This window comes from Sardina pilchardus, chromosome 6, assembly GCF_963854185.1.
Source record: "Sardina pilchardus chromosome 6, fSarPil1.1, whole genome shotgun sequence".
NCBI classification, from domain to species: domain Eukaryota; kingdom Metazoa; phylum Chordata; class Actinopteri; order Clupeiformes; family Clupeidae; genus Sardina; species Sardina pilchardus.
In genome coordinates this window covers 21,261,733-21,322,680 of record NC_084999.1, presented here as the reverse complement: position 1 = coordinate 21,322,680, position 60,948 = coordinate 21,261,733, and the positions used below count along the sequence as shown (strand labels likewise).

General features: G+C 42.1%; 7 protein-coding genes and 1 long non-coding RNA gene across 10 annotated transcripts; 3 read left to right on the top strand and 5 right to left on the bottom strand.

Moving 5' to 3' along the window:
• Positions 1 to 552: 552 nt before the first annotated feature.
• cnfn (cornifelin) lies at positions 553 to 6,419 on the bottom strand. The gene is made up of 3 exons (XM_062537756.1): positions 6,296 to 6,419; positions 2,619 to 2,755; positions 553 to 1,312 (listed from the first exon to the last, which is right to left on the bottom strand). The coding sequence occupies exons 1-3, from the start codon at positions 6,417 to 6,419 to the stop codon at positions 1,223 to 1,225; spliced, it is 351 nt and encodes a 116-aa protein (XP_062393740.1). The 3' UTR covers positions 553 to 1,222.
• A 3,025-nt stretch (positions 6,420 to 9,444) lies between these two features.
• On the top strand, positions 9,445 to 13,305 carry cxcr3.2 (chemokine (C-X-C motif) receptor 3, tandem duplicate 2). 2 transcript variants are annotated; one of them, XM_062539023.1, is made up of 3 exons: positions 9,445 to 9,761; positions 10,524 to 10,584; positions 11,072 to 13,305. In XM_062539023.1, the coding sequence occupies exons 2-3, from the start codon at positions 10,564 to 10,566 to the stop codon at positions 12,155 to 12,157; spliced, it is 1,107 nt and encodes a 368-aa protein (XP_062395007.1). In that variant the 5' UTR covers positions 9,445 to 9,761; positions 10,524 to 10,563; the 3' UTR covers positions 12,158 to 13,305. The 2 variants fall into 2 exon arrangements, with proteins under 2 accessions (XP_062395007.1, XP_062395008.1); XM_062539024.1 differs by lacking the exon at positions 9,445 to 9,761 and adding an exon at positions 10,330 to 10,349.
• A 2,083-nt stretch (positions 13,306 to 15,388) lies between these two features.
• LOC134082957 (C-X-C chemokine receptor type 3-like) lies at positions 15,389 to 19,796 on the top strand. 2 transcript variants are annotated; one of them, XM_062539022.1, is made up of 3 exons: positions 15,389 to 16,023; positions 16,738 to 17,075; positions 17,275 to 19,796. In XM_062539022.1, the coding sequence occupies exons 2-3, from the start codon at positions 16,746 to 16,748 to the stop codon at positions 17,995 to 17,997; spliced, it is 1,053 nt and encodes a 350-aa protein (XP_062395006.1). In that variant the 5' UTR covers positions 15,389 to 16,023; positions 16,738 to 16,745; the 3' UTR covers positions 17,998 to 19,796. The 2 variants fall into 2 exon arrangements, with proteins under 2 accessions (XP_062395006.1, XP_062395005.1); XM_062539021.1 differs by lacking the exon at positions 15,389 to 16,023 and having other exon boundaries at positions 16,190 to 17,075.
• A 739-nt stretch (positions 19,797 to 20,535) lies between these two features.
• LOC134082955 (uncharacterized) lies at positions 20,536 to 22,701 on the top strand. The gene is made up of 6 exons (XM_062539020.1): positions 20,536 to 20,742; positions 21,087 to 21,266; positions 21,367 to 21,847; positions 21,971 to 22,145; positions 22,277 to 22,427; positions 22,527 to 22,701. The coding sequence occupies exons 1-6, from the start codon at positions 20,541 to 20,543 to the stop codon at positions 22,691 to 22,693; spliced, it is 1,356 nt and encodes a 451-aa protein (XP_062395004.1). The 5' UTR covers positions 20,536 to 20,540; the 3' UTR covers positions 22,694 to 22,701.
• On the bottom strand, positions 22,429 to 25,230 carry LOC134082956 (uncharacterized). Its single transcript, XR_009939676.1, has 4 exons — positions 25,065 to 25,230; positions 23,881 to 23,959; positions 22,756 to 22,941; positions 22,429 to 22,598 (listed from the first exon to the last, which is right to left on the bottom strand). It is a non-coding gene; the product is annotated as an uncharacterized LOC134082956 (long non-coding RNA).
• Positions 25,231 to 28,398: 3,168 nt separating this feature from the next.
• On the bottom strand, positions 28,399 to 32,128 carry LOC134082953 (C-X-C chemokine receptor type 3-like). The gene is made up of 3 exons (XM_062539017.1): positions 32,050 to 32,128; positions 30,430 to 30,786; positions 28,399 to 29,799 (listed from the first exon to the last, which is right to left on the bottom strand). Exons 1-3 carry the CDS (start codon positions 32,068 to 32,070, stop codon positions 29,104 to 29,106), a joined length of 1,074 nt encoding a protein of 357 aa, XP_062395001.1. The 5' UTR covers positions 32,071 to 32,128; the 3' UTR covers positions 28,399 to 29,103.
• An 867-nt stretch (positions 32,129 to 32,995) lies between these two features.
• LOC134082954 (C-X-C chemokine receptor type 3-like) lies at positions 32,996 to 37,550 on the bottom strand. The gene is made up of 3 exons (XM_062539018.1): positions 37,517 to 37,550; positions 34,659 to 35,030; positions 32,996 to 34,117 (listed from the first exon to the last, which is right to left on the bottom strand). The coding sequence occupies exons 1-3, from the start codon at positions 37,529 to 37,531 to the stop codon at positions 33,473 to 33,475; spliced, it is 1,032 nt and encodes a 343-aa protein (XP_062395002.1). The 5' UTR covers positions 37,532 to 37,550; the 3' UTR covers positions 32,996 to 33,472.
• A 1,496-nt stretch (positions 37,551 to 39,046) lies between these two features.
• LOC134082952 (C-X-C chemokine receptor type 3-like) lies at positions 39,047 to 43,072 on the bottom strand. The gene is made up of 3 exons (XM_062539016.1): positions 42,990 to 43,072; positions 40,987 to 41,358; positions 39,047 to 40,564 (listed from the first exon to the last, which is right to left on the bottom strand). The coding sequence occupies exons 1-3, from the start codon at positions 43,002 to 43,004 to the stop codon at positions 39,839 to 39,841; spliced, it is 1,113 nt and encodes a 370-aa protein (XP_062395000.1). The 5' UTR covers positions 43,005 to 43,072; the 3' UTR covers positions 39,047 to 39,838.
• Between the last annotated feature and the right edge of the window lie 17,876 nt (positions 43,073 to 60,948).

Genomic DNA, 60,948 nt, shown 5'->3' with positions numbered 1-60,948 from the left:
TGTCCGTCATCAAATTTTCTAGTAGTGCCCCTGGTGACACATGATCTGTTTGCGTTGGTATGTTCCTGTTTCGATAGGTGGCATATCCTTAATTTGATTTCACTTCTTAGCAATTTTACCCTTCCACTTTCTTCTCGGTTTGGACAGATGCCTCTGCCAAATATATATTGGCAACAATAACCATAACCAGCACTTCTCACTGAAACAAAGAGCGCACAACTTTAATGCTTAAATCCTGCTATGGATAAAATACAGTTTGTGTAAGACCATAGCTCAAAACTGGCAGTCTTGCTTTAGTTCAGTTTTAAGCAACATGTCAAGAGTGTTGGGAGTATGTACTGCTGTGATTGATTCGTTCATTGGCCAAATAATATTCTCTTTTTCCCCTTCTCAGAGTAAATGTCCCTTTGGTATTGGATTTTTTCTCGCTGTATTCATTGTGAGACAAAGAATGCCTGATCTTTTTTGTAAGTGCTTGTGTGTCATTAAAAATGTATGAATATTAGCCTACTGTATATCTCTCAAGAAGAAATCAAGAAGAAGTGATTTGTTTGCAATATTTTATTGATACAATCATAACTGTGAAATGTATTTCACACATATAGGCTACAGTTTACATCTCCTGTAAACACTATAAAGTTAAAAAAGTAACCATTGGCTGCTAATTTACTGATTAATCTATAAATACTCAGGAATAAGTTTAATACTAAATGCCATACATATTTGAAATACAAACGTTTAAATTAAAATTATATGGACAGCTGTCTCATCAAGTGCTTCAACTTAAATGTTCGGTAAACAAAAGACAGTATGTGTTGGTGGACATAAAACAAATAACAGAGGGTAGAATAGATCATTTTAGAATAATTTTCTCTATAAAAAGTAACAACATGCTGCTCTATGACAGGAATATCCTATTTATTAACTATGCATATAAATGCCTGAGTATAACCATAACAAGGCAGCTGGCCTTAATAATAATTACAAATAAACACAGAAAATAGTGTTTCATGAGATCATTTTTCGCTCATCTCTTTTTACCCTTGTTTTTTTGTTTCAAATATGCTGCCAACTTTAGTTTCAAAGAAACAAAATTGTACAAATTATAATTTCATTAAGCATGTATTCATTTAGATTAATCCACCATTTCAATTGTATCATGTATGTATGACTTTGTGTTTTTTGTCTTGTGAGATTTGGGAATCTTCTACCACAATCTTGCTCAGCCTCTTGTCTTCTGCTCCCTGCCCAGTTGGCAAAGTCCACAATGAAGACAGCAGACCATGACTATCCAGTCATCACAGATAGAGCCCTGTAGGGGAAGACAGAGAGCAGAGTTCAACAGCCGACAGAACTCAGAGGTGTGTAGGCCAACAGAGCTGCTACATCACTGTTTATGGATTCTTACTAGGTCTAAAGAAAGTCAGAGAAATCCTCTGGAAACCAGAAAAAAACTATTCTTATGTTTAAACGTTGCTCTGTATTTTATTTTTTTTATTTTTTTAAAAGACTAGAAATTACTTGGAAATAGCATTCGAAAGTGAGAAAGAAATAACCATTTGACTTAACGTTACAAATGAAGCAGCTTCGAACCTCACTCAGGAGTCAATACAAGTGCATTCAAATACATAAAGGTGTGTTCAAGACAATTCAGATCCTACACATGGCCATTTCAGTTCAAGGTAGAGAAACACTAACAAATAGCTTTTACAGGAAAACAATACATGTAGAGTCTGAGCATCAAATACTACTGAAAGCCATGAGCTTTCCAGCATGCAGTATGTGTACAGGTGGAAGACTAATCATGTTTGTTTTGGAACAAACCAGCAGGCCTGCATTTCCCAATAGCTGTCCCTTTACCATGCAGCCCTCATCATACAGACTGAAAATAAATATTGATTCTACATGTAAATACTATACTACTACTAAGTATTGTTTACAAAATCCTTTTTAAGATGTTAATGTTGATGTTTATCTTGGCCCTGATTGCTCTAATATGACTGTTGGGCAATCAGGGAAGTACTCTTTTGCTTACTACAAGTATAATTTTACATGGTAGCCTACTGTCACAGCTACGGACTGTATACGACTGCAAGCTCTGTCCATATGAGGGAGCTCCTCCTCTACCACTCTTCCTCCCTCCATGGCCCCTGAGCTCAGCACTGGGAAATCATTTCACAGTAATCATCATATAGTGATTATATATTGAAGTCAAGTGACAAATACCAAGTAAACGCCAAGTGACTTATATGGCCTTTGTTTTAAACCAACAATAGGAGCTTGTTAGATTGCTTGCAGAGTGGGTGTTGAAGCAGTCAAAATCTTTTCAATCATTATCTAATCAGAACTAATGTAGCGGACACACCCGACTCTGCCTCGCCAGTTGCCATGTTACAAAACATTTCTTTCATTCTGCTGATGTGCTGAGAAGCCCCTGCCATTGCGGATGACTTCCACCAAGCTTCCTCTAACTGCTTCTATTTGTGGTTACCCACCTCACTGTACATATACAGTTGCCATTGCAGTAAAGGCTTGTCACAGCCAGGACCCAAAAAAACAAAGCCCTGTCGGTTTCCTGTGCTTTGCATGTGTGGTGCTGCCAGGCACTAGACTCTTACGCTGATGCCGTATTGGTTGCGGATGCTGGTCCTCAGAGCGACCAGGCCACCGGGCAGGAAGGGGACGCAGCAGCTCTCGCCGTGGTCCTGGGCCACCTTACAGCCCAGGCAGCAGGGGAGGAACGTCCCACACAGACCTGCAGAGTGGAGGAAGAGGAGAAGACAATGCGGAGGATGGTGTGATTGGCCAAGGGATACTATTAAGAGGCAAATGTCATCTACAACTGGAGGAAAAGGTCTCAGACCAGTTTGGGGTTATCACTTTATGTTATTTAGAGACATGATTGTCTATAAAGATATAGGATCATGTAAGATAATGTAGAAAGTGGCAGAAAATGTGAACCGTGGTAAAGTAAAAAAAATTGCATAAGATAGTTAGCTAGAAAATAGTCTAAATATAATTGCTTAATTCCAGCTTGCTCTAAACCAAATAAAAATGTGCAAATGCGGCAATGATAGATAACTTGTGTGAATTCCTATTATCGACTGGAGCACAGGCTCAGAATTTGATCAAATTCCCCAAGTCCCCAGGTGTGAAGTCACCTTCTTTAGTGATTTCCTAGACAATCACGTAATTAGTGGAGATTGTAGCATCAGCTCAGAAGATATCACACAACGAGCACAAGACAGCCTGTTAGATAGTCTGTTAGACGGTATAATAGAGGAAGTAACTTCAAACCATGAAGCAATGGTGATCGAGCCAATAACAGTGAGAGTGAGAAAGGAGACATTGGAGGTGGCAGACAAGCCAGAGCCTCGTCAAACAATGACCAGAGAAACCTTTCTAGTCCCCCGCCCAGTCAACAGGTTCGTAATAAAAGAACCTGGTACCACGGTATTAACACACCTGAAAAGGAACTACCTACTGTATGGACAGACGGCATGCATAGATTACATAGATTCCCCGTCAAGGCCCTAAGAGACCCAGACAATTGGGCGCTGATAGCCCACATGATGCCCAGACTCACTTTAATTCCTTGCCTAATTCGATGCCCGTTTGAGCAAGGAAAATAAATGGTAGATGAGGCGAAACTTACTCATTTTTAGTAGAGAAGAAGAACACAAAACCCCTTTCTCCGAGACCCTTACATACTCCCAGTCTCTGTGAGAGTCTACAGATTCAATACTGGAGCATGCTGGTGCACAATCAGCAAACCCCTGAAACCCCAAGTAGATTCCGTGGTTGCACAAATTCATACGGACCTACCGGAAAGACTGCATTTTTAATATCGGTCAGCACTAATCGACGGTGACTAGTTTCCCACGGTTCAAGAGGAGGGTGTAGAAAGTGGCAGAAAATGTGAACCGTGGTAAAGTAAAAAAAAATGCATTAGATAGTTAGCTAGAAAATAGTCTAAATATAATTGCTTAATTCCAGCTTGCTCTAAACCAAATAAAAATGTGCAAATGCGGCAATGATAGATAACTTCTGTGAGTATATGTGAGTTATCTATCATCAGAGATCTATCAGAGAGAGATTCTATGAAGGTACTGCTTGAATAAACAGTCTTTTTTTAATAAACTTCCTGTGCACTTCCAAAGTTCTAAGTATCTCGTTTTAAATGTCAGGACCCTCAGAAGTCAACCAATGCAGTGTGGAGTTACTTGGAACCTTTTTAATGGTTTAAAAATAGCGATTTAGCTGCATACGTAATGCCCAATCTAATAGATTCAAGCCTACTGTAAGCTAGGCTGAAAACGGAGGAGTTCGGAATGCTGGGGGTGAGTGAAAGTGCGTCTAAAACACGTGTGAGTACACCTTAACATGTTTCGGTACAGTTAAGCTCAATTTCACACCGGAATTCTCCTTTAATGGGCAAAAACTGCACAATACACTGACATACACTGGAGTAGCGAACTCAGCCGTGTATTTAGGAAGGGAAGTCCTATGCACTGTAGCAGTCACAAAACCAACCGGACTTTATTTAGCGGGCATGGTTCTGTAAAGAATAAAGGTCGGGGGCCTTTAAAGGGTCCAAATGCACATCACACAAGCAAAGATACGGAATCTGTTTTTAGTAACTAATGTATGTAAAAACGGAGTACAAATTATCAATTAGATTTGTTATATGCCATGAGTGCTATACAGAGTTGTCCTAGAAAAGGCCCATATTGAATCACTTGGCTCTGTCAATAGAATTAGATTAAGTTTGTTGCATGTTTCCGGTGGGATAAGAGAAACTGTTTCCCCCAGCCGTGTTACACAACTTACAAGTAGGACATTCTTCTCACCCTCGTCACGAGGAGGAGAATATTATCTGAATTCCCAATCCCAAATTAGATTTACTAGTTGTCTTCTATGTCATAGAAATCTGTCACTAGAACAGTTATATATGAATCTTTCTGTGACCACGAGGAATAGGTCCCCTTTGTCACTCCATTGACGGGCGACAGCCTTTGTAACAGGAGGAAGACTTTTAGAAATCATTGTCACAGATTAGTTTATGCAGTAAATGGCCAAGTCCTCCTATTAGAGGAGAATCACATAATTACAAGCACGATTGCAGGTAATAGGGTTAACATGAAATAGATATATGGAGAGCCTCCTATAAAATATCTACTTGTTGACCCTGAATACCTGATTAAGAATTTTGATTCGTAAAGGGAGAGAGCCTCTCCCTTGTATCAGTCCTTTCGTGCCTCCTAAACCCGTTGAAAAGGGGCCTTTGCAACAGACACGACACTGATAATTACTTCCCCTTTTTCGCAGAGCAGTCGCCTCACAAAGTCGAAGAGGGGAAAAAAGCTATAGATAGTATACACACACACACCTTTTTAGAAACTGAGGGATTCACTGAAAATCTAAAAGGTTTATACGCACACACCCGGAGTGTGACTATAGGAGCGGGTCTATAGTCACCAGAGTGGACACAAAACGCAACAATAAAATCAAGTGTGTTAGAATATTGGCTATCATATATTGATACAATTTGTATTCAAATGTCCTGCTCATATGATTTTAGTAAGATTATATTATATATGTGCTACAAAGAAAGAGAACACTTTAATGCTTAAACCCTGCTATGAATAAAATACAGTTTGTATAAGAACATAGCAAACTAGCAGATGCATGGCAATTAGCAACATGGCAAGAGTGAGAGTGGTGTTGGAAGCATACAGTATATTGCCGTGGCTGTAATACAGCCAATGGCCAAATTATATTCTCTCAAAATATGTTTATGAGGATTTTGTTTCTTCTCTAAATAAATGTCTCTTTGCCATTGGATTTTCCTCACCATATTTATTGTGAAACGAAGTGGCAAAATATGTTTTTCTTATTTTTTTTTGGTTTGTTTTTGTATAAGCTAGTGCCAGAAATAAACAATGAATGTTACTGTATCTCTCAAGGAGAAAATATTATAGCAATTATTATCAATAATAAATCATCATAACCGTGACATTTCTTTTATACATTCAGTTTACATCTGCTGTCAACACTATCAAGTTAGATAAATATTAGTTATGTCATATATACTGATAGTTATATATATATATATATATATATACTGTAGATAGATAGATAGATAGATATAGATATACACAGAGAGATATGAAAACTTGAACTCATACACCCACACACACACAAACATGAGACATGAAAACAGGACAGGGACACACACACACACACACACACACACACACACACTCTCTCTCTCTCTCTCTCCCTCACTACTTACAGATGCCACAGTCATCAAAACAGTCGCACACATCGGTGTTCCACGTTGAGGAGCCGGTGGTGATTTTATAGCTGGTGACGGTCATCTGTGGCTGGGAGCTGATCACCTCAGTTTGGTACGACATGACTAGAGAGGACAGGGGAAGATTGTGTGTTAATACAAAAACTGTGCTAAGGCCTCAGGCCAGAAAGAGTTATTTGATGAAATGAAGTGTAACAATTTACAACTTTCCTAGATGTAGATCTAAATTCTTAGTAGTGAAATAACTCACTGTCATTAGAAAGACACAGGAAGGTAGCATGAAATGTGCTGCCAACTTTAGTATAATTTCAAGAAGTGTATTGAATATAGAATTAAACATAGAATTGGAAAATATGTTTGACAACTATATAGAAGTACGTATACTTTATCATAATGACCCTATCCCTATCCCTAACTCTAAGTCTAACCCAATACAACTCAACCCACCTACCTTCTTCACTCACTCAGGCTCAATCAGTCCAACTGTACAAAACCTCACACGTAGTAAATGGCAATGAGGGAGGACACCAATGCTCTTATACCTATACCATGTCGTCAGAGTGGTCCAGTCCCTTTGGGCAATGCCCTTGCCACTTCGTAAGAAGGAATAAACAGACAAAGAGTGTTTGGTTTTGGGGTGTAGAGGTTTACCTCTGAATGACTGTGTCCACACCTTGACATGACGTGAATTCTTATCATGTGCTTGAAATAGGACCTGCTGTGTGTGTGTGTGTGTGTGTGTGTGTGTGTGTGTGTGTGTGTGTGTGTGTGTGTGTGTGTGTGTGTGTGTGTGTGTGTGTGTGTGTGTGATGCAGAGTGCATGGCCTCCAACTGAGGCCAAATCCAGAATGCAAGGGTGTATTGGGCAGTCTGAAAAGGCAGGCAAGGCATGTGGGTAGGGCCATGTCCCTCCAGTAACACTCTGAAAGTCATGCAAAAAATAAATAAATAAAATAAGAAATCTACATACTCATACAAAAACGCAGTCATCATCAAGCTTTACATTTACTCAGATGATATTGACAGGGCCCAATAGAGTACAATTGTTATTTTACTAATGTATCTCCCTAACAGAATGGCATCCATTAGAAGGGTGGTGTTTTATTGTCCAACACAACATATCACTAGGGATTATATGTTCGGAAATTAGATTAGATTAGATGAGATTAGATTCAACTTCATTGTCATTTATCAGAGTACAGGTACAGAGCCAATAAAATGCAGTTGACATCCAACCAGAAGTGCAAAGAAGCATTAAATACCAAGTTTAGGTTGAGTACAGTTGTGTAGACAATAGAGATTAATAATGTACAGGATAAATACAATATCTATTAAGGGTTGCTTTTTTTTAAGAATTATGCTCTTCAGAACAATATATAAATAACACAATACAACATTTAAATTGTGCACATCGGTGCTATGTGATTTGCTATTAATTGCTAAAGTGAGATTTGAGGTATATCCCATAAACGTCACTGTGATTCAGCTGTTGTGTTTGCCCACTGTCTTTGCTCAGCAAGGTGTGACATGGTTTCCCCATTTCTATTACCAGCAGTTAAGTATTCCTCTCTTTCAACAAACACATTTTTAACAATTCGCTCAGGGAAAAAAAAAAGACTTTTAAAGGAATTTACAACCCCGGTAAAATTGTGAGTTTAGTAGTAAAAGGAAGTACATCACATCCTTTCATTGGCTGACTGTGCTGCAGTGTTTCTTCAGAATGTTTTGAGATTGTTTGAGTTCTTTTACGATTGCAAGGGAAAATATCACACAAAATTGTATTGGACTGGTTCTGAAACTATGTAAAAACAGTGGATTGTCACTTTGAATTAGTAGAATCTTAAGCTTGTATGATGACAACCAGGCGTCAGTTTCAGGTTGTTCCCATTCTGTCAGACATGCTAGTTGGTGGTCAGTAAGAGGGTGGATGTGTACCACCACAGTGTTACCAATATAAGCTGCTCTCTCTCTCTCTCTCTCTCTCTTTCTCAAACACATAAATGCACAAAGGCAGAGTCCCATTACATTTTAAAGTGCACAGCCAGGCCCTGTGGTCCACCCTAGGCAAAGGCAGACTGCCACTGTGTGTATCATCGGCTTGTGCTGTGAATCTGAAGTGTGAAAAGTTGACTGAGGCTTGCTAACATGCTGGTCAACACTTCAGTTAATAATTCTGCTGCTAGATACAGCAGTGGAAAAGTTTGTATGTCCCACGAAAAGAGAATACATACAACATATCAGGTTTACTGCAAGAGAAAGGACTGCCCATAACACTGGAACTTCCTTCAAAGTGGAATGGACTTCTTGAAACACAGATCTATACTGATTTCTCAGAATTCTTTTTTTTCTCTCTCTCACACACATTGAGCAATTTCAGTGGATGTCAGTCTATTGCGAAATATATGAAATGATTCTCTCACTTCAGTGCACAGCTTCACACAGAGAACTTGACAATTTCCGCTAGAAAGTGTTTCTATATTTATTTATAGTACACTAACCTTTCTCATGTAACACCTACAGTACAATACAAACAGTAATTCCATTGCATTTTAATGTATGTAATGTGATGCTGCGCCAAACAGATAACAAAGTTGTGGTTGTGACTCCTCTTCATGGAGAAGGGGTGTTACCCAGAGTTGCTGCTGAGGTCTAGCTGGGATGTAATGGCCCTGTTCATCATAATACCATACGATTTTCAGTGCGCAGGTCTGGTTTAGTCAACATTCAATGGTGTAAAAGAAAAACATTTTTAAACAAATGGCATAATGAAAGTGCAAGACTCTGCAGCACTAAATAAGAGACCATGGAAATTAAAAAGGTAAATTGACATTTCAGTGTAGAGAACAGACCTGACTTTGGATGTGTTACAACTTGCACCATACTTTCAGCTGCTCTATCAAAAGATCATGAGCTGTTCCCATGGCAACATGATAGTGAGAGATATAGCTTGAAGAAACTTCTCTTATCAGTGAATTCTCACAACTCTCTCTGTCTCTCTCTGTTTGTGTGTGTGTGTGTGTGTGTGTGTGTGTGTGTGTGTGTGTGTGTGTGTGTGTGTGTGTGTGTGTGTGTGTGTGTGCGAGAGAGAGAGAGAGGGAGAGAGAGACAGACAGAGGGAGAGAGAGAGAGATTTTAATGAATGTAACATTGCTGTGTAACATTCTATATCCACAAAACTGCTTTAAATATATCAACATACATTGCTACATGAATAAGTCAGCTATGATGGCATGACATTTGGTAGGCCTACTGGTTAGAGTATTTCCAGCGTGGTCCATCCATGAGACTGGATCGTTGTCAGAGACATCGTTTTGAATACTTTAAGGCAAGCTTGAATCAGGAAGCTTTGATATGAGTCCTGTTTCCTGTTCTGTTGTAGAACGCAGAGTTGTGATGAATGCGTAAGAGAGACTACAATCTTCCTCTGCAACGACAGAACAACTTGGTAAGAGAACCTTCAAAAAAAGAAGTCTTGTGTAACTGTAATTTAGCAAATTACTTTGATGCTTTGATGAATTTGATATTTGTTTTTTGTTTTTTTTACTTTTTCATATATTACTTCCACCATCCAATTATGAGAATAACATAATGATACATGGTAGTGTTGCGTTTTGAAATTAATTAATTGTTTGCTGAGTCACTAACAAATTAGCATCATTAAGACATTACCATTCCGTTCTAGACTAGAAATTATTCTCACATCAGTAAATCTGGGGGAAAACAATGAATTTACTGTAAATCAGAATAAACAATGTTTTAAAAGCATTACTAAATGCATGCTTTTTAGTCTATCAAAATGTATAGATCCAGGAAATTCAAATGTGTCTTTATTTCATACACATTCTGGCTGGATTAACAAGTGAAAACCGCAAAACATTTGCAATTCCTGTCTCCACTTGAACACTCAGCACATTCGGTTCCTGTGTGACACTGTGCAATGCTTTTCTTCTGCCCAGACCACCAACTCCTTTCTGTCAGCATCACGTTTGTTTGCTCGTGCTGCTTAGGCTGTTGAAAATCTCATTTTCCACTGGTACATTTTGTAGGGTATACAGCATTTTTTTCTTGTCGTTGCCTAAATGTTGAGCTCCTCTTAATCAATGTCTCATTGAGTTTTATTTTAAGTATTCTGGAAATTTTCATGCACTCAGTTCCTGAAAGCTTAATTAAAACTTCTCCTTTTTCCTGTCTGTCTGTTTGGCTATAGAGTGTAGAGTGTGTCTGTGTGCTGGTCACCCACTGAGAAGATGACAACGCCAGACTACTATGTAAGTAATGCCATCAAAAAGTCATTCCTTATCTGACTTTACCTCACAACTATTTGGTGGTACGCTTGATGTGCTCTCTCCAGTTGTATTATAATTTCTTCTGTCATATCATAATGTAATCCATAATTGTTCTGTTCTTCTTATAATATATTATGTTAATACACTGCATATTTCTATATTATTCTTACTACTCGTATAATGTCACTGCTGCTAATACACTGCACATATTTATATTTAATTTATTTAAATGAACCTTCTTAACTGTATACCACTGTCTACACTGCGTTATATGTTCTATACTGTTTATCACATCATATCATGGTGTAAAACCGGTCACCAGAAAAAACGGTCACCTTGAAATTATGCTATATTATACTATCAATTATATCAATTATATATCCATTTCCTTCTTCACCTATTACTACTTCTATGCTCAGACTCCCACGGTCTTATCTCTGAAGTTAATATTTATTTTTTCCACCTCCAGGCTTATTATAATGAAAATGCGTCCTACCCAGATGAGGACCTACGACTGTATGCCCCGTGCGACGTGAAGGAGACGTGGAACTTCATCCGCAGTTTCGCGCCCGTGGCGTACAGCCTGGTGTTTGTGCTGGCGCTGGTGGGCAACGTGCTGGTGCTGTGCGTGGTGCGGCGCTACCGGCAGGCCCAGCGCGGGCCCTGCTCCTTCTCGCTGACCGACACCTTCCTCCTGCACCTGGCCGTGTCCGACCTCCTGCTGGCCTTCTCGCTGCCCTTTTTCGCCGTGCAGTCGGCCGACTCGTGGGTCTTCGGCACGGCGGCCTGCAAGGTGGTGGGCGCCATGTTCTCGCTCAACATCTACTGCGGCGTGCTCTTCCTGGCGTGCATCAGCTTCGACCGCTACCTGGCCATCGTGCACGCCGTCAGCGCCGGCTGGCGCCGCAACGGCTGCCACGCGCAGGTGGCCTGCGCCCTCATCTGGACGGCGTGCCTCGGCCTGGCCGCCGTGGACGTGCAGTTCCGCCAGGTGCTCACCGTGAGCGGCGTGCAGGTCTGCAAGATGCAGTTCGCCAGCGAGTCCTCCAAGCAGATCCAGGTGGGCCTCCAGCTGATGAACCTGGCGCTGGCGTTCGCGCTGCCCCTGCTGGTCATGCTCTACTGCTACGTGCGCATCTTCCGCGCCCTCTGCCACGCCTCGCGCCGCCAGAAGCGCAAGTCCCTGCGGCTCATCGTCTCGCTGGTGGTGGTGTTCGTCGTCTCCTGGGCGCCCTACAACGGCCTGCGCCTCGTCGACAGCCTCATCGTGCTGGACGTGGTGCCCAGGGGCTGCGACGCGATGCACGCCATCGACATGGGCACGGTGGTGGCCGAGAGCATGGGCCTGGCGCACTGCGCCCTCAACCCGCTCCTCTACGGCTTCGTGGGCATCAAGTTCCGCCGCGAGCTGGCCCAGATGTTCAAGGCGGCGCTGAGCCCCCGCGGCGGCTGCCAGGAGCTGGGCAGCTGGTGGCGCGGGTCCAGGCGTCGCACGGCCGGCTCCTTCAGCTCCGTCGAGAGCGAGAACACGTCCTACTTCTCGGTCGTGGTCTGATCTTGGACACCGAGAGATCAAAAAAAAAATGTTGAAGAGGGTAAGAAAAGAGGGTGAGAAAAGAGGATGAGGGAAGAGAAGAGGGTGAGAAAAGAGGGCGAGAAAAGAGGATGGGTTTGAGAGGGAAATAATGGTGGGATGAAGTGTGAGACATAAGAAAGAGAATTTAATGTTTTGAGCGAGATTTGAAATATTGTATGAGATCGGGAAATGATAAAGCCTCCACTGAGAACCACTTCTGTAAATAGATAAGAGAAAGGAACATAGTGTCCAGTGGCAATGGACAACCTCCAATGTATATTTTTATAGACGTGAACCGGTGCATTTCAATATTATGTATCTTTCTTTATGTTTGTTGTGAGTCACAGACTTGTGCTCATTTGTGAGACGCATGCAGAAAAACAAGGCATGAAAACCTGACCAGACTTGTCACATTTGAAACAGATTTTATCATCAGTTTCACAGTGGCTTCCCGCAGACTTAGTCACACCTATGCTTCTCCTATTTTGCTTTCACTCAGAGAGAATAAACATGGGTTTCACATGTCTACAACTCAGCATTTCATTAGATTTCATGGCTAATGTTGGAAAGGTAACACTTTATCTGTGCCTCTGTACTCTCGTCATAGCACCATCTGTAACACCTCTGCTATAGGAAGAGGCCTATCACATTTATGCGGCCAACATAACCGCTTAAGGCCTAGCCTAACCACATCAGGTTTTGATGTTTCACAAACATATTTGTTGTTGGTTTAACCACCAAAGTTACAGCCTTGAAATCCATGGGTCTTGGTTGAGGTGGTGGAATCTCTTATCTACGTTATATTCTTTTCAACAAGTGGTGTTCCCTATTCAGCCATGCTCTGCAACAGCAGCAGAGCTGTAGTATGGCATGTCTTACTGTATATCTCCTCCTCCTTGAATCTTGAAGACTAAAGGTAATTTTACCGAGCATTAGGATGTCTTCCATTAGGCCACTGTCCATTTCCATTCTTAGGTGTGTGTCCTGTATAATTAAAACTTAGTTAAGCATGTAAATAGCACTATTTTTAGATACACTCTGTCTCAAAAGTGATACATTTTTTTTTCAAAACAGTTTCAAATTTTTTATTTGTATTTTTCTTTACATTAAATGTTTTTTTCCCTCTATATTTCTGTTTGAGTTTCCGTGTGACAGTTACAGTACTTTCTTGTTAATTCTCATTACAAATGTTTTACTGGACAATCCATGCATTTCATAAACTGTAAAACAAATCAGTTATACTCAGTTTAGGCTATATCAAAGAACATTGGACCAAAGCAAAGAATAACTAGGTGAGAATTTGAACATGCAATTTGTCATTTGCTTTGCATTATTTTATTTCCTCTCATCTTCCTACTGTAAGTGGAGTGATTATACGTATCATTTATATTATAGAATATGTCATATTATAATTATCAGGCTGTTACTCAACTCTTAGTAAATTGAGTTCATCTGTATCACTTTAGGGCACAAACATATACAATAGCCAGCAGATGCACCAAGTTACTGTATACATCAAGATACAAATCAAACCCACTTAACAAGTATAAAAGAACTCCTATAGGGTTCTCAAGGGCCACAATCTTTCTGGCAATGCAAATGCTTGATTTCAAGCACAGGGGGCAGTGCTTCCCTTTTGCAACTACTAACATGTTACATGCTGGTCTTTTGTGAAAAAAAATAGAAGGCATAATCTATCGTTTCACACTTTCTTGTGAAGCAGTGCTTAAGAAACATCTGGTTCAGTTTCAATTTCAGTGTCCATGATATTTTATACACACTGAGTTCCCAAAACCTTAGCTATAACTTTTCTGTCAGTTAAACAGCCACTAGAGCCTGACTGTGTGCTGGTCATCAACTGAGAAGATAACAATGACAGACTGTGCAAGTAATACCATCATAAAGTCATACCTTATTTGACTTTACCTCATAGATACTTTATGTGTTCTCTCCAGTCGCATCATAATTTTCTCCATCATACCATGATGTAATAATCCAGAATTAATTGCTTACAGCAGCCCAATAATCCATCTCAATACTAGCACTAAATGCAATGCCTGTGACAATCATGCCTGCATTCTGTTCCCAGTTTTCTCTGTCTATGATTGACAGTGTTTCTCCTTGACGAGTAGATTGCTGGTCTACTAATACTGTAAGTCTGCATCTCCAAACCAAAAGCTAGTTTTGCTAACTTCTCCATTATCGACATCAGATCTGTCTCCATGCAAGGCACTGTCAAGCAGTGAAGTGATATGCAGTTAGGCCATGTTTACGCCACCTACAGTAAGTTATAGGCAGAACAATGAGCCCAACTCTGCTCTGTTAAGGTATTTCTGTCCCTCCCAAACTGTGCAAATGTGGTGTGTTTAACAGCAAGATAACAATAAACAACAATAAATGTCATCAACACAATATCAAATATAAATGATAAAAATTAAACAAATACCACAAAATAACTCATTAATTGAGTGTAAGATGCACAACTCAATTCATTGAGTGTAAGATGAACAAATAAGTTTCGAGATCCCTCTTGAAAGATCCAAAACTATCACAGGAATGCAGAGCACAAGAGCAAATCATGGAATAAAATACATGCATATTGTACTGTAAGTGGACTCCCTCCATTGAGTCTGGCCGGTCATGGTGGGTGAAGGCTGCCTAGCTCAAACATTGGGCAATTAAAAAATATACAACTCCTCCAAAGGTCCAAAACCTCCCTGACAATTACATTTTCATTTTCAAACACAGGGAGCCTTTTGTAACAACATGTAACATGGTCTTCTGCATGTGGAAAAAAAATGAAAAAGGTTTTAGTTGATCTAGTTTTTCTAGTTTTTCACGTTCTCCAGTGAAGCACTGCGGACTAGCTTCAGGTTAACAAAAGTGTTACAAATGTAATCATTTTGTTACATAATAAATCATGTGTCATTTAAAGAGATTATAAGCTCAAATACAATGAATTTGAACAAATGCAGTGTTATAGGCCAATGCACAGTGTCATATCATTTCATAGAGAGATGAAGTCCATATTGAGTGTGAGTGTCTGTCTGAAATGGCCTTTATCTAGATCTAATTGTGCGTCTCCAAAAAGGTTGCGCTTATCATGATCAGCCGACAGATAGCGCCATAGCAAAACAAATCGAGCACTGAGCCTTGTTGTGTCAAGGCTACAGCCACTACATTACAGTGTAGTAGGCTTCGTATGGAACAAAGGCGACTGGCTGAACGTGGGATAGTGGTGCCAATGTGTTCCTTCTTCGCTAGGTGTCCCTTGCCGCCGGCTCTGATAAACCGAACGCGATCGACTCAATGATCGACTTGTCAAATAGCGTATTGTATGGAGAGGTTCTGCATTTGAATCGAGAGGAAGACTATATAGGGTGTCACTGCACAACGCGCTGGAAGGAATTGAGCTAGCACAGACGGATCGCCAGCAGCTGGTTGAGCTTTGGCACGGTTCCAACGAGAAGTCGGACGAACATGGCAAATGTTCTCCCTGTTCATGTTTTGTTATTTGTTTAATTAATAGGCTACTTATAGAAACTGCGCGACTGTTACTGCTTACATGCCATGTGGAACTTTGCTCTGCACATAGCCTTTGTCTTAATCTCAAGCCGTCTATTTGCACACTTTAAACAATAGTGTAAGCATAGTGCCGATATTGGGAAAATAGGTTACAAACCATCGAAAAGTGGGCACAAGTAAGCGCTATGTGCACACTGGCAGAGTAACCTGACGGAAGTTGAGACAGTCTTCGCCGCATGCAGCTAAACTTTGTTGATTTGCTTTACACCGGATGATCTGATCTGACCTCTCTTGGACCGAGAGTAGCGGTCACTGTTTTGGTAAGTAACGCAGCCTAGACTCGTTAACCTTTTATTTTTCATCGCTTAATTGAACTAACCTAGCAGAAAAGCGGTCTGACTGAGACCTGAACTAGGTTATTATCTAACATTAGAATCGCGCTCTGTGATATAGGCTGTATGCCCCTTTGTTCCTGTAACTTCTTAGACAGTTTTATTATAGGGTTACATTGCTTACTGAATTACTTCATTGATATTAGGCCTAGTTATTTTATTGGGAAGGTTACATTATTGTAATATACTAATATCATTATCAGAGTCAGAGGAATCCCATGGGCTTGCTAAGAGAGACGAGTTTTTAAAACTGTCCTGACATGAAATTACTTGATTGCACACTGAAGTGGTATAACCTATTGCATGCCTAGCTTAATATTATCTGTCCGGGTTCAACATAACGGGGATAACCCTTTGAAAGAGTTTCCCCGTTTAATTCCGTGGGACCATGTGCCTGGTCAGCGCAGCGCGTGGCTGGATTGGTGTGTCATCGTGACTTTGGTCGAGGGGTTGGGGAGCGTGTGGCACCCAAGAAAGGAAACCACACTTTCCACATGACGTTCACGTAGACAAACCATGAGACTAGGCTACTTGGTGGGTGTAAACTTGACCATGAATCCTGATCATCACTGCAGGATTAAATAAAGAGCTGTCCAGTCTGCTGCAACATTCAACAGTGACACAGAATGACTTACTTTTCAGATTCCAGAATGGATATCGACGTTGACTTCCATATGAACTCATCAGTTGATGACTACGTTGACTATGGAAGCGGTGTAAACTGTCTGCCAGCGCGTGAAGTGGTCTTCATCCCGGCGCTGCTCTACGTGGCTTTGGTGCTGGGGCTACTCGGGAACGGGTTGGTTTTGGCGGTTCTGTGGTTCAAGAGACGCAGCTGGAGTGTGACGGACACCTTCGTGCTTAATCTCGCTGTGGCTGATATTCTGCTGCTGGCCACTCTGCCGTTTTGGGCTGTGAATGCAGAGAATGGATGGACATTTGGCACCGGTTTTTGTAAGGCTGTTGCTGCCATCTTTAAGGTAAGAGTAAGATATATAATAAAAAAATCGAATTATTAAATTGTAGTTAGGCTATTAGGAAATGTATGGGGTTTCAGATGCTCTCATTTTCAGTTATTCTTCAGGAGGAGATCTCTACTAAGTTTGATGATTAGAAATTTGGGTTGAATATGCTTTTATCAAGTATTTATCATCAGAATTGTCCTGCTCTTCTCTTCAGATCAACATCTATTTTGGGATGTTTGCGCTAACCTGCATCAGCTCACATCACTTGCTGCTTGTGACGGACACCTATCGGGTGTACTCTCGCCAGAGGCTCTGGATGCCACATGCCACCTGTCTGGCTGCATGGGTGGTCTCCATTCTCCTCTCCATCGGGGACTGGTTGAGTCTGAAGCCCTCCAAGGATCATGCTTACCTGGAGAGGCACTGGTGTCCCGTGCCTGTGTCCCAGTGTCGTGTGGGAGGGGTTGTTTTCCTGTTGGTGACCGTGGCCTTGGTGCTCGGCTACACCGTGGTTCTGGTCCGGCGGCCCCTGAAAAGGCCCCAGGAGTTCAAGAAGGGAAGGGCCATCCGGTTCACCCTGGCCCTGACGGCAGCCTTTTTCCTCACTTGGTTGCCCTACAACATTGCCCTGGTGGTGGACCCCGTGGGAGCTGGCGGCGACGACTGCCCTGATCGCCAGCGGACGGCCGTCGAGGTGGCCCTGTTTGCCACGGCTGCCATCGGCTGCATGCAGTGTTTCCTCAAGCCCTTGCTCTACCTCGGCCTGGCCAGCGTGTTCCGTACACGCGTACTGGAGTTGACCAGGTGTATCACCAGGTGTATCACCAGCAGTTCACAGAGCAATCACAAGATTTCAATGTGGGACTCGGGTGGTGAGGACGAGGAAGAGGAAGATGACTCCCCTGCAAAGGTCTCATTGTCTCAGTGCAAGTGTTAGACCACAGGACCTTTACACTTTACAAAGGTAACCAGACGCCAGTCTACATGGACACCGTTATTCAAAAAGGACTAGAGCAAATAAATTATCAGAGGACTTTCGCTGTAAATTAGCTTTAAAACATCAATTTATTTCCAGGCACGTTATGCAGATGCATTACTTGCAAGTAATTTTGACTCTTGGGAAAATAAGGTACTATAAGCCATCGAGTGTTATACTAGGTAGAGTAAAGGTAATTATTGGTAGAAATACCCTGTCCCATTAGTCCCTGGTTGCATGTTTGAACAGCAAATAGCCCGGTGGGAGATGACCTTGTCCATGTTTAAGCTATTGTGTAAACAAATGTAGCACAGCCTGTGAATGTGAGGAGGTATGTCAAGTATGCCGCAGTCTTTCGTATTGCCTGCCACTTCTGTGCTGCTTGTAGTGCGCTCCTGTTGAACTGTGTCTTTTCACTCCCAGATGCCTACGGCAAAGCTGAGTGGGATCAGTTGTCGTTACAATTTATGTTAGTGATGAGTCAGTGAATACTGTGGTAAAGTTAATGTTGTTGCACACATTGTTTCATTCTGGACTATTCTATGTAGATGCTGATGTGAAATAGGGGCTGACATCTGCACCGCACATCTGGTTTGCCTATTTTAGCATGTACATACAGTATCACATACTTTCAGTATTGGTTCATAATTACCACTGAATGTTGCACACTACGCCTCTGTGTCAAATGAAGTGTTTCTGATTCTATCAGTTTCAAACTGTTGGATAGATATAGATACAGTACTGTTACATTAGACATTATCCAAAAATGTTATATTTTAAGATCTTTGTCCAACACTGTGTTTGTTTATTGGACTTTTTAAATCTTAAGCTTGAACTCAATTACTTTGTATTTGATGCCAGTGTACTGTAATACTGGTTTCACTTTCTAAATGTGGAGAGATTGTGAAAACGGTCCGTTACCCTGATGCTTTCGATCACATGCTGCTGACTTGCAGTGTGCAATCCGTTGGAAACTCCCAGTCAATCTCACAGACCCCATTCACAGCTGGAATCTGGAATTTCCTCTCTCCTTGAACCTCATGTTGCACACAGGAAAAATCCCAGCTGGAGTTTTTAACTAAAGACAGCTGAGTGATGTCAATTAAGAGAAGCAGAGTGCCCCCCCCCCTCCACCAACCCCCCCATCAGCTTCTGCTTTCCTTCTTTGCCCCCTCCACCCCCTCCTCCCAGCTCTGTTCTTTGTTCTTGCAGTGTCACGATTTAACCTCCAGCACAGCAGGCGACTCCCTGGAGCGAAGGAGATAGTGTGCAGGGGAGGACTCGGACAAGAACTCGGACTTTTACTCCCATTTTCCCAAGCATCCTCTTCTCAGGCCCTGCCAATTCTCCTCTCTATAAATGCCCCTCTGTGTTTGTTTTGTCACTTGAGCACTGAAGCCCCCTTTGTGTGGAGTTGCCCCCGAGTAGGAGAGAGAGAGAACAAGAGGAGGGAGGGAAAGAACGAGAGGATGTGTGACTCATCAGGCACCTGATCTCTGAGGCGTCTTTTCTTTCATCATGTTGTGGTGTTCACTCTTGTTACAAAAATAGGTACGCAGGGACAATCAGTGTGTTGAATGTGGTTGAATGAGGGCTGGCTCAAAGCCAGTTTGTTCACACAAAGAGTAGGTGGCTTTTCCCTCAAGCTACACTCAAACTATTTTATTTTCAAAGCAGCTGATGTACACAATCTCTTTATTCAAATGCTTATACTATCACAATAAAGTATTTTATTTGTACTGTATAAACTGATGTCCTATCACTGAGCAAAGGAAGCAGTCTTATAGTCTCCAGAACAATGTATATGCTTAGAAAACTTTTTGGAGAAGCTCCAGTGTTTATGCACTATATCTTATGGCAACACTTTACTTGAAGGTATTTACACAAGAGTGATATGACACTGTCATGACACATGGACCCTAACCCAAACCCAAACCCAACCCTAACTTGTCATGACAAAAACCGAATGATACCTAATGACAGAACTGTTATGTCATAAACATTTATGACTCATTTAAAATGGTTATGACTCGTTCATGACAGTGTCATATGTAAGGGATAATCAACGACGCGCCGTGCGTTTATAGGAAAATAATGCACGTTCGAAGTGGTAATAAGGACCCGACGCCGCAGGCGGAGGGGACTTTACACTTCGATAAGTGCATTATTTTCCTATAAACGCACAGGGCGCGGAGTTGATTATCCCGCTTATACCACTGCTACTATCATTTTCGTTTATATTGTCGCTGTCTTAGATACAACGTTGCTGTTTTTACCGTTGCATTCACATGGGCGAATTGATATTCAAGTGTAATAAGCCCCCAAAAAGGAACTACTTCATAGCTCTAACGCTACTTTTGCGTCATCGACGGGTAACGCCCCTTTTTGGGGGAACAAACGGTTTAGATTCCCCCAAAAACTGATGTTCTGAATTTGATTTTTGAGAGAGGATCTGAATTTTGTCGGAGGAATTTTGTTTACTCCGGTAACAGAAAAAAAACGACATGCCCAAAAGTTGTTGCGTGGTGGGCTGCACCTCAAACATTAAGAAAAACCCCGGGGTAAAATGTACACCTTTACCATGGATAAATCAAGCGGAAAGGCGTATGTTGTGGCTTCAGGCTATAAAGAGGGAAGCGCCAGATGGAGGGTTGTGGGACCCAAAGACCCCTCACACTTATGTCTGTGGGAAACATTTCATAACAGGTAAGTCGATTATTAAATTAATTCAAGCCCCACTCTGTAGGCCTATGTATTTAAGTAGTGTACTTGCTTGTTACTGGCTTCATTTTCATTACTATGTATCACGTAGCTAAGGCTAGCACATTACGATACTTAGTATCTAGCTATGGCTTGGTAGCTAGGATACAGTTACAGTAGGCTATACCATGTAGGCTATCATTAATGTATCAGGTAAGGCTAGCACATTATCAACTAAGCTACTTAGTATGTAGCTATGGCTTGATAGCTAAGATACAGCCTGGTGTATAGGCCTACCAGAGTTTTTATACCATACAGAAATGTATTTTACAATGTTTAACCAATTCCAGGAAGTCATGTCAAAGAACCCCTGCACCCGGATTATGTGCCCACTATATTTCCTCACCGTACTGTGGCAGACTCAAAACAGAAAATAAATAGGTATAAAAACGCCAGGAAACGTGAACAGATGTCCTATATCAAACGCAAAGTAGCTAAAACGACTGCTGTGAGCCCCGTTCCACCTACAAGTAAGTGTAATGGCATGCACTCTATTAAAATATGCAGGTTAAAGTTGGATTGGGTTTAGATGTGCGGGCTAATGCAACGTCTTTTTCTCATTTGTTCTAGATGAAGACGAAGATGCTATCAATGACGATTTTGAAGATGTCCCTAATGAAATGCCTGAGACAAGGAACTGCCTATCATCGTATTCTGTGGAGGGAGATGATGGAAAGTGCCGACAGATGACGGGACTCAGCTGGGCGATGTTTTTGAGCCTATTTACCTTTCTCAACCAGTTCGTTACGAGGCGAGACTACATCTCCCTTCCACCGCGGGACCAGCTGTTTATCACACTGATAAAACTGAGACAAAACCCATCTTTTTTTTTCATGAGTCACGTTTTGAAAATGCCTCAAACAACGGTCAGGCAAATTTTTATCCGATGGCTTGACCTGTTGTATGGAAAAATCTCCTTTTTGGTTCACTGGCCTGATAGAGAATGCTTTTCAATGATACCTCCAGAAATGAAGGCCCAGTTCCCACGACTCACAGCAATCATAGATTGTTTTGAAATCAGGACAGAGTACCCCAGCAACCTTAAAGCTAGGTGAGTGTCACAAGCAATGTCTTTACACTCTTGTTTCATTATGTTCATTGTTGTTTCATTATGTTCACATCCCATATTGAAATAAAAGGCAAGATGTCTTTCCTATTATGTATCCTTTCTTAGAGCAAAATCATACTCTAACTACAAAAAATGGACTACGGTGAAATATTTAATAGCTTGCAGTCCATCTGGCAGCATTAAATTTTTGTCAAATGGCTGGGGAGGAAGGGCCTCTGATGTGCATATTGTTCGACAGTCAGGGTTCCTGTCCTCAGTTTACCATTCTCCAGGTGATCAGGTAAAATTGGAATGATCTCAACTAACCACATTCATGTCATTTGATTAGGGTGTCATGTCACCACCCTCTGGTGAGAAAGCAGAACAAAGTAGATGCAATACAATATTATGGTGGATTTTTTTTTCATGTAGATATTGGCAGACCGGGGGTTTACACTCCAGGATGACTTTGCCCTCCTCGGTGTCGAGCTGCTAACACCATCTTTCACAAAAGGGAGAAAGCAGTTACCTGGGAGAGAGGTGGAAATGTCTCGTAGGAAGTCAAACATCCGGATTCATATTGGTAAGTTGTAAGTAGAACTAGTTTATTGTAATAACATTTTGATGTATGTGAAAAGTCAGTTTTAAAAAGCGCTCCTTTTTGTTGTTGTTGTCCTCACAGAGCGGGTGATTGGTGTGCTGAAAGGCCGCTTTCACATCCTTGACGGTCCACTCCCTCGCTGTCTGGTCCAGTCTGCACGGGACAAAAACCAAGGGCAAGCCACAGTTGACAAACTCGTAAATGTTTGTGCAGCACTTGTGAACATGGCACAAAGTATCATTAAATAAATACTAAAATGTCTTACTAAATAGTGAATATTTTGTGTAAATGATTTTCATAATTTCCTCACCTCACTTTGTAGCACTGTTGTCATCAATCGCGGGTGGATGTGTTTTGCCCAAAATCTGCTTATCATGTCCACCATTCCGTGAATGAATTCATCATCTTTTAGGATTCTGAAAATGGTGGTCTGCTGTGGGGTCCAAGTAACAAAGTCTGCATACTGCGCAGCACACACAAACATTTGCAGCTGAACCTTTTGCAGGGAGGAAGGGGGAAAGGAAGTATTAGTAAAAATGTGCATTGTCAAAGAATAGTACAATTCTGTTGACAACTACTGATTTCTTTATGTATAGCTTTGCCTTTGCAGAGTAAATCGTACCTGAGTGTAGTACGCATGACTGGTTTTCAAAGAAAACAATGTGGCAAGGTGGCCCTTCTCATCATCTGTCCAGCTAACGGACTGTTGACCTGCCCACTTATATGGGCACTTGGCCTCCACCACACCCTTGCCACAACATTCGCATGACACATAGGCATCACATGACACACCAAGGTATGGTCTTTCATGGCTGATTCGGAAGCCTGCTCTGTCCACTCTTAACCCTTCATGCCCTTTGCACACATCTTCAGTTGCCAATATGTTGTTAGATAATTGGCCAGTGGCTGGGCCAATGCCCAGTGCATATTTGTAGGTCTCCAGGGCATGTTTTTCATTGTCTCTTCCCCACTTAAGGTAAGGACTATTTATGTCTTTAGCTTCTGACATGATGGTTCTGATTACAGTGTTTGAGGGTTTTTCATGATTAGTGTGAAGAACAGTGTGGGCAAACGAGCTGGTGATTCTTCCTACTCTGTGCCTTCGCCAGGCCTTACTGGCTGCCTGCAGCACAGTCTCTGCCTCCACTTTGTCTGCCTCTTCCTTAGTAAAGGTTAGTGTTTCAAACCATGAGGAGTGGTGTGGTGTGGAGCCTGCATGCTTACTGAAAGTACTCAGCACCACAGGACATTCACCTGTCTCCTGTAGCATTTCTAAAAATTGTGCCTGTTGGCTTGCTGAGGCTTTGGGGATGGGTCTTTTGATCTTACTGGTGACTCTCCTGCCTCTGCCTCCAAAATCTATAGATCGGATTTCTGCTGGCTCGATTTTTATGGTCGAAACAGCGTTCCATTGGCAGGCTATACTGGTACTTACAGTGGTGGTGATACCCAGGCGGACTGAAGCTTCCAGCTTATACAGAACTGCACCCACATGGGAACAGCTCTCCCCTAATCTGGGGTGAAAAAAGAAACAGTGTCAATTCCACAAAAACGTGAGCGTTTTAACATACAGAGACAAGTTAACCTCTATAGTATGGATCTCTTACCCTGCCATGCAGTCACAGTGAGCTGATCTAACTTTGCCACTATCTTCCACAGCTACCCAGGTGTTGTGAGGCTTGTTAGTCACCCTCCAAGAGGGTTTAACACCGCTTTTAAAAACAAAGCATTTGTCTGTTCTTATGTGTAAAACAGCCTGGACCCATCCACTGATGAAAAAATTATGGGCCTCCAGAGACCTTTTATTTTTCATTGTTTCCGATGTGTACAGGCCTGTCAGACACAAACAGTGGCATGATTGTTTATCATTTCTGTCTCTATCTTAAGATTAGCACTAGGCCTGTAGTAGCTCTTTCCACAACAGCATGGGGATAGGTTATTTGGATACTGGATAGGCCTACACCAAAGACCACTCTCCGTTCACGCCGTGAGAACTGAATGGATACATCAGTGTAGGCTACAGTGCACAATCATAACAAAATGATACAAACAAACCAATGTAAAACAAAATACTTCGTTGACCGCTGGTTATAGAAAGAGGGGTTGAGCTTAACTTAACACAATTCTTGTCTTGTAGATACAAATATACCAGGCCTAAAACAATGTATAAAGTGGTATGACTTTTCAACACCACTTATGTGTGGGCTAAATCTAAGCTAGGACAAGGTAATGTCACAACAATGCATCGCGTATCCCATCCATATTTTGCCGTACACCGTGAACCTTTTTACAAATGTCAAAGTCCTAGCACTTTCTAAACACCAGCAGAAACCATCCAAGTCCACTTTAGCTATAGCCTGCTAACTATATATTTTACTGTCTATGATTTCAACCGTAAAATCGCGAGCCTGACGTTAGCCTGTTAGTGAGACTCTCAGCTTCGTCTTTCTAACTAGCAGCTTGCTAGTAGGCTACACTCGACAACAAAACTATGTCAAAAGTTTAAATCAAGTGAAATATAATCCAAGTGAAGCACATTCTCCTCTAAATATGGCCTCATCGTCTAGTTTGTCATGAAAACTGTGTTAAAGACATGAATAAATGGTTAAAGCTACTTACTTGGTGATTCCACGAGATAGTGGTAGATGTCTGAATAGTCCATATTTGGCCACTGCGTGGGGTCATTAATCCAATTTTCGACCATTTCAAAGGGACACCTCTGCAATCCAGTATCCATTAGCTTCTTTAAATACCGCTCACGGTCCTCAGCCGGCAAATAGAGGGTGTATGTCTGAGCCATTTTTTTTTTACGATTAGCTGCTATCACAGCACTACAGCGAGTTCTGTTCTCATGGGGAATCCGTTTGTTTCCCCCAAAAAGGGGCGTTACCTTTCGAATACGACAAAGTAGCGTTGGACTATATAGAAAAATAATGCACGTTCCAAATAGCGCATCACAATAGGAAATTTGACCAAGCAGTGGTGTTATACCCATAGACATTAGGTTTCATATTTTCATCTTGAATGTTCAGGGAGGGATTAAACTTTTCAGTCAATGATAGCATGATATTCAAATGGCAGCCTTGCAAATTTATATGCAAATCCTAGTTTGTCTAGGAGACAGAAGCAGATGGCAGGCTATGTTGTTTACTTTCCAGGTGAAGTCAGCGCTCCTCCCCCTCCCCCCAGTGCAACAAGAGATGCGTCTAGACGTTTTGATGACATAATAATGAAGCACACAAAGCACACAAGTGTTGGTGTCACAGGCAAGAAGAGGTGTGCCGTTGTGTTGAGTTAACTCAATGTTGTGTTGGGCTGACTCATCAATTTTTTAAATATCACCACAGGTGGGGGTACAGTATACAGCCAAGAGTCTATTTCATATTACAAGGCAGACTAAACCACAGAGACCATATAGACAAGACCTCTTCCCTGTTGCAAGAAGACCAATTCACTCCAAAAGGAGACCATTCACTGTAGCTATTCTGGAATATGTTTAGACACTTTATAGCATATTCAATTAAGGGTGAAGCATCAGCCACCCTCTGAACACGTGCTCCAGTTGTAGAGGAGCGTGCAAGTGAATGCCCAGGCTCTCAGAAGCGTCCAAAAGGCCAACAGGAAACACCACACCCACCCGATACTGCAAGACACTGAGGTGTTTCAAATGCCAAAAAGTATGTCAGCTGATTTTCAACTTCTCAAGTTAGATCAGACAGTGGAAAATGCTACTTGCTTTTGGATTGAAGTGCAGTATAGAGCAGTAGAGAGAAGTTCACATTTTTGGGCAGAAATGTCAAGGCGAAAATTTACACCGCTTCAGTTCTGGTATATTTCACTTCACTACTGCAAATTCACTTCCTTCCTCATTGCAAGTAGATAGAGATAATGGTCTTTGGAGGAAATCTAAGAAAATACTGAAAGTGACTACTTCTACACCCGTGTTTGGAACATCAACTTATCAAATACGTAGTGCACTTTACATCCTGCTAACGTCTGTTTTTAAAATGCACTTTGGGGGATCCAATCACAAGCAGTCAGTTCTAAAGACAAGTGTAGACAACTGCTAAGACACACTGTGATCCAATCACTCAAACCACTTGCAAGAGGTAGCATGAGACATTTTATCTGTAGTGTAAACGCATTCTGATGTGTCCTGAGTTCCAATCAGATCACTCAACAAATGAAACAGGCCTATAGTGAAAGACTATATAGTAATTACACTGTAGTGATTATTGATAGTCATAATGATTAGTGCACTATAATGAATGACTATCAGTAATACTGTAGTGATTATTGGTAGTCATAGTGATTTAGTGCACTATGATGAATGAGTGGATGTTTCCAACAGATAGACATTGATGTCCCAAAAATTCTGCTGTTTCTACCATCAAGGCCCTGAACAGTCTTTCACTCTGACCGATGTATTATGGCTATTAGTCACCATTGTGTATTACTCACCTTTCTGACAAATGGGCTGGTCATCTTTAGCAGAAAGGAGAACTAAACATTGGCATCTATTCATCTACAAAGCTATTGTTGGGAAGTTGCAAAGTCATTTTTCAAACTTGTTTGTTTGGATTCTGGTCCCTATCAGATCAGATGAAACGACTGATGCTCAGGGTTCCTCGTATTCTTTCCAAGCCAGGAAAGTCAGCCTTTTTTTGTAATAACACTGTTTGGAATAATCATCACACATACTGTAAAAATTATCTCCGTTCTTTCCTGTGGTCAGGTTAGATCTGTAATCACAAACCTTCCCACTGTAACTGTACTGTAACTGTTTTGATTATTCTTCCCCTTCCCCCTCTGAATGGTTGTCTTTTATTTTGTTTTGGTTTATTTATATATTTCAGTGAAACTGTTGTAAACTATTTTATTTGTTATTGTTTAATTGTAAATTGTAATCTCAATGAGGACTACCGTTAATGAACCTCCAAGAATTAATAAAGGATAACTACTAGCTCAACATTTTTACCTCTTTATTTTGTTCCCTGGAGATAAGGGAGGATTTGAGCTCTAAAGGAATCTCTCATAACAAGTCAAGAGAAACAAGACGAGACATGAATGGCAAGACAAGATGTGATGTGTTGTCATATTGATTATTGTTCCATATTGATATCTTTCATGTACTGTATGTTTCCTTATCTCTGGTTCATACCAGTGTTTTGTTCTTTGCTATTCACATGAGACTGCTCAACCTCTGAATGTTATTGGCAGAACACGATTCTGTTCCCACGAGGACTGGCATACCACAGAGTAGAGTTATGTGTACTTTCCCAAGACCCAAAGTAAATCATAGTAAACTTTCAATCATTGTCTATTTCCTGAATGAGGGGGAAATGTGGCGTGATGAGGGAACTGAACTTCTTCTCCTGAAGTGCATTGCAACATTTCTTGCTTTTGCTCTGCAATCGCGGACATGTAAGTGTCTCAAGAACCACATGGCTGGGTGGCTTCTGAGCACATGCCTTTCTGTGTGTCATAAACTAAAGGCGTGTTCTGATATTTCTCAAATGTTTTGGTCTGGGGTTGAAATAGCACTGCAGGATCTACTGGTAGAACAGGTTTTTTACTTGGAGCAGTATTGCTAGTGGAGTGTAGCCTTCCTTTGCCCCCGTACGATAAGCCACTTTTAATAATCATCTCATAACTTTCTTGTTAAAATGCAATGTTAACATGTGGAAGATGAAATGTGTGGAAATATTTATTCCTCTGGGGACAATAAAGACTCTATCTATCAAAAGAGAAAATGTGTTTTTGCATTCAGGGATTTACCGGATGCAACAGGCCTGAGCTTGTGTGGCCACAGCTGCCACCCTGTGGTTGGCTGCTGTAGCTGCTGTAGCTGCTTTGATACAGTTCGAATACAAGGCAATTAAATCCCTTTCATATTTTAACTGATGGACTCACTGTATGAAAGCAAAGATCTGTGAGTTTTTTGTGTGTATTTATTGCATTCTTGAGAGTGTAAAAGTGACATAAATCTCTACAGTTTTACAAACACTTACCATAGGAACGCAACATTTGAAATGAGATCTCATCCATATGGCACGTTCAAGAGAAATAAAGTGAGATAGCAATAGATTGAGAAGAAAAACATTGCATTTCTATGATGTTATATTAACGTTTCTTAACAACTTATGTCTATAGAAGCATATTTCATTTATTCAAACTAATGACCGAAGAAAAGTCAGAAAAGAAAGTCAGTGTTTTGTTATTGTTAGGACAGGCTGCCCTCAGTTTCTTTCTTTCCAGTTCACAGAGCCAAGGCTGTGTACAAAGACCTGTTTTTTCTATTTGCAATGCACACAGAGAAGGGAGAGCAAGCAGATCGTGAGGAGATTTGCTAAATGTTACACAAAAGTGTTAGAAATCAATTAGAGCTGCTGACCCTATCTTTAATGGACTTGGGCTTTGGCAAGTAAAGGGCTATTTCAAAGCTGAGAACCCAAAGTGTCTCTAGAACAAAAGCTATCAGGTATAGACCTAAAATGTGAAATAGAATTGCCCCTTTCCCCCCATTTCCCTTTGTCACTTTGGCTTGCAGTATTTGCCAAATACGTAACACTTTCAAATACATTGTCTGTCCCTCTCTCACCCATGTTGTCTATGCCTCCCCTCCTCTCCTCCAGTGGCTCTGGTCCTGTCCTCTGTCTCAGACCCCTATGAGCTGTGACAAGTCCCCATCATGCTCTTCAACCTGCAGCACAGAACCTCTACTCAGCATCACCACTAGGTGGCGCCGGAACTTTGTCCACAGGAAGGCATACAGCAATGGGTTGATGCAGCAGTGAAGGTACCCCAGCGAGGAGGTGACGGTCAGGGAGATGTCCAGCGTGGTGAACATGTCGCAGAAGCTTGTGGCAAATATGAAGTAGTCGGTTGGGCCGTTGCGCAGCGTGTCCACCATCAGGCTGACATTGTAAGGTGTCCAGCTGATGAAGAAGGCAATCACCAGGCCTAGGATCAGCCACATGTCCCTCTGCTTCTGCAGGTTCTGTGCAGTGCAACAGAGACGCAGCAAGATGCAGGTGTAGCAGAAGACCATGGCTACGGCAGGGAGGAGGAACCCTAGAATGTGGTAGAGCCAACGGAAGCACAAATGCCAATATGGCCTGGGCTCAGGGTAGTCATGCAAACATTTGTACTTATCTTGTATGTCATCATATGACGCACTAAGGTACAGCCAGTCAGGAATGGAGAGCAGACAGCAGACGACCCACATGGCCAGGCAACTGGCCTGAACCACCCAGGGCTTCTTACGAGAGAACATCTGCACACCGTGACTGATGGACAAGTAGCGGTCCACACTGATGCAGGCAAGGAGGAAGATCCCACAGTAGTAGTTCATCTGCTTGTGCAAGGAAGCAGAGCAACGGGAAACAAGCAAAAAATAAATTGATTTGATGAAGGACCTCTAGAATTACACTTCAATGCAAATGTAAAGGGATGTTGCCTGGTATTCAACCATGTGTAAATGGAAATAAAAAGAAAGGCAAGAATACCTTATTACGTCCATGCTGTTTACATAATAACGTTGTGCAGTCTTAGCAGGTTAACCAGAATATTCTTCAAATTAAATTTCTTTCTCAGTGTTGACAATTCTGCTCTCAATGTGAATATTCAATATCATATATGACTCACAGGAAAAAAAATGCATTTACTTTTAGGATTTGTCAGGCACTGTCTACCATCACATTCAAATGAATACAACACTGCCGGAAATAGAAAACTGGATTTGTGAATACTGAAATGTCATTAAGACATCCATGTTTGGCTTAGGAATGAGGGAATAGTGCATAATATGTCACATAGAGGCAATGCAATGTGCTTTACGTATTCAAAATAGAAAAAAAACAGTAGTCTACATCAAATTCGTTTAAAAAAAAAAAAACGAATTCTACTAATTCTACAGCATATCAATGTCAAAAAGCATGTATTTGAGTGTCTCCTTGTCTCCATCTCTCATCATGTAGCTTACCTTAAACATAGCTCCATTGATCTTACAGAGGGCAGTGCCGAATATCCATCCCTTAGATGCCTCCACAGCCCAGAACGGCAGGGTGAACAGCAGCAGGACATCGGCCAGGGCCAGGTGCAGGATGAAGGTGTCCGTCACGCTCCAGGTCCGCTTCTTCTTCCACAGCACCGCCAGAACCAGCCCGTTTCCCAGCAGCCCCAGGACCAGCGCCACTGAGTACAGGACCGGGATGAAGACCGCCGCAAACTCCATGCTGCGGTCCTGATCGCACACAGGACCAAGAGAGTTGTCGTCGTTATAGCCAAAATGACAAATGCTGTAGTAGTCATCAATCTCATCATACATGTCATACATGTCCTGAAAAAGAAAAAAACAATTATTGCTGAATAATATGAATTCTGCCAATGTTACATAGTGCTATGACATCAGCTGACTGCTTTTTCCCCTATATAGTTCTTGGATAGTTTGGAGTTGTGGGTCATTGTTAGACAGCTCCACTGGCTCCAATCAAGCAATGTCCATAGGAAGAGGTGGCCTATGGCATTGCAAACTTGAGTAACTTCAATATTCAGTTTATCCTATACATACATCCAATTTGACTACCACCAAGTCATTCTCGTGGTCATTTTTCTGCATGGGCTCTCCATCATTTTTGGTGATTTACTCCTGTACTACACCCACTTAAGAGCAAACAATGCATAGATATACATATATTTATCATATACTGCCCTTTCTCTCTTGAAATACTCTCCTTTCCCTGTCAGCCTTTACATTTTCCACCAGCAGAGAGTACTGTATGTGACTGCACCAACATAATGTAGATAGATAGATAGATAGATATAGATACTTTATTGATCCCCAAGGGGAAATTCAAGAATGTAACTGTTAGTGCAGTGTTGCATTTTGTGTTCACTCTTAATGTCACGGGGCGCCCGTATCACAGTTGAGATCACTTCTCCTGCATGAATAGGAAGACACAGTAATTTGTGTGCCTATTTTTAATAATGCATTTCCTTTTTGGCAAGGAAGATCATATATCAAAACAAAATGGCCACACACAAACATAGTCATAAACAGGCCAACATATGAATCCAAATAACATCTGATCCTGCGTACCGAGGCGGGAAATCAAATGCGCCAGGCTGATGGCGTCAGGTGGGGCTTGAGAATTCGCCACCTCCAAAGTGGGGAATGACAAAAAAAGTTTGAAAACCAGCTAATGGTTCTCTTTTCTGTCTTCCTCTTGTCTGTCTGTTTGTTGAACTTTTGTTGGCTGAGTCTTTTACTGTCGGTACATCATGTTCTACATTCCATCACATAAAGAGAAACAGTTCCTGCCCATGAGAGCAACAGCTTTTCTCTGCCTGACTGCGAGACAGGCCATACATTTGCAAACAGTCAAAATATCAAATATGCTGACCTGCCTGTTACATATAGTGTGTTTATGTAGCTTACTAGTAATGCAACCATGCAGTCTTACATACCCATGGAATAACATGTGCAGCAGGAAAGGGAAAGAATACAAGAGGTTGAAAAAAATTAATTGAACAGTGGAGAAAAACATCAACCAAATACGTACGTACCTAGTCAAATAAAGACAAGAAAAAAATTGAAACTTACACTCAGAGCAAACTCATCCATGGTTGCTCACGAAAGTCAGAGTGTCACTGAATCACTGAGGTGGTGGAGCTTTATGGAGCCTCAGCTCTCTTTTGAGGCATCATGGCACAGTTTGATGTCAGCACAATCGAATAAGTCATGTACAAGTAGAAAGAGGAAATGAGAACCAGTTGCAACATAACAGTTTTCTCACTAAATCAGCCAAGAATCATTCGTTGTTGTTACATCTCATGATATTTGTATAATATAAGGAGGATAAATCTTTGGGTTTCAGGTCCTCTTGCAGCAATAAACAATACATGTATTACTGTATATGTTGCAATGGTGTATGTGTTGTGGTAAAGTAACAGCTGATTGTACTGTACAATATTGTCAGTGATGGGCAGTAGAGTCACTACTTGTTGCGACATTTCTCAGTAGCTGTCAAACTTTTTTGACATTTCTCAGTAGCTTGGTAGCATAGCTATTTCCTGAAGCAGATAGCTTTTCAGCAGCTTAGCTGATTTTTTTTGACAAGGTAGTGCTGTAGCTTTTACAGAAGCTACATTTTCCAGAGCATTTGTGGAGCTCACAAGTTTAATATTGCTCGTGGTAAAGATAAACTGAATGGGTAGGCCTAATTTTAAAAGTAGCACCAACATTTCTACAAACTGGGATAATCAAGAGGTGAAGCTTATGGAGGTGAAAACCCATCCAACATGTACAAATGAGTAACATGTAAAAATGTACAGTAGTATTGTGAGGGTTACCAGCTCCTGCACAAGCATTGTCAGTGTAAATGTGGGTGTGTAGCCACTGCTAGACTGTAAGTTATGACTAACCTGTGTGGTGCAGTGTGGTGTTGGGGAATAAGAGATGGGGAACTGAGCAGGGGAAAGGTACAGTATGAGTTTTTGATGGCTAACAAAGACTTCAAAAGGAGATCCTGGGACAAAAGCAACATTTATTATGATATTGAATTTTCAATGAAGTTCAAATATGTTTTCCAAAGATTTTTGTTAAGTTGTTTTGAGTTACATTATCTTTATCACTTCAAAGGTGCTACAGTATATGTACGAGTTTTAGTTGCATGCATTTAAAAATTGACTAGAGGTGTTGGTGGTATCGGCTATAGACATTAGAAAGCTAGACACCGCATTGGGCTCCAGAACATGCGTAAACAGCGCCGCCATATTGGTGGGCGCAACTATCACTGAAGGCCAATGGAGAAACATGTGACTCTGACTGGGAATCAGACAGGTGTCCCTGATTGCCAGTGTGTGTTGCCCATTATAGACAGTAAAGATGTTGCCACCAGCAATATGTTGACTGTGTTTACGCATGCCACGTAATATAACCTGACAGATAATGCTGTATCAAGCTTTCTAATGTCTATGGTATACACCATGTCTGGCCACATGAAGCTGATATGCTGGCCTTCCTGCTATTCAGCAGACGGTGCATAGTCTCTATTCAGCAGGTGGCGACGGAACTTCGTCCACATGAAGGCATACAACAACGGGTTGATGCAGCAGTGCAGGTACCCCAGCGCGGAGGTGACGGTCAGGGAGATGTCCAGCGTGGTGAACGTGTCGCAGGAGGCGTTGTTGGAGGTCAAACTGTTGTGGGTCTGCAGTGTGTCTGCCATCAGGGTGAGGTTGTAGGGTGTCCAGCTGATGAAGAAGGCAATCACCAGGCCTAGAATCAGCCTCGTGTCTCTCTGCTTCTGCAGCTTCAGAGAGCTACAGCATGAATGCAGCAAGATGCGGGTGTAGCAGATGACCATGACTGCGGCTGGGATGAGAAAACCTAGAATGTGGTAGAGCCAACGGAAACCGGAACGCCAGTTTTCCCTGGGCACAGGGTGGAGAGGCACGCACTCTGTCTTACCTCGTCTGGCATCGTATGCATCAGTAAGGTACAGCCAGTCGGGAATGGAGAGCAGACAGCAGACGAGCCACACGGCCAGGCAACTGGCCTGAACCACCCAGGGCTTCTTACGAGAGTACATCTGCACAGCATGAATGATGGACACATAGCGGTCCACACTGATGCAGGCAAGGAGGAAGATCCCACAGTAGAAATTGATCTGTTTGTGCAAGGAAGTAGAGCAAGGGGAAACAAGCAAAGGAGAAGTTGATGTACTAATTGTTAATGCAATTCTAAGGAATTGCACTTCAATGCCATGTGTAAATGGAAACAAAAAGCAAGGCAAGAATACCTTATACTGTACGTGCTGTTTTTATAATAACATAGTGCAAGCTAACTATAATATTCTTCAATTTATATATTTTTCTGAATGTTGACCATTATGGGTGTATGACTGACAGATATACAGTATAAGCCTTTTACATAGCAGGATGTGTCAGGCACTGTCTCACATGAAAATCAATACAACGCAGCTTCGGCCAGAAATAGAAAAATGGATTTGTGAATGAATACATAAAGATGTCCATGTTTGGATTAGGAGCAAAGTGAATAGTGCATTTCATAGAGGAAATTTAATGTGCTGAGTCAATTGTGTGTTAATAGGTCCAATAGAAAACTAAGAGACTAATCTATCTAGTTCCATCAATTCCAAAAATAGCATGTCTTTCCTTACATTTACTTGATTTCATCTCGTAGCTTACCTTAAACAAAGCTCCAGTGATCTTACAGAGGGCAGTGCCAAATATCCATCCCTTAGATACTTCCACAGCCCAGAACGGCAGGGTGAACAGCAGCAGGACATCGGCCAGGGCCAGGTGCAGGATGAAGGTGTCCGTCACGCTCCAGGTCCGCTTCTTCTTCCACAGCACCGCCAGAACCAGCCCGTTTCCCAGCAGCCCCAGGACCAGCGCCACTGAGTACAGGACCGGGATGAAGACCGCCGCAAACTCCATGCTGCGGTCCTGATCGCACACTTTGCCAGCACAGCAGGAGTCGCTATAGTAATCATAATCACTACTATTGTAGTCGTACCCCACACCAAAGTCAAGGTCATCTCCAGTAAAAACGAAGCCCTGAAGAAAAAAATACATTTTAGAGTTTATTGCTGAATATTCTATGGAATTCTTTCAATGTCACCAAAGGCTATGATGTCAGCTTACTGCTTCTTCCCTACATGCATTTTTGCCATATTTGGGGCTGTGGGTCACTATTCTGTTTGGAGGAAATATGCGTCAATCGAACGCCGTCCATGGGGCCGTATGGCATTACAAACTAGAAAGATTGGCTTCTTACAAGATTCATTTTACACAAAAAAAACTTTACTACAACCAATTGGCACCTCCAGACCATCACACACTCTCCATCATGCTTGGCTGATGAAGTCAAACACCCCTTCGGCATTTATTTGGTCTGCATCTCACACAAATATTTGTGATCTGAACAGTGAACACCTTCATTTGTCTATCCAGTGCTCCTCTGTATACTCACTGTGGTCTTTTTTATTGGCCAATCAATCTGAGATTGTGCTGACAATGAGTTTTGTTCTATTTATCAAAACTGAAAAATGTAGGTCCTGAGGTGTCTGTTAAGCTAGACACTCATGCATTTGTCCTCTTGCCTCGTCAGACCTTCACTTTCTGAAGCTGAATTTTTCCACCTCAGATTGCTATAGCCTCAGAACACCTCAGAACAATCTGAAAATAGGACCCAGGCTGAAAAGTCCAGGGATTTCCCTTTAAAAGGGAAGTACAAGGTTCTCCAAAATCCCCCATGTCATCCAAATATTCTTTGTTGATATCTTACTTCATTCCTTTACACTTATTGTAAATTGGATAAGATGAACATGGTGTCTGAATGAGTTCAACAAAATAATCACATTTTAAATCAGTATATCCCCACCCCCATTTTACAGTATATACATTTTACATATACCGGTCACTTTACAAAGAGAAAAACGGTTACACTTTTCTTGAAGGTATCTACATAAGAGTGACATGCCACTGTGTGACATGAGCATGTAATAAACATTGCAAGCAAATCATACATGTTTATGACATACAGTAACACTTCCATCATTCAGGGTCATTTGGCTTTGACAGGTTAGGGTTAGGTTTAGGTTCAGGGTTAGGGTTCATGTGTCATAACAATGTCATGTCACTTTTATGTAGATACATTCAAGTTAAGTGTTACAGTTAAAATAAACAGTGTACTGTGGGAGATTTTTATTTATCAATGAAACATTTTAGACTGTATTTTTAGACTGTCCCTAAATGTAATGTGTTGAATGAACATTACATTTTCTAGAAAAGCACTCCTAGAGTCAGACCTCCGCTAAGAGGAAACATAACCGCCTCAGATCACTCCCAAATTTAATCATTTCTTCCTTGGGTCATTTCAGACCTTTCCTGAAAATTTCATCCAAATCCATCCATAACTTTTTGAGTTACAGTATATTGCTAACAAACCCCGATGACGTAATATGAGGTAACAATAATAATGATGGATATGGTTTACATAGCCTACAGTGTATTAAGTTTGGGAAGAATTAGTGTTCTTCTTCAATATTTGAGTCTCTCACTATAATAAGATACATTTCTATACATCCAACTTGCTATCTCCCTATAGCTCTCTTGTAAAGTTCATGCGACATCCATTGGATTAGTGAGGGATTTTCCTGAGGTAGACAAGTGACTATGTGAAATGCATTACCTTGTTTTGGAGAAAATAGTGATGACACATAATTAATATCATGTGTTGTAGCCTCCAACAGCAAGAAACATGCAGAATGTGGTATTATGTTTGAGTCGTCTGTCATCGCTTTGCTGAAACTACAGTATGACGGTCATTATGGATTTTGTCATATGAATGTATGTAATGGTATTGCCTGGAAACAGTGTAATTGTTTAAGATGAACCTGTTTGAAATTGCCCCAGAGAACTTTGGCTTTGCTGCTGTAACTTTATTGTTGGTAACATATCCCCGGTCATGATTTTTTTTTATTAAAAATTGTGCTGTTTTTAACTCTAGAAAACAAAGATTTTTTGTTGTTTATATTATTCAATGGATAACTTGGGGATTTATATTTTTATTGGTAATCTATAGCTGGGCTTTGGTGTGTCATCTGCCATATTAGTTGTGTTAGTTGAAAGACAAAATATATATAATTTTTTCTTGTGGGTTTGATGGGGTTGGTGTGGCAGCGATGTATCCACAGTATGATAAACTACACAATAAATGAAATCATAAATAACAACACTATTACATTACAAAATGTTTGTAGTGAACTGTAATGCTGAAAATAATGTCTTTCTGAGATTATTTTGTTACCAAGTGTTTTCAATAAGTTTTCAACAGGTTGTCCCTCTATCTTGCCTTTAAATAAGCTTCAAAAGTTTCACATATGTGCTCTTATATACTTAAATAGTAATGCAACCATGGTCCAGTCACCCATGACACAACATATCAGAAGGTGAAAAAAAGATAACAAACACTTCTCAATGGACGAATCCAACCATATATTTACCTAGTCAAATATAGAGAAAAAAATAGTCACACTCACAGCAAATTCTTCCATTGTCGTTCATGAAACGCAGAGTGTCAGTGAGTCACTGAGGTGGTGGAGCTTTATGGAACTTCGGCTCTAAGACGCTATGGTGCAGATTGATGTCAGCACTTCTGATAAATCATGTACAAGTAAGATAGAGGAAATGAGAACCATTTAAAACCTTACAGCTGTCTCACTAAATAGGTCAAAGATCATTCGTTGTTACGTCTTATGATACTTGTACAGGTATCTTTGGGTTTTAGCTCCTCTTGCAGAAATAAATAATAAAGGTATCACTGTATGTGCTAATGTTAGATGTGTTGTGCTGCCACCAGTCAGGATGTTCTCTCTTCTGTCCCTGTGAAAGGCTTCAATCCTCACCCATGCAGTTGGATCCTGGAACCAAGTGGTGGGAATGGGCTCCAACCCTTCTTCAACTCTGAACCCCAACACAGGAGCCCTTCAGGGGCCATCAGGAGAAAAGGAGAGCAGCTGCTGGACCTCCATCACCATCAACAGATCAACTGCCGAGAGGGCCTGCACCTATACTGTAGGCACAGTACACCAAACAAAAGAACAGCGCCTCATCCAACTCAGACACCTGTAAAAGTTGCATGAGAACCAAGGTCCATCAGGCATGTAAGAGGTTTTTGTATAAAGTATTGCTTACTGGAGCTTGCGATAAAAAAAACCCTTCAGTTTGTGTGGCCACTACCTGTGATTGACTGTTTAAGCTGTTTTCGAACGGAACTTTTGCTTTTGAGACAAAGTGAAGTGTGCACCAGCGGTACATGAAGAAACCGTGTCGTCTTCACTGTGACCTGGGAGCTTTGCCTGTTTTCAGCAATTTGATTTATTTCATTAATACATTTGACTGATATGTTTATACAAAAAGCAGTGGTTCTCAAACTTTTTCTGTCATCCCCCACTTTGGAGGTGGGGAATTTTCAGGCCCCACCTGACTCCATTACTCAATTTTCAAGTCCCACCTAAACCCATTACAAAATGGCAATGTGAAATATTAGGCTATCTTTGCATTTTGGTTCCACGTTACATTACATCTCCCATCTCAATCGGCGGAATCCAATTTGCTGTTATTATCCATACGTCTGTCTGTTTATGACTCCTATATGGTGGTGTGTGGCTTTGTGGGAAAAAAAGAAAGTCAGTATTAAAGGCATAAAGAAAACGTATTTCCTCCTGTTCATCGTCCCTCACCTGTCATGTCTCTATTTCCCACTAGAGGGCCCCCCCCACACACACACACTTTGAGAACTGTTCTAGAGCAATTCAGGGTTAAGTGCCGTGATCAAGGCCACAATGCTGGCAGCAGGAAATATGGATCATATGGATCACTTCTGCGAGAGCACCTCAAATGCCTCAGACTGGGAGCACAAAACCCCAGTTCATTGGCTCCATTACGCTCCATATAGTGCTCACATGTGCGGACTTCATGTGAAAGAATGAAGTTTGTTTACATGATTAACATTGGGTTTTAAGTAGCATTTAAAGACCACTTTGGGAGTTTGTGTTTTATTGCTTGTTTAATGCAAAGTATAAAAGATACAAATATAAAAATATATATCTATACAGTTTTAGAAAAGTTTGAGAAAACAAAAAGTAACATTTTACACCTCAAAATATATCATCAATGTATATTATATACAAGTTACTGGAAGCTAAATAGTTTGCTAGTTTTATGTAAATACCTAATAATGTCTCCAAAATAAAATTATTTTCTTAACAAAAGACTATCAGAAGCAGGGTAAAAATGTTTTACGCATGGAATGACCAGCATTCAATCACCTACAGTAAGGTGGATTTCCAAAACAAACCACAGGTTTTCTAATGTTAAATTGCATTGAAGAGCAATTCCACACTAGAAAAGGGGCGGGACTGTCTCGTAAAAAAACATTCAGAGTCATTATTCACAGTATTACAGGTCACAGTATTAAAAAAAACTTTACCTATCTTTTTCCTAAATCTTGCCCATTTGTCTCCTAGCACTGCAAAAAGGCTGGCAAAATACCATACCTGACAAAAACCTAGTGGTTAAAGGTTTTTTGCAAGTTGTTTTGAATGGAAAAGAAAAAGAAAACAGCAACAGAATGTTAATAATTGCTTTGAACATAATGTTAACAATACTCCCACCAAAAATACATGGTGGGATTTTTACTTTCTGAAGTTTACAACTCTGCTCAAGAGATTCTGTAAAAAATGCATCTAAGTCAATATAAGAGCGATGCCAAGGACGTATTTGGTGTGTTGTGGTGACACCCATTTAAATGTATACAATGTCTCAATCTCTCCCTCCTGCTTTCTGTTCTCCCCCCTTCCTCAGAAGGCAGAAGTGTTGGTGGTGTCCCCCGTCTCTGACCACATGGAGCTCCTGCGTGATAATGTGGCCATCCTGCTCTTCAGCGGGCAGTGCAGCACCTTCAGCATCTCCACTAGCTGGCGCCGGAACTTCACCCCAACAAAGGCATACAGCACAGGGTTGATGCAGCAGTGCAGGTAGCCCAGCGTGGAGGTGATGGTCAGGGAGATGTCCAGGGTGGTGAACGTGTCGCAAGAGGCGTTGTTGGAGTTTGAACTGTTTTTGGTCTGCAGCGTATCTGCCATCAGGGTGAGGTTGTAGGGTGTCCAGCTGATGAAGAAGGCAATCACCAGGGCCACAATCACCCGCATGGCCCTCTGCTTCTGCAGGTTCTGAGAACCACGGCTGAGACGCAGCAAGATGCGGGTGTAGCAGAGGACCATGACTGCAGCTGGGAGGAGGAATCCTAGAATGTGGTAGAGCCAACGGAACCCAGAACGCCAGTTTTCCGCAGGATCAGGGTAGAGAGGCACGCACTCTGTCTTATCTCGTCTAATATCATATGAAGCACTAAGGAACAGCCAGTCGGGAATGGAGAGCAGACAGCAGACGGACCACACGGCCAGGCAACTGGCCTGAACCACCCAGGGCTTCTTACGAGAGTACATCTGCACAGCATGGATGATGGACACATAGCGGTCCACACTGATGCAGGCAAGGAGGAAGATCCCACAGTAGAAATTGATCTGTTTGTGCAAGGAAGCAGAGCAAGGGGATACAAGCAAAAGTTCAGTTGGATGTAGTACACAATTATTTGTTCCCTTGGAATTATAAGGTTCTGTCTGACATTGTTTGTCAAAGTTGAGTTACTGACATATTCTCATTCTGTGAAGGTGAAGTAAGGTGTTTCTTACATTTTTGGACATTGTATCTAAAGAAGTTTGTTCCGGTCAACTCATTAAAAGATCAATATCTCAGAACTACTCAGAATGTAGAACCAAAGATCCTTCATTGCTCCGCTGGCTTTAACCCTCTCTGGTAGAACCTTAAAATGTGTTATCCGTAACTACAGACTACAGACCAGAGCAACAAAGGTGCAAAGATTCTAGAGTGGAGCTAACATTAACTGATTTCTTGCACATGGAGCACATTGAGTCCCATTATGTACCTTAAACAAAGCTCCAGCGATCTTACAGAGGGCAGTGCCAAATATCCACCCCTTGCCAGATGCCTCCACAGCCCAGAACGGCAGGGTGAACAGCAGCAGGACATCGGCCAGGGCCAGGTGCAGGATGAAGGTGTCCGTCACGCTCCAGGTCCGCTTCTTCTTCCACAGCACCGCCAGAACCAGCCCGTTTCCCAGCAGCCCCAGGACCAGGGCCACTGAGTACAGGACCGGGATGAAGACCGCCGCAAACTCCATGCTGCGATCCTGATCGCACACCTTGCCAACGCAGCAGGAGTCGTTATAATCATAATCACTGCTATTGTATTCGTAACCCACACCCAACTCAAGTTCTTCTCCACTGAAAACGAAGCCCTGAAAAAGATCAATATCATAATTAGCTGATGTCTCATGTATTATTTTAATGTCTCAAAATGCCACATGAATACCAAAATACCAAACATACAAAATAATCTGTCTAATGGGAAATTGGATCAAAACCGTTGCTGCATGCTGCTAAACTGCTGATGCTGTTTTGTCATTTGGCCACAAGAGGTCACAGAATAATATCTTTAGACCTCAACCTGTCTCAATGCTACAGCTCTGGAGAAAATGAAGAGACCCTATTCAAACTTGCAGTGGTCTCTTAATATGACCAACTCATTCAAATTAACAACAGTAGAATGACATCATAAAATGTGCAGTGGTCTCTTAATTCTTTCCAGAGCTGTATTTGGCAGATCACATTACTGGTATACCATATACATGGCCTATACATGCATTGAGTTTTGTCCTGTGTGTGATTTAAGGCTTGATTTCCATGGCTTAGTTAAGTCCCAAGATGGCTTTATTGCCTTCTAGCTTGATACATTTCATTTGGTTATATTTAGAAAACAGCTCATGTGTGCAATACAGGTCAGTAGCCTGCACATGATACACTGTAATGCTGTAATACTGTGCTGCCTTATCTGTGGTGTCTCACATTCAAATGGCAGTGATAGAAACCTACGTTTTGTTTCAGTTGGCTGATTACCATCTCAATACAAGAGGTACTACAAACCTGATATCGATATCAGTTCGATGAACCTGAGGGAAAACACCTGGAGGCTTTTTGTTCCGAATCTAAATTGATTGACATTTAGCCTACTTCTCTGGAGCAACAGCTGCAAAATTCTACAAACCACAGCTGCCATGATGCTACTCATTTCAGGTGGGGGCTGACTTCCGCGGCACCTAGAGCTGCTCTACCACTCCACCGCATTTCTTGAAAATGTGTCAGCTCAGCACACAAAGGAATGACATTACTTTTAGCCACTCCAAATGCCCAGTGAATAAGCAGATGGTCTGACCTCCACTTCACAGGCCTCTCAAAAAGGTAAAATTCCAGGTAGCAAAAATAATTACAAAAAAATAACTCAAAACATATATAGGATTGATGCAGATTAGGTGACAAAATCATCTTTAAAAAAAGTGTGGCCTCGCAGTTAACGAAAAAAAAATCATTTTTGGAATGCATCTATCAAAAATTGCTGGGAGTGATAAGTAATCTATTAAGGCTATGCTTTCATGCATCAATTTCACTTGATAAAAGACAGGTTATGAATCACCAGCATGCTACCCATGCACTACACAATGATCTAAAATCATAACTACAACACTATTACATAGAATTTAATCAGTGATTGCCATAATTTAAACGCAGCAAAAATACGCATTTTGCACAGTATCAACTTTTGCCATTTTTAGGCATATAAAATATAATCAAATCTGATGTAAAATACTTGCAACTTTTATGCGCTTAAAAAGTAATGCAATTCTATCTGGCTTAGTCCAGGTTTATGAACCAATGGTGTAATATACACATGCGATAGAGAGAACAAAAATAGTAAAATAAATTGTAGCAAACGATTAGAAAATTATTTCAAACAATGGAGTGTGTGCATACTGCATACATATACCCAGTGAAATGGAGTCAATCAGAAATGTAGTTTAAAAGTGGCACTTACGGCAAACTCCTCCATTGTTCTTCTTAAAAACTGTGAAGTGTCACAAAAGAGGGTAGCGGTAGTTGTGGTATATGTGGAACTTGAGTGTGCTTTAGAGGCAGACAAAAAAAAAACCCCGTCAGCAGAGCAGTAGTCTTGTTAACTATAGAGGAAATGAAACATGAGCATGATAAGATCAGTGGCTCATTCACATATTTCACACAATTCATTTTTGACTTCCAATTGTCTATCACACTGCCTGAAAAATATATGAATGACATAACTGACACATTTAGCTATATTTTGCCAGCAAGACACCAGCATATTACAAAAAAAAAATGTTTTCTCGTCTAACCCTTTGAAGTCAGGTAGGTCCAAAGGAGTTTTTGGCAACATGACTCTACTCATACAACATACTGTGTAATTTCGAGCAGAACAGAAAAACGAAAATAGGCAAAGGTACAAGATTGTGTATACAGTGGGGAGAAAATGTATTTGATACCATGCTAAAGTTGCCTAAAAGGAGGAATATACAATCATTTGACAATTGATCTTAATGTCTTAACAAAATAAAACCGCTAAGTACACCAATTTTCTTTGTGATTGAAGAATGTATCGTAAATATCACAAATGGAGACTCGAAAATGAAAGTTTCAGGATGCAGACGCTCAAGGCGTTGTTTTACTTCAGTAAACAAATCAAAAAGCCACAGTGGGCAAACACGACAAAGGTTCTCTTTTCACACAGAGCTTCACGCTGAATAGACAAATAATAACCAACAACACAAACTGAGAGTCCAGGGTTTAAATAGGAACATAATTAGAATTGGAAACAGGTGGGAACTAAACAGGGCGGGAAACTAAGGAGGCAAACTAAAACTATGGGGAGGATGAACGGATTGGATCTGCAAATGCTGGTAGGGCAGGAAGCCGGACTGGAGTAGCCGTAGGAACTGGAGCTTGGAGAGAGGGCTGGGATAGCGTGGTTGTGACAGAATCCCCCCTCTGATGAGCATCTCCAGATGCTCTAGAAAGTGGACCAGGGGGACGGCCTCGGGTTCGTGGAGCGGGACGGTCAGGGCGTCTTCGGTGGAACTCCACCTTGAGCATGGGGTCCAAGATGTCGTCGTCCACAACCCAAGATCGCTCCTCGGGACCATACCCCTCCCAATCTATGAGATATTGGAGTCGCCTGGCTCTCCGTCTTGAATCCAATAGCGCCCTCACAGCATATGCCGGCATCCCATCAATGTCAAGGGCCGGAGGTGGAGTGTCCAGGGGCTCTGCCTCCTGCAGTGGACCTGGAACTACTGGCCTGAGGAGGGAGACATGAAATGAAGGTGAGACCTTGAAATGAGGAGGTAATTGCAAGCGGAATGTTACCCTGTTAATCCTTTTCAGGATCTTGAAAGGCCCAATGAAGCGAGGTCCAAGTTTTCTGCATTGCTGACGGAGATTGATGTCCCTTGTGGACAACCACACCCTCTGGCCCGGTCGGTAGGTTGGGGCCTCTCGTCGGTGCCGATCAGCTGCCTTCTTGTGTCTTTTCACGGCCCTCTGTAAGTGAACATTAGCAGAGGACCAGACATTCCTGCTAGAAGAATACCACTCCTCCACTGCTGGTACCTCTGTACTACATGGGTCCAGGGGAAGAGAGGCGGTTGAAAACCCAAAAAACACTGAAAAGGTGTGAGACCAGAAGAGGAGTGTTTCAGTGAGTTCTGAGCATATTCGGCCCAGGGAAGAAACCTACACCAGTCGTTCTGACGGTCCCCACAATAGCATCTGAGGAACCGTCCAATTTCCTGGTTCAACCTCTCCACCTGGCCATTGGATTGTGGGTGATGGCCTGAGGTCAAACTCACTGTGACTCCCAGCCTCTCCATGAAGGCCCGCCAAACCTGGGAGGTAAATTGGGTGCCCCGGTCAGAGATGATGTCCTCAGGTAGGCCAAAACGTCGGAAGACATGGTGGAAAAGGGCCTCAGCAGTCTGGAAAGCTGTAGGGAGACCAGGCAGAGGAACAAGAAAACACCCCTTTGAAAATCTATCGACTATGACTAAAATTGTAGTATTACCTTCAGACTGAGGCAGGTCGGTGACAAAATCAATGGAGAGATGAGTCCATGGACGCTGAGGAATTGGCAGTGGTTCCAGGGTGCCTGCAGGCAAGTGTCGAGGAACCTTAGACTGAGCGCAAACACTACACGACTGAACATGAGTCTGGACATCTTTGTTCAGGGTTGACCACCAATACTGAGAAGACAGCAGCTGTTGGGTGCGCGTGGTGCCAGGATGGCCTGTGCCTAGAGATGTATGTGCCCAGGTTATGAGACGACTTCGCAACGGCTTGGGTACATAGACCCTGCCCGGAGGGCATTCCGGCGGTTGAGGGTCATGAACCGCAGCCTCCCGGATCTCCCTCTCCAGATCCCACCGTATTGGAGCCAGAATGCATGTTGGTGGAACAATGGGTTCCGGCATGGCAGAGCGCCGTTCTGTGTCGAACATGCGAGAGAGAGCGTCAGCCTTGGTGTTTTTTGAGCCTGGACGATAGGAGATGGTGAACTGAAAACGGGTAAAGAATAAGGCCCATCTGGCTTGTCGGGTGTTGAGGCGTTTGGCCGTACGTATATATTCAAGATTTTTGTGATCTGTATATATGACAAAAGGATGTTGTGCACCTTCAAGCCAGTGACGCCACTCTTCAATTGCAAGTTTGATGGCCAGTAGCTCCCTATTCCCAACATCATAATTCCTCTCCGCCTGGGACAGCTTCCTGGAGAAGTAAGCACATGGGAAAAGCTTAGCAGGGTTACCTTGACGCTGAGAAAGAACGGCTCCAACCCCCACCTCCGAGGCATCCACCTCGATCACAAACGGAAGTGCAGGGTCTGGATGCTTCAGCAATGGGGCTGATGTGAATTTAGTCTTGAGTACTTTGAATGCTTCCTCTGCTTCAGGTGTCCAGGTAAAACGATGAGGGGATCCTTTCAGCAGGGAAGTAAGGGGTGCTGCCACAGAACTGAAATTTCGAATAAACCTGCGGTAGAAGTTCGAGAAGCCTAGAAATCTCTGAAGCTCCTTAGTAGTCCTGGGGCTGGACCAGTCCAGAACGGCTCGCACCTTCTCCTCATTCATCCGCACTCCCTCGGAATTCAGCACATAGCCTAGAAAAGACATGGAAGACTGATGGAAGAGACATTTCTCAGCCTTGAGAAATAGCTGATGCTCAAGTAGTCTGGTTAGTACTGCCCTCACATGCTTGACATGGTCATGGATATTGTCAGAGTATACAAGAATGTCATCAAAATAAACAACAAATTTGTGCAGCATGCCTCGGAGTACCTCATTGACAAATGACTGGAACACAGATGGTGCATTGGCTAACCCATAGGGTAACACTAGGTACTCGTAGTGACCAGTGGTAGTGGAGAACGCCGTCTTCCACTCATCACCCTCCCGTATCCTCACCAGGTTGTATGCGCTCCGCAAGTCTAGCTTGGTGAAGCATCGGGCCCCACAAAGTTGTTCCAGCGCTGATGGGACTAAAGGAAGCGGGTAACGGTACTTCACCGTGACATCATTCAGGGCTCTGTAATCAGTGCATGGGCGTAAACCGCCATCCTTCTTTTCCACAAAGAAGAACCCTGCTGACACAGGTGAAGTTGAAGGGCGAATGAAACCTTGTTTCAGGGCCTCGTCCACATATTCCTGCATGGCCGTCGTCTCCTTGGCAGACAGGGGGTAGACCCGGGAACGTGGCAGCGGAGCTCCCGGCAAGAGGTCAATCGAGCAGTCCCAACGGCGATGAGGTGGCAGCTGCGTGGCTCTCACCTTACTGAAAGCCTCAGATAGATCCTGGTATTCAGGTGGGATCTCAATGTCACCCACTTCAGGGCTTTCAATGGATGTAGAAGCACATTGAACCTGCAGACATCGTTCCTGACAGGCTGGAGACCAGGAAAGAATACGGCCCTTAGACCAAGATATACGTTCGACCGGCGTCGCGTCACACAGAGCCAGGTTGTCTGCGCCACGCCCCTTTTTTGGGGAAACAAGCCCTCAGAACAAGCCTGAAACAAGCCAAAGTGAACGGGTGTTGTTCACGGTCACTGATCTATAACGAATAACTTATTATTTATAGATCAGTGGTCGCGGTAGACAGACATGCCGATAAGTTGCTGTGTGGTTGGGTGTACCAACCACAAAGCTAAGAACCCCTAACATTAGGCTACACCAAAAATAAATCAGACCAACGAAAACGGAAATCTAGGCTAACACTTGGCTAACACTAGCAGCTAGGCTATCGGCTACGACAGAAATTATCATATGTTGGAATTATCTAACGAACATACTTTACATCCAAGCCTGTCAGTCAACTACACAACATTACAATTAAAATAAGAGGCCAAAAATACAGGAAAACAATTTAGTTATTTAACTGGAGATTCAATGAGATAAGAGTATGTCTGGGTATGACACTGGCCACTGCTACTGCTAGCAGGCTACTCGGGAGACCGAAGGGACATGTTTTTACTTTGATTGAATTAAGCTTTTGAACGTATTTTTCACGGTCAACGACCGGCAAAGTGGTAATATATTGAGTGGTCCTATTGATTCGATGTGTTTTCTGTTATCATTTACCCCTACGATTTCGGTACGAATTACGTTTATTGAGCCTAATTTGCATTGGAGTTAATGGGAGACGTAGTTTGTTTCCCCCAAAAAGGGGCGGGAACGTTCGTCGCGAGTCAATTTCCCGGATGTGCCGGTCTAACGTATGTTAGGGTCATGTTGGCGAAGCCATGGCAAGCCTAGGACAAGGGGATGGACAGGAGAGTTAATAACAAACAAACTTAGGGGTTCTGTATGAGCATGATCAACGGTTAGTTGCAAAACCTGCGTCCTCTCTGTAACTTGTCCTGAGCCCAGGGGTCGACCATCAATTCCATTCACTCGTAAAGAGGGAATACAGGGAGTTTGTGGAATCCTCAAAGAGTGCACTAACTGTTCAGCAATAAAATTGCCAGCAGCACCAGAATCAATCATGGCAGGCCCAGAGTAGTAACCACTTCCCCATTTAAGAGTTATTGATATGCTGAAAAGTTCAGGTATAAAATCGCTGGGGGCTCTACTCACCACAGCAGACTGCTGCAGCCCTTGGGGTTGAGGACGGCGGTTACAGGTGGCTCTAAGGTGACCGGACGCCCCACAGTACAGACAGAGACCATTGCGCCGCCGGCGCTCTTTCTCCTCTAAGGTCAGGTGTGTGAGGCCTAATTCCATTGGCTCCTGGGCTTGCTGGACCTGAAAAGGGTCACTGCTGACACACAAACGGGTCCTAGGCACTCCCCTCGTCCTTAGGAGGTTGTCCAGACGTATGGCCAACTCCATTAGCTGGTCCAGGGTCAAGTCGTCATCCCGGCAGGCTAACTCTGACTGTATAGCAGGCTTCAGGCCACGTCGGTAGACCGTGAGTAGTGATCGGTCATTCCAACCACTTCTGGCTGCAATGGTTCGGAAAGCCAGCGAATAGTCAGCGACTGTACGATCACCCTGTTTAAGTTTCAGCAACTGCTCCCCGACCTCCAACCCCTCTGCTGGATGCTGGAACACTGCTTTGAAGAGTCCCTCAAAGCTGGCAAAGTCCTCAATGTTGTCTCCTCCTTGCTCCCGTACTGCAGTAGCCCACTCTAACGCTCTTCCAGTAAGAAGGGATATGACACGAGCTACCTTGGATTCCTCAGACTGGAAGTTAGCAGGATCATGAGCCATGTACAGCGTGCATTGCAGTATGAAGCCTCGACAGGTGTCCGGGTTTCCATCATACTTCTCCGGTTTTACACATCGTCGGGGCGCAGGCTGGGGAGGTGGTGGTCGAGCAACCAATTCCTGGAGGGTTGTAGACATGCGGGCAATTTGCTCGCGCTGTTGACCCAGTAACTGGCCTTGCTGGGTTAGGGCTTCACGAAGTCTTGCTGCCTCAGCTGCATCCATATCACGGTTGGTTATTCTATCACAAATGGAGACTCGAAAATGAAAGTTTCAGGATGCAGACGCTCAAGGCGTTGTTTTACTTCAGTAAACAAATCAAAAAGCCACAGTGGGCAAACACGACAAAGGTTCTCTTTTCACACAGAGCTTCACGCTGAATAGACAAATAATAACCAACAACACAAACTGAGAGTCCAGGGTTTAAATAGGAACATAATTAGAATTGGAAACAGGTGGGAACTAAACAGGGCGGGAAACTAAGGAGGCAAACTAAAACTCTGGGGAGGATGAACGGATTGGATCTGCAAATGCTGGTAGGGCAGGAAGCCGGACTGGAGTAGCCGTAGGAACTGGAGCTTGGAGAGAGGGCTGGGATAGCGTGGTTGTGACAGTAAATAAATAAATGTTCTTCCTAAATGCTAGGGGGAAGGAAGTATTTGACCCCCTATGTAACCCTATGGGAATTTAACACATAGGGTTAACATAGGGGCAGCCGGGCAGGCTGATTTTTATTTTTTAAGGCCAGCTATTTCATGGATCCAGGATATTATGCATCCTGATAAAGTTCCCTTGGTCGTTGGAATTAAAATAGCCCCACATCATCACATACCCTTCACCATAGCTTTGGCATGGTGCCTTTTCCAGTAGGCATATTAGCCTGTTTGATGCTCATTGAGCTCAATGCAAATCAAACAGGCTAATAGGCCTACTGGACAAAGCACCATGTTTTACTTGAAGTTTTACTTGTGCACAGCACAAGCCCATCAATGTTCAGCAATCGTTGTATATGTAACCTGCGTTGTGTTGAAACAGCGCGGTTCAGCCCTGCACGCAGTCCTGAAACAGCAGCACTTTCGACCGGGAGTTGAGCAATGAGCATGCTGGTAATAAGGTAATAACGCCAAATGCCCAGGCTCTCTTGACGCGTCGGAGAGTGAGGTTTACCAACGGTCCACACGCACAGCTAAGCTAGCTGGCATCTATTACGGTGCAGTCAGACGCTTGCGTCTGCCAACGTTCGTCCGTTGGTTTCCCATTCACTTTACATTGGCTGGACTTCATTTCATGCCACACTGAATTGTGGGTCCGATGCGTTGCCTGGGATACGTTGCCTCCGCTAAAAAGTTGAGAAATGTTCAACTTTTGACGGATCGCGCAAGCACCAGCCAATGAAATTCCGTGTATGCAAATTTTCGAACACTGACAAACCAATCAGTTCGTGTTTATGGAAATGTGACAAAATGAGGCATACGTTGGCGGACGCAAGCGTCTGACTGCACCGTTAGGCTACACTCACCCCCCTAAACCTCACTCCCGATCCGAGTCACAGCGGCACCAATGTAACCTGCGTTGTGTTGAAACAGCGTGGTTCAGCCCTGCACACGCCCGGAAACAGTAGCACCTTGGAACAGGAGTCGAGTGTGCTGGCGATCGAGCTAAAAGCCCAGGCTACTAGCTTTCATGTCAGCAGCACTCTTGAGGCGTCGGGGAGTTAGGTGTGAGGGGCCCTCACCTCTCTTTCTCCGTGCTTGAAGTTATTACACATTTCTAAAGATTTGATAGGCCTAACGATGGAGGTATTATAAGAACTGGAGACAGTGAACAAGTCCCGCCCCCATTCATTACAATGGGAATGCTAGGCTAGTGAAAATTGCCAAAATTGAACGATTTTTTCAGGCTTCAACATGGCGTTTCAAGGGGCTTGTTTCCGGTGCCGTTTTACTTAGCCAATTAAGTGCTAGGTTACTGATTGACGTAAGGTACAGAAGGAGAGCTTGTGCCCACACTAAGCTCGTGCATGAGCTGAGAGTGGAACAGCCACCCAGAGGCGTCATGCAAGGCAAAATTCCTAGGGGGCACAATCAGCGACGTTGTAATAATTTTCCGACGGGGGAAGGGGGGGGGGGGGGGGTGGAGGTTGTCCTATTTGGTAGGCTATAGTTATGTGGCTATTACGTACGTTCATCTGCCTTGCTGTTCTATTTTGAATCTCCCCCGGTGGGGAAGACTATGAAATGGCTTTTAAAATTCAAGTAAACAGCCTTGTCAGGCGTTAGCGAGCTATCTACACAACTGAAACAAAAGTCACAAACTAACTCCACATTACGGTTTTTACGATTTTGGAGCGTTTGGTGAACTTTGTGATCATCACCAACATTTCCAGGTCCACAAATAATTCTGCTTCTTTTTAATATTATCCGAATGTAATGTTGATTTATTGCATAGCCTACTTACCACTTCAACACCATTGACTGTAGCTGTCCATACTGTGCAGTTCAACTGTTCAAATTAGCCTAACGTTAACCGTAATTGTTCAACATAAACAATGCGCGCACAACGTGCGTGTGCGTTTCTACGGGAACATAGGCCTGCAGTATGCTACAGACACCAATTTTAGGAAAGGGGCTGATGGCCGGTCTTTAGCTATATGTATGTTTATAATACATCCAGAAGAATACATTTGAGTCGTTATAGGCTCTGGAATGGGTTATTATGGAGCATAATCGGAAAGTTATTATTAAAAAAAATATCAGGGACGAAAAATCAGAGGGGGCACGTGCCCCCTTTACTTCAATGGGCATGACGCCACTGCAGCCACCAATCAGCATGAGGAGAAATGGCACCGGACATGATATAATATTTCTGGAAAATGGCGACGAGGAAGTGCCTTGCTAATCGGCGAAGCTAATCAGTCAAATCAGAGCCCATTTATGGAGAGCCTGTCCACTCGCTATTAACTCCATTGTACCTGCATTGTACCTGCAGTTCCTGTTGCAGTTCCACAAGGGGCGATCACGAGCAAGTGATCAAACAATGGGGGTCTATGGGGCTAGACGGCTAAATTGGTTTGTTTCACCTGATTGTCATTAAAAAAATCGAAGATTGGATTTTAGTTTCTGCAAGCTCAATATGGGTTATAGGTCGAAAGCTGAATGAACAATTACTTATGGCCCTTTGGTTTCTCACAGGCTTGGTCGTTGTTGCCCATAACACACTAGCACCCTGCTAATGAATGACGTCATTGACACGTTTGAAAGGCTTTTTAGAGCAATTAAGGGACTTCAAAAATCTAATACTCAGCCGTGTGTATTTTCCTTGACCCCCCTTTCACATGCAATGTTCCGATTTATACACAAAAAATTATATCCAGAGAAAAGTGGATTTTAGGAGAAACTCCATTCACCTCCATTCATTCTCCACTTGCTCGCGATCGCCCTCTAGTTGCAGTACCATGCGGAAGTATTCAGCGAGTGGTCGTTCTCCCCTTATTAGACATTCTCTGGTCAAATCCTGACCCCCTGGGCCTAACAGACACTTCATTGTAGACTATCTGTGACGGCTGCAGGCCGCTCTTCCTGCTTGCGTGGTCTCTATCGCTCTGTGTTTCCCTTCTGCAGGTAATTGCTGACGTGGGTGTGGCTACGGAGATCCCATTAGGCTGCTTACACTCAGGTGAATAAAGGGTAAAAAAAAACATATATGAAGGTATGTATGAGCTATCGGTCAGCCACCTAGCACGTAGAAATCGTTAACCATCAATCACCCACGAATCACCTCCCTACTCAATGGCAAGTTGGTGGAGTTGTTGTTGTCTCTTGTAGCCTGTGTGGCTGTAGGGTAAGAGATACGCAGATTATTACATTCTGGGGTTGAGGTTGTATATTACCAACCTAATTTTCTAATAATACCCCAGTCGTGTAATGGTAGCTGACTCGAGCCGTGCAATTCAACACAAGGCAGGTTACATGCCATGACCCTGAACGAGAGTGAGGTTTACACATAAATACACAATCTGTGTTTAAAAGGGGAAGTGGAGTATATGTTTATAATAAAATTGCAGAAATGGGGTGACCACCAGCTAGACTCTGAAAAGAAGGCAAAATGAGGACACCTCCCAATTTCAATTTTTTTTGGGGGGGGGTGGGGGCGGGGTGGTGCTAGTAAAAAAACATAAACATGGGCTTTTTATACACCATTAACAGCATTAAACAGTGTGACAGACTGACTATTATGACAATTATGATAATGACTCACGCTTTCATTTTGCTGCTCGGCCGCTCTTGCACGTGCTGTGGTTGGAGAAAAGTCCAATATCCAACCACACGTTCCTGGATCAATACCCAGCAACAACAGCTTCTCAACAAGCTGTTGTAGTCAATCAACAAGATCCTGCCGTATTCTTGTTCTTCAGGTGTGTCAGTGTGACGTGGTGGAAGGTGGATATGGCATTCTCCGTTGACCGGTTGATGTAAGTAATCACCAGCCGCTCAAAACCTTTCATGGTTATGGAATCGAGGCTAACAGGCTGTAGTTGTTCATGAGGATGAATTTGGCTATTGGGGCTATTGAGTTTGACCTTGTTTAACTTTCAAAAGGACAACGGGTTTGAATCAACAGAGTGACAAATGGTCACCCTAGACAAACAATGCTGTTAGCTAAAGTTATTGTTGTGGCCAAATTCCTTAGCTACTGTCAGTACGGTCAGAAAAGGTATGAAACACTCAACCAATACTAAAAAATGTTTACTGTTGGACTGTAGTTTGAGGTGATCAGAATGGCCAACATTACCTCACATGCCACCATCACAAGACTTAATGTAGAAGACTGTTCGCAGTGCAGAACACATGGTCACAGACAACAGAATGCAGTTCACTTCTGAGGAATTCAAAAACATGATGCGGCAGAATGGAATTCTTCACTCTACGAGTGCTCCGGGCCATCTAGTGGAATGAAAAAGCTTGCACACCACACTGGATTTAAAGGAGAATATCTTATTCCTGATGCAGTACAGTAGCCTACACCAAATTGTAGCATACAGGCCAATCTCCTGCAGACTTGTACCTGAACAGGCACATGCATGCTTGCCTTGACCTGATCCATCCAGACACAACAGTCACTGTTCGCAAGAAGCAGTACATGCAAAAGTGTTATCATGACCAACAGTCAAGTGAGCACTACTTTATCTCTGGATGGCCCTTTGCAGAATACCACAGGAGGAAGAGAGAAATGGATTCCTGGAGTCATAGAGGAACAAACAGGGCCTGTATCCTGAAGAAACGGAAGAATTTATAAAAGAGACCTTAGCCAATCAAACCAAACAAATCTCAGAGGCCAAATCTACTCTGGCAGATCTGTCTGAACAATCTCTTATCAAAACCGATTAAAAAAATTCCTAAATACCCAGGAATCGATCACAACTGCTTATCCAATGTGGGACAGGGTTTATATGATGACAGATAGAGGAACACCACTGAGCACCTCTTTTGTTCACAACCAATGGCTGCACTCGTTGTGACATGTATTTTTCCTGAAAAGGAACAAACAACTAAATAAAAAGATGGAACTTCCTCTATCTTGAAAATAGGGGGTGACGCATTGGATCAATAAGTTGGCCAGTTAAAAAAATTATGGAATGAATAAAATATATTTTTAAAAAAGTGTAGCCGTTTTGATCGTCTCCAATGTCTTCATTGAAATCACATTCTTTCAACTGATTTCAGTTTTTTTCTTTCAACTATTTCCAGAAAAGTTATCATACCTTTTAAACACCTCATGTAAGATCATAAGCAAGTCTCTCAATACTCCACTCCAAAAAGTGGCAATGCAACCACAATCAGAGTGCAAGACAAAAATGGTAATGGAGGATCAAACGGTGCTTATGCTATCAATGGCCAGCATGTTTGATTTCATTGTTGGATGGGAATATCAAAGGTGTTAAGCAAGACATAATCTATCATCTACATGGCATGCGCTCTCATGACAGTGTTCTCCACTTAATTGCTTAAAAAAAATCTGTGTTTGCGTTTGGTGTATTTCTTGCTGTTGAATTTTTATTTGTGCTTTTTTTGGGACGGTGCATATAAATGGTTTTAAAATTATGAAGTATGATATCATATACTATCATATACAGTATGTAAGATCTAGCCAGTCAAGCTCATTTTTTATGTATAGGTCCTAGCCATTCAAATATCCTAATTAAACATAATGCAAAAATGGAATGGAAAATGTATGTGATTAATGTGCCAAAAAGGGCACTAATAGAGACGGAGTTTCCTGTATTTTGAAGGAAAATGTGACACGTTTTCATTTCACTCCCTCTGATGTCTCCGTTGAAGTTTCTTTAGTTCAATTCTTTTTGTTACTGAAATAGGTATCATTTCCAGAGAAGTCCTTACAACGTGCTTTAAACGCCCACATACTTTCGATGCTTTCTCATTATGATTGTTCTACTTCCAGGACACTGACTAATCAAATGGGCATTCTTCTCTTATTATCTGATAAGAATTATCACACTAATATGCTCACCTAGACAATATATGCTTTAACATCACCATTGTCCAAGCACTGTGTGTACATGTTGCAATTAAATAGTTTATAACTTATAACAATAACTTTAATCAATACTTGTGACTTTTAAATCTGTAGTTCTCATCCTATGACTTTAGCGAAGATGAGACATGACAGATGCAGGGGGATTTTGTAAAAACCTGTTAGGATCCAAATGACAGTACTGCACTCTCCAAAAACGCCCAGATGCTTAGAACAGAAGAACTTATCATACACGTACTCATCACTGATTTCTGTTTTACTTTCTCTTTTAATTCTTCGTTTAAATGTACTTCAACCATGCAACAGGGTTTATGCCGAATGTCAGAAGGTTACACCAGGAAACAGGTCTAATCACATCCGCTTTTCAAGTAACACGATTAGAACACATATACGGTAAACGTAACGATAAATCAGCATATACAGGTGTATGGGTTATATTTAAAACATTGTTATATGTTTGGACCACTGATTTAGCTGCAGGCTACAGTATAGTCTAAGTGTTGATTTTGTTCTAGGTTTTTTTTTTTTTTTATCTTTGCATGCTTTTGTACAAAACATTAACATGCAGACGATTAAACTAAATTTAAAATACAGGTTAACAGCATGTTAGTTGACAATAGCTGAATTGCTGTCAGGATCCATGTGACAATCAATCAATCAATCGATGTGACAATCATTCAAGCAATCAATCAACCAATCAATCTATCAGTGGATGTGATTAGACCTGTTGTCTTGTGTAGCCATCTGACGTTCGGCATAAACCCTATAAATGATAGATTTCTGTATTATCTATTTTAGCCTTTTACTATATCCCTTTTTTATTCGTGTGCAGTGCCTGTGTGCAGTAGTCTTGCTGTTGTTGTTGTTGTTGTTTTTGTACAAGTACAATCAGATACATTTTTTTGCTGCTGAAACAATACATTTTTCCCTACTCTGGGACAAATAAAGGATTGTTTTAACTTTCCTTGTCTTTTAGGTAAAGCAACTCGCACTGCAGATACACCATTCATGTTACAGTAAGTACAGTAAGAGCTCCTATGACAGTGATACCACTTCACTATTTCTTGTCAACCTGACAAGTGCTGGTGTGATCAAAGTGATGAAGATAAACTGTGCTGTAACCGAGAGGTGCAGGGTATGTTTCAGAGATAAAACTTATGCAATTGCTCTACCACATATCATCAAAATCTGTCACTGTGGTTTCCTACTCTGAACTGGAACTGTCTTGAAGATTTCGAGGATTTTCTGTTATCTTTGACCTATTTTTGTTTTGTGTGAAGCAATAGATATTTGTATGAAACACTGGATATTTTTCTACACTGGATTATTTGTTCTTTAAAACACCTGTTCTCTTTGTTCACGCTTTCTGATTTCACACCTTTGGAGGCAAACATCAGAATGCACATACTTCCTGCGTCTCAAGGGGTCTGCATTTCCTATCTGCAACAAAGTTTCAGAAAGGTGTGATTTTGCTGCAATGCAAACAAAGAAAAACAGAAGAATTTCTAAAGAGTGCAGTCCTAGTAAAGAAAAGAGCTTTCAAATAAATGGCTATAACTCTGATTATGTGCATCTGTATCTAGCTTGTGTGTTTTTCATCTTTTTTTCCTCAAACCAGGCACTAAATGTAGGTGTTATGCACTTATTAATACTCGTGTTGCTTTCACTGTGACTGTGAAAGGAGAAACTAATGTGGTCTGAGTGGTTAAGTAAAGGCCATACAAAACTGACTGTAAAATGACTGCAAAACGATACTTCACTTTTTCAGTCCACCATTATCATTGCCTAGACAGGGTCTCTAACAAGATACATGTATGATCAGCTCTGCTGTGGGTGAAGACTGCATGTATGCACATTTGTATGTATGCACATTTTATATGCACAACTACCACTGACTTCAAAGTGCCATTATCCACTCCAGTCATTTTGCATATGATCCAAACTGTGGTTTCATGTAAATCAAGAGTTGAGCCAAATGGGTAGACTTCATCAGCCATAAACTTTGGTGGAGGCAGTTCTCTACAGACAGCAAGGGAACTGTGTAAACTGCAGCCGAAAGTTTCATGATTGCAGGTCTACACTATGTCGACCCACACACCAAGCAAGCACAATGCTGTTTTCACCTTCAAAACACCTTGATATCAAGCTGGTACTTCATTTGTGAATATTCCTGCTAGTTAACACCCCAAAATAAACTGCAAAGCACAATTCTTGCTATAATACTTGCTGTAATTGTGAACGCAGCATTCTTGTGTGTTGAAGATGGCTAAAGGTTAAAAAATAAAAATAGAAGTGTGTAACTTTAAGCTGTTTTGAACAACAAAACATAACATACATACATTTGAACACATAAACATATGGTTTATAGTAACATTCTGTGCAATTACAACAAATATGTGTGAATATTGTTAAGTGATTGATTATCAACATATATATTTGTAATAGTCAACAATGAGTACATTGCTGTGCATATACAGTACATTTTGAGATTTGTATGCTTATCTTTAAAACCAGCACAGACTTGTTACTTCTTCTACAGTGCATTTCTCAGGCTTCGCTGTAGTCTGAATGTTTTTTTCACACCTTTCTACGTCCTGTGCAGTTGTGGTCTGAGGTACATGTGATTAAGTATGCATATGCATGTGTGTGTTTGTGTGTGTGTGTGTGTGTGTGTGTGTGTGTGTGTGTGTGTGTGTGTGTGCATGTGTTTGTGCGTCTTGTCTGTCTATTTGTGTGTGTGTGTGTGTGTGTGTGTGTGTGTGTGTGTGTGTGTGTGTGTGTGTGTGTGTGTGTGTGTGTGTGTGTGTGTGTGTGTGTGTGTGTGTGTGTGTGTGTGCATGTGTTTGTGCGTCTGTCTGTCTGTCTATTTGTGTGTGTACATGTTTGCGTGTGTGTGTGTGTGTGTGTGTGTGTGTGTGTGTGTGTGTGTGTGTGCAGCACACTGTGACTGTGGTTACCTGTGAGTAGGAGGGTGACAGGACAGGAAGACGTACAGGCAGGCAGATATGGGTAAATGTGATGGGTTTACAAGCACGGTTGGGAGAGGCAGAGAGGAGACGAAACAGGAGACGAAACCACAGGGCAGCACAACATGCTAAAGGTTAGAGAGGGGGGTGGGGGGTGTACAGACAGAAGGAGACTCTGAGAGTCGCTGACAGATGAGACAGAGAAGCAACACAGGTGTGTTGTGTGTATGCATGTGTGTGTGTGTGTGTGTGTGTGTGTGTGTGTGTGTGTGTGTGTGTGTGTGTGTGTGTGTGTGTGTGTGAGTGTGTGTGTGTGTGTGTCTGTCTGTGTGAGTGTGAGTGTGTGTGTCTGTGTGTCTGTGTGTGTGTACGCGTACATGGGTCTATGTGTGAGTGTATGATGGTGGTACAGTTTCAGTATTACGAGAAAGAAGAAGTTCCCAAGTTATGATTTGCCACTTTCCAATCTCAGATCTAAGTTGAGCTGCATGACAGACCATGATGTCTTTCAGACTGGTTCTGTACATCAATTTTTTAACTTTATATCAATTCTAATAGTCGGCTTGTCATGTGACGAAGTTATTTGAGAAAACTATCATGTGACAAAGTTATTTGAGTTTGGTGAATAAGACTAAAGTAAGATGTGTCACTCACTATTGCATTCAACTAAACAAGAGGAGGTAGAAGATCCAGTTGAAGCTGTATGAGTGTGTATCTAATGTAGGTGTACTGTAGTCAACAGAGAATCACTTTTTCTGACTGACAATGATTTGACTGACTCTTGTTTCAGCTACAACTCAGATAACACCAATGATTCCTATTTTGTTTCTGGCTTAGGAAAGTGTTTCCATGGCTTCATATCAAAATGAATTACAAATGAGAACAGGAACCAAAAGTAGCCGACAAGGAAACGGGCAGAGTAGCTTGTGTAGGCCTACAGTAGTAGACTAACTTTTGCTATAATGTTAGTGTAACAATTGTAGGTTAGCTTTTGTCAGCCCATAACATTTATTATGTATTTCTTTGATATATCCAAGCTAAAATGTTGTTGTTGGGTACTGACACTTAAGTAGGAAGTTATGGCAACAGCAGACCACATGAAAAAACGTGAAAACCATTTCCACCGTCTTCACTTGACTGTGTATGTGGTTCAGAGTGAGAAAATAACTCTTCAGTTTGGTCTACAGTTTAACACACAAACAACCTTGAGGCTTCCCAAAGAGGCAAAATTTTCAATTTGAATGAGGTGATGAGATGAGAATGTGCAGATGTTGTAGACCTAGCGTGTGTTTGCAGGTGGTGTGTGTGTGTGTGTGTGTGTGTGTGTGTGTGTAATGATAATGATATAATGATTATATTTTGATAATAATAAAATATAATGATTAAAATAATTAAGCCAATAAAACTATTTCCCTTCTCATTGCTCTCTCCATAACAATAAAACACAAATTAACAACCTCATTTTACGTTGTTGGGTAATACTGCTAAGGAGGTATTGCTAATTGTTACCATGGTAACTGTATATCTTTAGCTGATGGCACTGAAGGGATCAATGTTTTGAACAACGTTGCCAGGAAATCATGAACGGAACATCACTGGCTGTCATTTTGGTCTGTGCGTCCTCACCTTTAGGCCTGAGTTAGCTTGGTAGTAAAGTGTCTAACCTACGTTTGACATTTAAAGTTTAAAGGTAATGTCTGTTATGTCTGTAAATTATGTTTGTGAAACAGTCCCACTTGAATTTGACTGACCTAAGAGCAAACAGTTGCCAAGGTTCTAGAGAATTGGTGATTTGTGATGACAGCAAAAGTGGTCACAAGGTAGGTGGACTTGCACTGAAGCGATTGCAACACAACTTTATATCTGCTCTTTTACAAACACCAGGAAATACTTTCTAATCTCAATGAACCAAAAATAAAACATCACCTCCTCAAACTTTAACCTCAAGCTTAAACGACTAAAAACACCCTGTGAGGGCCTCTCTCTCACAGAGAGACTTTAGTCTTTGTTCCCTCTCACTTCTCCCCTTGCCTCATTTACAAATGTATTTGGTTTCTTAAGCACGCGGCAACTGCTGCTGCCATAGTACATTACGCCTATACAAGACGTCCTAAAACTATTTACCTTCTCATGGTAACAAGGGGAGCTTAAACTCAGATAAGATAGGATTTTTCAGTGAACATGAAGAAAATAAAAATACAGGAAAGAGCCCAGTGCAGCATCTAGGGTCAACAGAACAAAATGTCCAAAAAGAAGGCCTAGTAATCCTCTGAGCTGATTCCCACAAACAGGACAAGCCATTGGTGGCCACCGATTCTCTCTAATTCCTACTGGGCCAGAGTAGTCTTATCAAACTGGCCTTAGTAGTGTAAAGTCCGTTTCACACTGAAAGTATATGTTGCATATGCAGAATGTCAATGACATTCACAGATTTTTCATTAAAAGCAGGCAGTATGAGTATTGTTAGCAGTTGTCATAGTGAGTGTGGAAATTAACAGCCAACACAGTCGTCTCTCTCTCTCTCACACACACACACACACACACTAACACGCACTGAATTTCCTGCTAGGCTACTCAACACTAGCCTGGTAAACAACTTTTTTCAGGAAGTGAAAAAAAAGTTTCAGTCGCGTCACTCACGATTGGGATTCCTTTCATTGAAATAATTGGTCCAGTAAAATCACATTAT

Bases quoted from the DNA above. Each gene is read 5' to 3' on its own strand.
- cnfn (XM_062537756.1), bottom strand. From the start codon at position 6,419: ATGTCGTACCAAACTGAGGTGATCAGCTCCCAGCCACAGATGACCGTC. The intron at 2,756-6,295 runs GTAAGTAGTGAG...TCCACTCTGCAG, and splicing joins TTTTGATGACTGTGGCATCT to GTCTGTGTGGGACGTTCCTC. The intron at 1,313-2,618 runs GTAAGAGTCTAG...CTTCCCCTACAG, and splicing joins GCAACCAATACGGCATCAGC to GGCTCTATCTGTGATGACTG.
- cxcr3.2 (XM_062539023.1), top strand. From the start codon at position 10,564: ATGACAACGCCAGACTACTAT. The intron at 10,585-11,071 runs GTAAGTAATGCC...TTCCACCTCCAG, and splicing joins TGACAACGCCAGACTACTAT to GCTTATTATAATGAAAATGC.
- LOC134082957 (XM_062539021.1), top strand. From the start codon at position 16,722: ATGACTTACTTTTCAGATTCCAGAATGGATATCGACGTTGACTTCCAT. The intron at 17,076-17,274 runs GTAAGAGTAAGA...TCTTCTCTTCAG, and splicing joins CTGTTGCTGCCATCTTTAAG to ATCAACATCTATTTTGGGAT.
- LOC134082955 (XM_062539020.1), top strand. From the start codon at position 20,541: ATGCCCAAAAGTTGTTGCGTGGTGGGCTGCACCTCAAACATTAAGAAA. The intron at 22,146-22,276 runs GTAAAATTGGAA...TTTTTCATGTAG, and splicing joins ACCATTCTCCAGGTGATCAG to ATATTGGCAGACCGGGGGTT. The intron at 22,428-22,526 runs GTAAGTTGTAAG...TTGTCCTCACAG, and splicing joins AAACATCCGGATTCATATTG to AGCGGGTGATTGGTGTGCTG.
- LOC134082953 (XM_062539017.1), bottom strand. From the start codon at position 32,070: ATGGATGAGTTTGCTCTGAGT. The intron at 30,787-32,049 runs GTAAGTTTCAAT...TTTCTTTTTCAG, and splicing joins TGGATGAGTTTGCTCTGAGT to GACATGTATGACATGTATGA. The intron at 29,800-30,429 runs GTAAGCTACATG...TTGCACAAGCAG, and splicing joins TCAATGGAGCTATGTTTAAG to ATGAACTACTACTGTGGGAT.
- LOC134082954 (XM_062539018.1), bottom strand. The intron at 34,118-34,658 runs GTAAGCTACGAG...TTGCACAAACAG, and splicing joins TCACTGGAGCTTTGTTTAAG to ATCAATTTCTACTGTGGGAT.
- LOC134082952 (XM_062539016.1), bottom strand. The intron at 40,565-40,986 runs GTACATAATGGG...TTGCACAAACAG, and splicing joins TCGCTGGAGCTTTGTTTAAG to ATCAATTTCTACTGTGGGAT.